The sequence below is a fragment of the Eleutherodactylus coqui genome, chromosome 7, assembly GCF_035609145.1.
Source record: "Eleutherodactylus coqui strain aEleCoq1 chromosome 7, aEleCoq1.hap1, whole genome shotgun sequence".
NCBI lineage: Eukaryota > Metazoa > Chordata > Amphibia > Anura > Eleutherodactylidae > Eleutherodactylus > Eleutherodactylus coqui.
In genome coordinates this window covers 201,890,129-201,962,217 of record NC_089843.1, presented here as the reverse complement: position 1 = coordinate 201,962,217, position 72,089 = coordinate 201,890,129, and the positions used below count along the sequence as shown (strand labels likewise).

The following is a 72,089-nucleotide window of genomic DNA, read 5'->3' as shown; positions in this document are numbered from 1 at the left end:
TTTCAAGAGCTGCCCCCCTCTTTCTACGACTAACAGTGTTAGTGAGTGATCCAGATAGATTTTGCGGTGTATCAGGCCCCACAGCGCTATGACCGGGCAGCATATTTGCACCTATTGCTGTGATGTTTTTGGGAGCTATGCTTCTCTTTCTACGTGTTTTAGGGGCAGTGGGTGCTGTGTCTAGTGTTTGTTGTGTATCACATGTAGGTATGCTATGACAGTCCCGTATATCGTTTGAATTTAAGGCATGCGGCTTACCAACGCTTCTGTCGCTATTCGGGCATTCAACCATCGCAGAAACTGCTGAGAGAGCTTTGTATCCACCACTCCCATCTTGACGGGTTAACAGTCCTAGTCCAGGATTTATGCGTGCAAAAGAAGCTGTATTATAATCCTCTCTGACACCTCCATTTTGCGGCTTTAATGGAGGTGGTCTCGGTTTGCAGCGACCAGCAGAAGTTGTGTTGTATTCCACAGATAGAGATTGGTCTTCATCTAGCTCTGAAATCGGTAATAGCGAGTTGTATCTTGGCCGGCCATTTTGAGGCTTAAACACGCTGAGCTCCGGGTTGACACGCGTCGCTGAAGGATTGGCATATCTAGGCACTGGCTGTATTAACTCAGATGCGGGTGTTGGATTATAGTTCATCAGCGATGCAGTATCTATATATAAAAAAAGAAAATGTGTCGGAATGAGTAAAACATAATCCGTCAATATACGTTCTAAGTTACCTATTACGCAGCGTATTAGCAACAAGCGTATAGCCTGACTCAACGCCATAGATTACATCGCTAAACAAGGGTTAATAATGCGCAGCAGAGCCATGTTTGATGCCGCTTAACACAGCTAACGTGTACTAAAAGTTACCCAGACTACAGCAATGCATGGCAGCATGTATATTTACGCAGCGATGTACTAAAAAGCTAATCAGACTACATCTATGCGTATTAACGTGTGTATTTACAAGTATTTAAATATGTTTAATCGCTTAACTTACGCCATTGCGGTATAATGCTAGGGGCGTCAGGCCTGTGCTTTTTTGCCGGGATATTTTCTTTATTCGCCTGCGTTCCAGGATTCATCCAATTTTTCACATGGTCCGACATTTCACAGGCTTTAGAGACTTGGGTGTCTTTAGCATCTTCTGGTGCAATTGACATCTCTGTAGAAAAAAGCAATTTAGTTTCTACATCTACACGTTTGCAAATATGGACAAAGGCCTTAATTATATAAATCATACCTCCGAGTGCAATATCTAGAATGTCGGCAACTGCAGAACATTCTTCAGAACTCGTAGGAAACAGTTCAGCCAGAACGTCAGCGCCCAAATTCTGGATATCGTATAGATCCGCTTAAACATTGAAAAAAAAAAAGTGAAAATGATCAGAAATGCGTATAAATAACGTGATTTATAAAAAGAAAAAATTAAATACAGTTTTACCTTGTTCGGCTTCAGTATACAGATTTGCCAGAAGATGTTGCGTATCGTTACCTTGAGCGTCCATCTGAAATTAAAAAAGAACTTTCTGTGAATATTTCTAAAATGCACGTCAAAATCTCTTTAGTTATATTAAAATAAAAGAAATATAAACAAATAAAAAAATAAATAAAAAAAAAATACAGGAATACAGGAGATATTTACCTTTGAGCTGAGGGAGAGAGAGATCAGAGAGCTTCTGTGTGAGGCTGTTAGATGCTGTTATGACATCGCTGTTTCAATTGTTCTTTTAAAGAGCTTCGCGCGGGAAAATGGTCAACCACCTAGCTATCTATGCTAACTAGTAACAGCTGTGTCAATCTGCCAAAAACCTGCTATGTCATTAGTTTTTAGCCACTAAAGAAATTTGTAGAGTCGAGTTGTTAGCTGCCAAAAACCTGCTATGTCATTCGTTTTTAGCCACTAATGACATTTGTAGACTCGACTTGTTAGCTATCAGTAATCTGATATGTCATTCGTTTTTAGCCACTAAAGACATTTGTAGAGGAGGATTTCATAGAAGCCTTCTTTGATGTAGCTTGATTAACTTCCAATTCATGTGGTAAAGTTCCTCTTGATGTTTATCACACACAGGGCATCTGTTTTTTCCTCTGACCCTGTGTTTTTCCCTGGACTTTTGAAAAGCTGGACTTTCTTTAGATTTATTACCCTAAACCAGTATGGATTCTAGAAGCTCTGAAGACATTTTACGCAGAAGATATTTTAATCCCACAAAGCCTGGCTCATTCGGTGGAATTGATAAGCTATGCAAGCATATTAATGGTGTGAAACGCCGACGTGTTGCCCAGTGGCTAACAGCGCAAAATACTTACAGTCTTCATAGAGCGGCCAGAAAGAAATTTGTAAGAAATAAAATAATTGTATCAGATATCGACTATCAGTGGCAGGCTGACCTCGTAAGCTTAATACAATATTCTAAAGAAAACAATGGCTTAAAATATATTTTAACAGTTATAGATGCGCTATCAAAATATGCGTGGTGCGTAGGTTTATCAGACAAATCAGGAAGCAGTGTCGCGAAAGCCTTCGAGCTGATATTTGAAAATGATGGCCGTGTCCCCCAAAAACTTCATACAGACCTCGGAAGGGAATTTGTGAACCGCCCCATGAAACAGCTTTGTAGTTCCTACAGTATACATCATTTCTATACGACTAACTCCGTAAAGGCCGCATTGATTGAACGTTTTAACCGGACTTTAAAAACACGAATGTGGCGATACCTCACACAGCGTAACACTTTTCGTTATATCGACATATTAACTGATCTTGTATTCAGTTATAACCGAACTTATCATCGTACTATTCAGTGCCGTCCAGTGGATGTAACGAAAAATAACTCTTTAAGAATATGGCGAAATGTCTACAGCGATATTCTGAACTCGAGGCATGACAACCCTTCATTAAATATTGGAGATCATGTACGAATTTCTCAATATAAAGGAACATTTGCGAAAGGTTATGAGCAATCATTCACGGATGAAATTTTTGTAGTCAAATCTATTAATACGCGGTTTCAAAAACCACTCTATAAACTAGCCGACCTGAGCGGTGATCCTATAGAGGGAACATTTTATAAAGAGGAGATACAGCGCGTACCGGCTGACGCTAACCGTATTTACAGAATTGAAAAAATACTGAAGAAAAGACGGCGACGCGGTACTACGCATTATTTTGTAAAGTGGCTCGGATACCCTTCAAAATTTAACAGCTGGATCACTGAAAATCAGTTGACGACCGCATAGATCATGGAGTCTGGCTCGTTTTATATAACTCTCCCTAGTAACGCGTCCTCTAAAATTTACCCTGAAAACACAATTTCTACTTATACTACGAAATTGGCTAAGCCTGTTCATCTCTCGGGACCTTATGAAGTGGCATTAACGGAGATACAGTACCCCCATACGTGGGACACGCTTGATCCGTACGAAGGCAACTTTTTCATCGCTAAACAGGGGGGGTATCTTTAACGAGTATTATATGAAGCCTGGATTTTATTCTAACATTGCGGATTTGGTAAGAGCCATCAATGAACGAATTGAAGTCTTGAAGATAACAAACGACGTATTTAAACTGCGTTATGACGCTGTGAGAAGAATTGTCACAGTTTCCGATTCGCCAACCATACAGTTTGCCCCGGGACATAAGTTGTCGGTTCTGTTAGGCCTGCCAGAATATAGCGAAGCATCTGCCGGTACTATACCTGAAAGACGAAAACAATACGCCGATATAAACACAGGATTTTATACATTATTTATTTACTCAGATATTGTTCAGCATCAGATTGTGGGAGATAGCTATGTCCAATTATTAAAAAACGTTGAAATCAGCGGTAAAAATGCCGATATTGTCACGTTGCACTACGTCCGCCCGGATTACATACCCTTGTGCAAACATCATTTTGACTCTATCACAATTACAATTTTATCCGATCAGAGCAGTCCTGTTAAATTCAAGTACGGAAAAAGCTTAGTACGATTACACTTTAGGCCGCGCAACGAATCGTCACGTTAAAATGCTGTCTCAGAGGTTGTATGGCGACCCCCAAGTGTACGTGAATTATTACGTGGCTCAGTCGGGTCGTGGCCTGGAAAGCTTCCGGGGTGATGAGTATATGTATGGGGCGGGGCTTGCTGGATTGTTCCGTGGGCTTTTTAGAAGAGCCGTTCCTCTTTTCAGAAAAGGCCTAGAATTAGTAAAACCGCATGTAAAGACGGCTGTCAAAAACATCGCTAAAGACGCAGTCACAACTATCTCCACAGCTGTTATGGATCGGATCAATCAGCCCCAGCAAGCTCAAAGCGGTTCAGGCCTTGTTTATGTCACCAAAAATACTCGTAAAAGAAAAAGGCGTCTCGCAATGCCCCCGATGCTCATGGATAAGAGCGCTTTGCGTAAAAGACGACGACGTCAGAAACAGGTTAGACGCTCAGCGGACGACATCTTCTAACTCTCCAACATGGCTTTCATACATGACGGGTCCATAGAATGCACCAAATCTGAATTGGATATTTTCGCCATACCGCCCACACAAACGAGTATTGAAAAATCGCTATTTGTTGAAGTACAGCCTATAGCGGCACTCACCGAGAACGCACCATTGGAATTCTTCATATCGGGCAGCGGTGAATATTATTATGACTTAAATAATACCCTCCTACATCTAACCTGCCGTATAGTTAAACAAGATAACTCGGACATCCCAGACGGTGCTCGCGTTGCATTTATTAATTATCCTATAGCGACGCTTTTCAACCAAGTGGACATCACGCTGGGGGATCGTATTATCTCGCAATCAGATAATCTTTATAGCTATAGAGCGTATATTGAAACTATTTTGAATTATGGTTCTCAAGCGCTGGCATCACAGCTTACGGCTGGACTGTTCTACAAAGACACGTCTGGTCATCATCATGATAGGACTCTTGATGGCCCCAACTTAGGCTTCATCAAAAGAGCCCAGGCCTCACGCCGTTCTAAATCTGTGGAACTTTTGGGGCCTATTTATGGGGATATATTTAACCAGCCAAAGCTCATATTAAATGGATTGGATCTTAAGGTTAAAATGACTAGAAATAAAGACTCTTTCTGCCTGATGTCTTCCGATCCCGAGCCGTATAAAGTTCAAATCACGCGAGCGTCCCTGTTCATAAAACGCGTGCAAGTGTCACCGGCTGTCAGAATAGGTCACAGCCAAGCACTTCTTTCATCCACGGCTAAATATGGACTAGAAAGAGCCTGCCTAAAAGTCTATAGCGTGCCTGCAGGGGCCCGAATTACGAACCATGAAAATCTGTTCCTCGGGCAGATTCCTAAAACAGTGATATTAGGATTTGTCGATAATGAGGCCTTTAGCGGATCGTATCAGAAGAATCCTATCTGCTTTAATCATTACGACATCAATTTTGCTTCTCTGTATCTGGACGGACAACAGATACCCGCCAGGCCTTTTCAGCCTAATTTCGATGCCGAATTAGCCATTAGAGAGTACATGGCTCTTGTGCATATTTCCGGAAAGGACAAATCAGACAGCGCGATCGCTATTGACCGAGAAGAATACATTCGCGGTTATACATTTTTTTCTTTTGATCTTTCTCCGGATCAGGAACCAGGATTACACTACTCCCTCATTAAAACGGGGAACCTGCGGGCAGAAATCAGATTTGCCATCCCTACGCCGCACACTATAAACATGATAGTGTACGCCCTCAACCCAGCTATTCTGGAGATAAACCACAGAAGAGAAGTCCTGTATGATCACAACTAATCATGAACACTCTACAGATTACAAATCTTCTCAAGGCAGATCCTTATACCGATCAGCTATTTGCGGGTGTATATCCCTGTGACTTCTTACCCCGTGATGTTGTATCTCAAAAACCAGCCGCCTATGTTGTAAACACAGATGATTCCAGCCAGCCAGGTCGTCACTGGGTACTAATTATCTTGTGTGATGATGAGAAAGCCCTATTTTTTGATAGTTACGGTTTACCACCAACAAGTGAGCTATTTCCAAAGGCGTTTATAAACTTTTTAAACCGGAATTGTCGCACATACATATATCAAGATAATCAGTTACAAGATACGCTTAGCGCTTATTGTGGCCATTACTGCGTGTTTGTACTTTACCAAATTGCTAGGGGAGTTTCTTATAAAAAAGTATTGGATTGTTTCAGTGACAAATTTAAATCAAATGATGTATTTGTGGCAGCGTTTGTAAAGTATAATATACCACGCATAAACTACGGCTGTAGATTGAATTGTACATATAGCCAGGGCTGTTGCCCCTTAGGTCCTTGAGTGGTTATTTTTCAGAAAGCGGCTAATCACGCCCTGTGGGCGTCGCTTTTCGCTGGCTTCCAGCGCAGTAAGAATATGTCAGCCTGCTTCGCAACTCTGATGAGCTCACAACTACTAAGCCATGATGTATGAAGCTATGGACTCTGCGCCGCGAAAGGCAGATAAAGAGCGCCACGATGCTGATGTGGCTGCTATTTTACAGCGAAGTGATTTGACCCCAGGATTCAAGCATGGTGCGGTGCTTTTGCTACACAGACTCACGCTGAACAGGAAAGTTATAGCGTGGAACACTAAAGGGGAGTTCGTCTACAAAGAAAACGCTATCAGAGGGTCCAGTATCCAAGGTTTGATCCGTCATGCTACGAAAAACCACAGTACTACCAAGAAAAGTCACCCGCTGGGGTGGACCACCTTCATGCACGCTTTGGCCGAGATTAATATGCCTTCTACGGTCATTGTTGACCCCCGACTACGAGAGGACCTGGATGAATTAAAAATGGATTATTTGATCACTGCTTTGGCCGCTCTGAAATTGTAAGAAAAAAGATACTTTTACTTCATACATGCATTATTTGATGAAAAAGGAGCCTTGCTGGCTGAGGACTCTGTACATTGCAGTTATAATATTTTATGTATTCGCACGTGTACTCAATAAAGCTTTTTAAAACTTTGCATCAGTCTCCTGCGTTCTCTCTCTCTTGTTGTGAAAACAAAAAAAAGGTGGGGGGCTAAAAGGCTGGGGATGTATGGAGATAGATAACTTCATGAAATAAGAGACTGTAGATAAAGTCTCATAATATACTCAATATCAGCTGTAGGTAAAGCCGGACATAATCGTAATAGGCTTCGGATGTAGATAAATCCGGACATATTCAGAATATACTCTGCTCCGCAGAGTATATCATGATTGACACGTCATAGGACTGACAATTCTGCTATCCCATGCTAAGTTTCACTGAACGAAAGTTCAGCTCCCAGCTTCCAGAAGGGAAGCAGATACCACATTAAGATAAGGGACAGAAATCTAAGTTTCACTGAACGAAAGTCTAAATTTCACTGAACGAAAGGGACGGCATAATAACTTAGGCTGATTTTGACGAGTTATACACTGTTATACACCAGAAGGAGCACAGCTGACACAGCAACATAAGGGGCGGAAAGTGACAGGGGGCGTGGTACCTGTCACTTTTCAGTTTGACGAGTTATATCTACGTATTACTACTCACACACACACACACATATACACACATACAATCTTAAATCTATCTTTAATCTATATCTACAAAATCTGTAATTTAGAAATAATCCATATCTATATTCTACATAATTAATAAAGATAGATAGATAGATAGATAGATAGATAGATAGATAGATAGATAGATAGATAGATAGATTGATAGATAGACTCACTCACATACATGCATACATACATACATACTGTATGCAATTGAGCCAGGTGTTTGGAAGGCTGACGATGTCACTCCTTTGTGATGTCATCAATTTAGAAGCATTAATACCGGGCTTGGCAGCCATTTCAGTCAGTCTCTGCTGCAGCTGGGAGACGGGAGATGGTCTTTATTTCCACCAATAAGCTGCAGAACTACCGGTAACTGCATCATTTTTATTTTATTCAATATAGGTTTTATTGGTTTCATGGAGGGGGGGGGAAACTTTTGCCTTATCTCAAAGCAATGTAAAATTAACTTTGACAATGAAACTTAATAAATCAATTTCGAGTTGAACTATATCATGTTTGTCTGTGATATTTTATAAGGTCTACAAACAGGGGAATGAGGGGAGGGTAAGGGGGGGGGGAGTGGTAAGGGAGGGTAGGTATCTATGACACGGGAGAAAGAGAAAATAAAACAAAAAGGGGGGGGGGGCGGGCTCCGGAATTGTTGTTTCTCTTTACAATTGTGGTTTACACGTGTTACTCACATGTCCCTGTCTGTAACCACTTGGTAAATAGGGGTGAGCTCCGGGCATCTATCCATATCGCCCAGGTGTGATACAATTTATCATAGCCTGACGGCTCATCTGGAAGCCTCATTCTCTCCATACGCTCTATTTCGTGGATCATTGTTATTTTTAGTGGAGTGCATTTTTTATGCAGCACACAAGGGGGAGACAGCGGCCTACCAAAATCTAGTTGGCTGCTGCTGTGGCTTTCTTTTTTTAAAAAAAAGGTAGGTTCCGTTCTTCCATGGTGAGGAATAGGCAGGGAGGTTCCGTTTTTGCCAGCTGGGGAATGCTTATAGGCAAGGCCTTATCCCTGGTGGTGCGTGTAACGTCAGACCACGTTTTAGACATGCAGCAGCAGCATTCAGTCAGTGGCTGACAAACGAGCTCCATGCAAGTTTACATTAAACAGACACATTTCTTTCTTTACTGTATTGACTGCGGTCTGTAATCGAGCGGTTGAACTGTTTCTGTGTCCATGCATTGAATAAAGCAATACATCCTTGTAAAGTAGACGTCCGTTCGTTGGAGTTCTTTGCTCCCCGAGTGTTGCTCCATCTCTAAACGTTGGCCTGGATCTTCATGGACGAATACTGCCCATCCCACGTGGAGCGTGTATCTCAGCCCGCGTGGAGTGCTGCAGTCCAATGAGGTATTCCGTGCTACATAGCAAGCCTTGGGCCTGTGTGATTGGGGGTCCGCTGCTGTCTGTCCACTCTGAAGCACACATCCGGGGTCGGCCGCTTTTCGACTACCAGCGACTGCAGGTCACACACACAGGCTGGTTGGAATGGCCTAGCATTATCCTGATCTGGAGGTGTAACTTGAAGCTGCGGGGCCCGAGTACAAAGTCTGGAACTGGGCCCCCAAACTATAAAGCTTCATTGATAGCATTGGTTTACAATGTGGGGAAGAGAGACTTTATGGGCCCCCTGGGGCTCCGGGCCCCCTGCACATACACCCATGACCCGAATACGTGGAGCATACAGAGACAGGCTGCCAGGATACGCTGTGCCTGCCCGATGTTTCCAACTTGGCTATTAGCGCAGCGGTAGGTACGAACTATAGAGTGCGGCTGCCATATGAACTGGTGTGTGTGTGTGTGTGTGTGTGTTGTTTTGCTTCCAGTTGTACCTGTGCTGTGCACACTCTGGCAGACGCAGCTGCTCAGTGGATACAATGTTGCGAGCAGACGGGCTGAGTGTCAATCAAAGTGCTTGGGCGGTGGTAGCAGCAGCCGCCGCCACAGCTGCGCTGCACCTCTTGCTCGTCGGTGTTGTTTTTCTGCTTTTGGAAACTGTTGTAGGAAAGGGGGTGCACCGGTCCTGGAGGTACTGCAATACCAGGTCAATGCGTGGAGTGGACAGAGCAAGCTCTTTTTCCAGCTCCCTGTTCTAAAAATCCATTTAATATATGGTCCCCAGATAGGGGACGTATCAGATATTAAACTGATAAGAACAGATTTTTTTTTTTTTTTTGAAAAACCAGAACGGCTTTATTTACACATCATAAAACAGTTCATCACATCAAATACAACTTAAAAACATGTTAAACTCATGACAAATTAACCAACTGAATCCATTTTTTGACTTTCCACATCCCCTCTGCATCCACCCCCCCTTTGCTTTTGTCCCACAAATAAATAAAATACAATTTCCCCAACACCATTCGCACGCTGTCCCTAACACTCAGATCCTTCCGCTTAAACACATACACATTCCTCACATCCCACAACACTTCCTTCACACACGCCAAGAAGAGCCACAGCAGTCTCTGCTTCACACAATCACTCACACCTAACCCGAACATAACTAACTCATAATTGATGAAAGTGGCTCCCGTTATCTCCCTGCACAATGTGCCAAGTCTCCGCAGTACATTCTGCGCATAGTCACAGTTCCAGAAAACATGCATTACACTCTCACATCCTCCACACCCCTCTCTCGGACATCTCTCACTCCTCACCAAGCCTCTCACACGCTGAAACTCTCGTACTGGTAACACACCATGCAGACTCTGCCATACAATCTCACTCTGCCTATTACTCATTCCGTCCATCTGTACCTTCTTCCACACTTTCTCTACATCCGCTCCTCGCACAGAATTAATGTCACACACCACATCCTTACTCTCAATGATCTTCCGCACCATCCGCTTATTCTTCAGCACACTCACCTCGCACTCACTCAACTCAAACTTCACCACAAAATTGACAACCCATTCATACCACTTTGGACTCTCAAACGCCACTGGCTTACGTAGATCATACTCGCACCACTTCATCCGTACATACAATCTCCCTGCCAAATACCTCATCATACACGCCCCTTTTGTATCTTTCTGAAACAATGTTAACAAGAAAAAGATAATGTTGCAACCAAAGTAAACTTCCAGATTGGGAAAACTCACTCCCCCCTTTCTCCAACTCTTCACCACCACGTCTCTCCTCAACCGCTCCATTCTTGACCTCCAAAAAAAGGTAAAGAGGATTCTATTCAGTCTCCTATGGGTCATGTAGTCCGGCGGGAAAACCATCGCCACATAAAGAAATATTGGTAGAATCACACTTTTGATCACTAGAGTCTTACCCATGAAGGTAAGGCTCCGCAGCCTCCAAAAATTTAAACAACTTTCTGCTTTCTGTTTTGCTTCTCGCCAACTCTCCTTCCCATCTAGACTACTGTCAAAACTAATTCCTAGAATCTTGATAGCCCCATCCACTGTATTTAACCCCACATCCGCACTCAACACAGCCTCACCAAACACCTTACATTCACTCTTGTCCCAATTCACACGGAAAGCAGATGCACCACAGAAAATAGACACCAACAGCTTCACCCTCCTCACCGCGCACTCAGACTCACACATCACACACACATCATCCATGTAAGCACTCACCTTCAACTCTCTTCCGTTGCTGCCAGGGATATGGATTCCCCGCACTACCTTGTCTCTCTTGATCATACATAACAAAGGTTCCATGGCGCAAATAAACGCCACAGCCGACAGCGGACACCCCTGACGCACTCCAGACTTCACATTCACTCTCCTTCCAACCTTCCCATTCACCAACATGCTACTATAGATATTTGCATACAAACTCCTCACTCTGCACACAAACTCGGCCGGAAATCCCATTCGCAACAACACTCGAAACAAAAACCCATGCGACAACCTGTCATACGCCTTCTCAAAATCCACACTCACCACATACACATTCTTCTTTCGCTTCTTGCAGTCCCACAACACATCTCTCTTCAGACACAAACTCTCATGCACACGTCTCCCAGGCACCGCACAATACTGGTCCTCACTCACAACACACTCCACCACGTCACGCATACGGTTGGCAATTATCTTAGCATAGATTTTATAGTCACAGTTTAACAATGTGATAGGACGCCAGTTCTTTAAAAGCTTCAGATCACCCTTCTTTGGTATCAACACAACCACACCCTCACGCATACTATCAGCCATCTCCGCATTCATCCACATGTACTTGCACACCTCACTTAAATCCTTGCCCACCACATTCCACAGCATCCGGTAGAACTCCACCGGCAACCCATCCGCACCGGGTGTCTTATTTAAGGCCAAGCTCTGCATTACCTCAAACACCTCATTTGTGGACACCTCCCGCATGATAGATGCCCGCTCCACATCCCCAAGCCTACCCTCTACCTCACTCAGAACCTCGCTCTCCAGACATTCATCCCTCCACCTATCCGCATACAACTCCTCATAGAACCCCGCAATCACCTCATGCACCCCCTCCCCCCTCACCTCACACTCATCCTCATCCACCACACACTCAAAGGTAGGTTTTTTTGCAAAAGTTTTCTTGAAGAAAAAACGTGTACATTTTTCATCATACTCCATTCTTTCAACTTTGGCTCTATATATGATACTTCTCCCTTTCTGTAGCAGGAACTTGTTTATGTCTCTTTTAATTTGTATGATGTCCTGCTGGACCTCCATGCCACTCTCACGGAGCTTTAACAGTAGACTTAATTGGGCGTTAAGCCTGATATACTCTCTTTTTTTCTCACTCGCCCTTTTATACCCCACAGTCTTAAAAAAGATTTTTGTTTTCTTTTTAACCCAATCCCACCATAACAAAATATTGGGGAACTCCTCCTTTCTCCTGCTCCATTTTTTATACTCACACTCATACTGCGCTCTCACATCCTCGCACTCCAAATGACTCACATTTAACTTCCACACCCCCCTCCCACACACAGCGCTCTCCCTAATAACAAGCTTACATAGCACACCCTCATGGTCAGAAAACAAAACAGGTTTTTGTCTATAACTAATAGCATTAAAGTCATGTGACACAAAACAAAAATCCAGGCGGGAGTGAACCCCACCCCTGTCCGCGTGGTAGGTCGGCATAAATGGTGTAACCTTACATAAAGTTTGCATATCCTGCAGATGGAAATCAGAAAGAATCTCAACTAAAATTTTCCCGGAAACGTCCAGGGAAGACTTGCTGATGTCGCAGTTCATGTCGCCGACTAATATAACAGGCAACCTGCCCTGCATGAAGAACCTCATCTTCTCAAATAAGTTTTTCCTCTCGTTTTTACAGGTAGGTGCATAAACATTAACTATACGGAACTTTACATTCCTGTACTGTAAGATGGCTGAGATACATCTCCCCACCTCTATCACCTCGTAGCTCAGCAGCCGGATATCCCCAGAATTTATGAGGATTGCCACACCGTCATTTTTATTGGATCCACTCCCAGACCATACAGCTCCTCCGTGGGGCCACTCACCGGGGCCAACCTCACCACTGATACCGCACTCCTGCAGGCATATCACCGATGCACCTTCCTGCCTGAGCAGGCTCAATATGGCCGCTCTTCTCGCTTTATTCTGAAATACGCGTACGTTCTGGGAGTGGATCACCAAAGACATAGTATTCTGTACATATAAATACTAAACATTAAGTCAAGGCACATGAGTCTTTGTGTCAAGGCAGTTAGCATGACCTCACATGGTCGCCACCGTCTGGCGCCAACGACTCAAAAAGGTTGCTGGTTTCCATGTCGTCGCTCTCACTGTCCTCATTTCTTCTTTTCTTTGCAGCTTTTTTACTCGCCACCTCAGTAAAGTCCTCGTCACTGTCACTGATTTCAAACCCACCACCCTCCCTGCGACACAAAAACATCTCTGGTGTGGAGAAACTGTCTATGACTCCAGACGGATGGATGGGACTGTCCACCTCCTCTATAATCTCCTCCAGGTCGCGGATGACCTCCGATACCTGGGCGTCCGCCGCCTTTCTCGTATTCACAACAGCAGTAGCAGCTTTCTGGCTTTCCACTTTCCTCTTGATGTTTTGGCCAGTCACACTCTTTGTAGCAGGCGGTATAGAAACAGCAGCTGCAGCAGGCGGCACGGAAACAGAAGCCGCAGTAGGTGGTATAGAAACAGCAGCCGCAGCAGGAAGTACGGAAACAGCAGCCGCAGCAGGCGGCACGGAAACAGCAGCCGCAGCAGGCGGCACGGAGACAGCAGTAGTACTTGTAGTAGGTGGCTTGGGGACAGTAACACGTGCAGCAGATATCACAGAAACCGCATTAGCGTTGGCAGCAGGAGGCTCATGGTTACCAGCAGCATCTCTCACAGCAGGTTGCTTAGCAACGGCAGCCATAACTGAAGCAGCTCTCACAGCAGGTTGCTCATGGTTGCCAGCAGCAGCTCTCACAGCAGGTTGCCTAGCAACGGCAGCCATAACTGAAGCAGCTCTCACAGCAGGTTGCTTAGCAACGGCAGTCCCACTCAAAGCAGCTGTGTTTTGTTTACTTGCAGCACACTCCGCATAGGTTTTCCTCCGGTTTTCTCTGGGGCGTTCAGTCCCCGGACAATCTTTACAGACATGCTCCTCTGACCCACATAGGTCGCACCGCTTAGGTTTTGGGCAGTTACCCGCGTGGTGTCCCTCGCCTTGGCAATTGCGACAGACTTGCCCCTTAGTGCATACATCCTTCATGTGTCCAAACTGGCTGCAGTTCCTGCAGTACAGGGGCTGTCCGGGATAGGTCAGGTATCCTCGGTTCCCCGCAATTGAGAAACTCGCTGGCGGGTGCATCACTCCTCCCAGACTGTTTGGGTCCATTCTGAACCTCACGAAAAACTTGTATTTACAATTAAAGATGTCCAAAATGTTTTTCTGTTTCTCTCCGCCGCGCACATTCTCACAATACCGTCTGAGGAAACTCTCTATCAGCGCCACATCGGTATACGGATTGTATACATGTACCAGGACCGGCTTCTCCTGTATCCCAAACAAGGGGGTTATCCTCACCCCACTCAGGAAATCGCTGTCCTTGTGACCCCGCAGCCATTCATAGACGTTCAGGCAGGCATATTCCTCACAGAAAGTCACGTCATACTGGCCTAGTCTAGCGAAGTCCTGTACGCTGTAGATGTCCGTCTTCAGTACGCCACACTTGTTCATCAGGACGTCCCGCACAACGTACACCATGCTGTTCTTCGCTCTGTCAGTCAGGTCCACATCAAAACGAATGGTGTTTCTTACTCCAGCCATCTTGCAAAGTAAATCTGTCGGTCAGGAACCACAGAAAGGATTCTGCTTTCGCAGTAGAGCCTGGGCCGAACCCAGCACACCCACGACCCTCCAACCAGACCAAGCACTACACTTGATCTAGCCAAAAGGCCGAGAAGCGATAACCCGAAATGGGTTTCACCTGTAGCCCGGTCCGCCCAACTCCACTTCCAAGGCTTGAGGCAACACGCTCAGCCAGCACTCTGGGCGCACCCACAATGCACCCAGGCAGCTGGGAGAGTTTTGCATAGCCCCGCCCCACGCCTTCTCAACCGCGCCCTCCCCCCTCAGTCCTTCCTCTTGCACCGTGCTCACGCATCCTAGGCTTGCAGAGCCTGCTGCTGCTGCTGCTGCTGCAGGACTCGTCACCTCCCTACCCAGGATGGTTAAGCCGGCGATGACACTAGAAGCAAGCACTAGTTTGTCTCTGAAGGTGCGTCGGCCGGTCGGTTGGAGGGATCTCTTCGGCCGGCCGCATTTCGAGTGGGGACGGATGGAAACTTTTTACCTGAAATGAGGGAAATTGGCTTCGGCCCCATAGGGCTTTATTGCCTTTCCCTGGGCCAGCATTAGTAGACCCTAGTAAGGAGAATAATAGAATGGCATGGTTATCCGAAGAACTTAAAAACATACAGCAGGCCTTTTTTTCCCGCCATACATACATAACTACAGATTTTATATTTTTTTTACATATATATATATATATATATATATCTATCACACACACACACACAATCGTAAATCTATCTTTAATCTATATCTACAAAATCTATAATTCAGAAATAATCCATATCTATATTCTACGTAATTAATAAAGATAGATTAGATAGGATAGGATAGATAGACACATACATGCATACATACTGTATGCAAATGAGCCAGGTATTTGGAATGCTGATGATGTCACTCCCTTGTGATGTCATACATACATACTGTATGCAAATGAGCCAGGTGTTTGGAATGCTGATGATGTCACTCCCTTGTGATGTCATGAGCCAGGTGTATGGCAGGCTGATGTCACTCCATTGTGATGTCATCAATTTAGAAGCATAAATAGCGGGCTTGGCAGCGATTTCAGTCAGTCTCTGCTGCAGCTGGGAGACGGGAGATGGTCTTTATCTCTACCAAGAAGCTGCAGAACTACCGGCAACTGCAGAACTACCGGCAACTGCAGAACTACCGGCAACTGCAGAACTACCGGCAACTGCAAAACTACCGGCAACTGCAAAACTACCGGCAACTGCAAAACTTCCGGCAACTGCAGAACTTCCGGCAACTGCTGAACTACCGGCAACTGCTGAACTACCGGCAACTGCTGAACTACCGGCAACTGCAGAACTACCAGTAACTGCATCATTTTTATTTTATTCAATATAGGTTTTATTGGTTTCATGGAGGGGGGGAAACTTTTGCCTTATCTCAAAGCAATGTAAAAATAACTTTGACAATGAAACTTAATAAATAAATTTCGAGTTGAACTATATAATGTTTGTCTGTGATATTTTATAAGGTGTACAAACAGGGGAAGGGGGGGGGAGCGGTAAGGGAGGGTAGGTATCTATGACACGGGAGAAAGAGAAAATAAAACAAAAAGGGGGAGGGGGGGGCGCTCCGGGATTGCTGTTTCTCTTTACGATTGTGGTTTAAACGTGTTACTCACATGTCCCTGTCTGTAACCACCTAGTAAATAGGGGTGAGCTCCGGGCATCTATCCATATCGCCCAGGTGTGATACAATTTATCATAGCCTGACGGCTCATCTTGAAGCCTCATTCTCTCCCTACGCTCTATTTCGTGGATCAATGTTATTTTTAGTGGAGTGCATTTTTTATGCAGCACACAAGGGGGAGACAGCGGCCTACCAAAATCGAGTTGGCTGCTGCTGTGGCTTTCTTTTTTTTAAAAAAAAGGTAGGTTCCGTTCTTCCATGGTGAGGAATAGGCAGGGAAGTTCCGTTTTTGCCAGCTGGGGAATGCTTATAGGCAAGGCCTTATCCCTGGTGGTGCATGTAACGTCAGACCACGTTTCAGCATTCAGTCAGTCAGTGGCTGACAAACGAGCTCCATGCAAGTTTACATTAAACAGACACATTTCTTTCTTTACTGTATTGACTGCGGTCTGTAATCGAGCGGTTGAACTGTTTCTGTGTCCATGCATTGAATAAAGCAATACATCCTTGTAAAGTAGACGTCCGTTCGTTGGAGTTCTTTGCTCCCCGAGTGTTGCTCCATCTCTAAACGTTGGCCTGGATCTTCATGGACGAATACTGCCCATCCCACGTGGAGCGTGTATCTCAGCCCGCGTGGAGTGCTGCAGTCCAATGAGGTATTCCGTGCTACATAGCAAGCCTTGGGCCTGTGTGATTGGGGGTCCGCTGCTGTCTGTCCACTCTGAAGCGCGCATCCGGGGCCGGCCGCGTTTCGACTACCAGCGACTGCAGGTCACACACACAGGCTGGTTGGAATGGCCTAGCATTATCCTGATCCGGAGGTGTAACTTGAAGCTGCGGGGCCCCAGTACAAAGTCTGGAACTGGGCCCTCAAACTATAAAGCTTCATTGATAGCATTGGTTTACAATGTGGGGAAGAGAGACTTTATGGGCCCCCTGGGGCTCCGGGCCCCCTGCACATACACCCATGACCCGAATACGTGGAGCATACAGACGCAGGCTGCCAGGATACGCTGTGCCTGCCCGATGTTTCCAACTTGGCTATTAGCGCAGCGGTAGGTACGAACTATAGAGTGCGGCTGCCATATGAACTGGTGTGTGTGTGTGTGTGTGTTGTTTTGCTTCCAGTTGTACCTGTGCTGTGCACACTCTGGCAGACGCAGCTGCTCAGTGGATACAATGTTGCGAGCAGACGGGCTGAGTGTCAATCAAAGTGCTTGGGTGGTGGTAGCAGCAGCCGCCACAGCTGCGCTGCACCTCTTGCTCGTCGGTTTTGTTTTTCTGCTTTTGGAAATGGTTGTAGGAAAGGGGGTGCACCGGTCCTGGAGGTACTGCAATACCAGGTCAATGCGTGGAGTGGACAGAGCAAGCTCTTTTTCCAGCTCCCTGTTCTAAAAATCCATTTAATATATGGTCCCCAGATAGGGGACGTATCAGATATTAAACTGATAAGAACAGATTTTTTTTTTTAAGTTGACAAACCCCGAGGGGTATTTTTATTTTAACAACATATTTTTGGACATATTAAAATGCTCATACAGTACATTAAAAACACATTGTATAACATATTAAAACATACCATATAAAACATTCCAAAAATTTCTACCTATATTACATGTTGTTAAAATTCACATTAAAAACCACATAAAAGGGCACTTGGTGGCACTATATGATGGAGCTCCATTCCCCGATCAGCCATTTTCTCGATAAAATAGGAAAGTTTTTCCTGTCTACAATATAATATTCATATAATTCATTAAGAGCAATAGATAAAATATCTTTAACCGATAAAACCTCGTGCTTAAAAACTAAAATGTTTCTGGACTTCCACAGAGCTGCCTTCACCGAGTTGACCATCTTCCATGCCATAATTCTCTGAGTCCGTGTGGGGCATTCCAGACATCCATATAGTATTCCTTCCAGTGTTAGTTTCTTTAGTCCTGTTATTCTTTTAAGCAAGGGTAAAAACTTGGTCCATATCCTTTTGGTTAAAAAGCAAGTCCATATCAGATGCTGTGTTGTTTCCTCTTCTCCACATCCGGGTCTTGGGCATGCGGCGGTGTTGGTCAGTCCTCTACGATGCTGGAATGCCCGGCATGGAAGACAGTCGTGTATGCAGCTCCAGGCCAGATCCTTCTGTGGGTTAAAAATATAGTTATTTATCATTTTCCACGTTTCTTTTGTTTTACTTTCATTAAAATTACTGACTTGGACATAAAAGCTACTTTCCTTAAAACTCTTTATCATTAGTTTGCTATTCATTAAAACCTGTGCACTTTTTCCAGTAAAATCGTATAAAACCACAATTTTCTCTAAAATCGTATAGTCTTTAGACAGATTAAAAGAATAAGGGGAGTTTAAAACCGTTTTGAACCATCCGTTCCGCCTCATAAAATAACCTGTGTTGTAGCGTAAAAAATAAGACCATGCGTGGTTTTTAAAAAGTGCGCCTAGGCACATGCTAAAATACTTTATATATAAAAAGGCTTTCAGATCGGGGAAGTCTTTACCACCCATTATTTTTGGCTTCATTACTATTTCTCTTTTTAGTTTTTCCATTTTGGAGCTCCAGAAGAAGGTAAAAACAGCTTTTACAATTTTGTTAAAAACTCTACCAGGAGGGGGGAACACTAGGCTTAAATACAATAAAATCGGTAAAATCACCATTTTTATGATTAAAACCCTCCCCTCCATGGTCAACCTTCTCATATTCCACATACATATTTTCTTGTTTATTTTTTGTGCCACCAAGTCCCAACTATTAAGACCTCTGTTTTCCTCGTTGAAGGAGACACCTAAAATTTGCACAGATTCAGACACAGGAATGGGGACATCTGATAATGGCAGGTCCCCGATATTTAAAATACTGCTTTTATTAAAATTTACCTTAAAACCCGAGGCGCAGCAATAAAACTCAATTTGCCTTGATGCTCTCTGGATCGACAGGGTGTCCCTTCCAAGGATTGCCACATCGTCCATGTACCCCACTACTTTGGCCTCGATCCCCCCCCCGCCGGGCAGGGGGATCCCTCGGATCAGCTTGTCACGTCGGATTGTACATAAAAGAGGCTCTAGTGCGCATATAAAAAGTAGTGGGGACAAGGGACACCCCTGCTTCACCCCGGAGTTTAAAAGCACTTCCTGTGTCTTAAAACCATTTACTAAAATTTTGCTTGTGCAATTCTCGTAAAACGCTTTTAAAGACAATAAAAAACCTTCCGGTATACCCATTCTCTCTAAAACCTTAAAAAGATAAAAATGTGACACGCGGTCAAAGGCTTTCTCAAAGTCGATAGTTAAAATAGCCATTTGACCTCGTCTTGATTTTGTGTCACTAATAACATCTTTAATCAGGTTAAGATTCTCCCATATGCTCCTCCCGGGCACCCCACAGACCTGGTTGGGGTGTACAATTTTACTTGCTACGGTCTTGAGTCTGTTTGCGCATATTTTTGCCATTATTTTGTAGTCGCTGTTCAGAAGGGTGATCGGTCTCCAGTTCTTGATGTCCGTCTTGTCTCCTTTCTTGTATAAAAGAGACACGTCACCCTTCCTCCAGGACCCCGGGAGGGCTTTAGACATAAAAACCTCAGTAAAAAGGGAGAAAAGGTCATCCTTAAAAATACCAAAAAAGGTGACATAAAACTCTATGGGTATACCATCGGGCCCAGGCACCTTACCTGGTTTAAAACTCTTAATAGTCTCTAAAATCTCCTGTTCTGTGATGTCCCTTAGTAAAATCTCACGAGAACCAGGATCTAAAACGTCAGTGATCTCCTTCAACGAGTCGTTCATAAAATCACTGTCAACAGGTTTAGTATTAAAAAGATCCGCATAAAACTCATACACTTTCTTTAAAATACCCTGTATGTCCTTGGTGCCACCGAGATCATCGAGGACTGTCCGCTTGTCTCTTATCTTCTTGAAGAAGTACCTGGAGCAGGTTTCATTTTCTTCCAGATGTTTCACTTTTGATCGAAATATAATTTCTTTTCCTCTCTGCTCCAGGCACCGGGCGATCTCTTTCTTCACCGCGATGATCTCGTGGTCCACCTCTATATCATGTTGCCGGAACTTATACAGGGTCTGCAGACGAGTGTTCAAATTTGCATAAAATGTCCGTTTTTCTTTAGCTTTGGTGATCCCAACCTTGATAAAAAATGATTTAATTTTTAGCTTCATCTTCTCCCACCATTGGCTGGTGGGAGTGTTGGGATCTTTCACTCGTCTGCAGTTTCTATAAAAAGTGATAAAATCAGATAAAACCTGCGGATCTTCTAAAAGGGACACATTAAACTTCCAGGCATTCTTACCGGATTTTCTCTTTAAAACTGAATCAACTTTAAAATATAAAAGCTTGTGATCCGAGAAAACATTGGTAAAAAGGTCACATCTAAAAGGCAGTATTTGATAAGAACAAAACATAAAATCTATCCTGGAGCTGCAGATCTTATTGCTCCAGGTGACGCCGGCTTCCTCTGTGGCATTGGGATTACATTTTTTATAAGCATCAGTAAGTTTCTGGTCTAAAATCACGTTATTTAGCATAGCAGAGGTCTTATCGTAGTTTCTACTTACTGAGCTGGAAAGCCGGCGTTCCCCCTTTAAAATGCAATTAAAATCCCCCGCTAAAATAAGAGGATCAGAATCACTAATAAAAAGGGGTAAAATCTCTAGCATTTCTGCACGTTCATTCTTATCTGCTGATCCGTAAAAGTTTAAAAACTGCCACTTTACTCCGTTAATAAAAGCTTTGACCAATAAAATTCTGCCTGGTAAAATTTCGTTAATAGTATCAATTAAAACGTTTCCTTTAAAAAGAATGGCGACCCCCGCCGATCTGGTCTCGTTAGAGCCGGACCAGACCGACGGTCCATGTACCCAGTCATCTTGGTATTTTTTATATTGGGCTCTATGCGGGATCCCGCACTCCTGCAGGAAGAAGACGGAGGCAGCGAATATAGTCAGATAGCTGAAGAGGGCGACCCTCCTCACGTGGTTCTCGATGCTCCTGACATTAAAAGTGAGTCCCGATAGAGCAGCCATTGGAGACTAGGAATATGTGTTGGTCTTCTTCTTAGAAGTCTCCGGGCAAGCCAAAGACCTCGCTGGCACTCTCACACCCCCCCGCGTCCGAATCTATCGTGAACGGGGACGCTGGAGAGGAACCTACCTCACTTAGTGGACCCCCAACGGTGCCCGAGAGAGGGATCTGTGTGAGGTCCCATATCGATTCAAATGCTTCCGGATTTCCCAAGGGGGCTAGCAGGCCAGCTCCCGTGTCCATCTCGTTCCCCTCTGCAGGGGTGGGTACTTGGCTCGTTCTTGACTCTGTAGTCTCGGAGGTGGCTCCCTGCGCCCCCTCCTGGCTGGGAGGGGGAGGGGCCTTCCGGGATGGCTCAGCAGGGGGTACTTCCTCCGGGCTCGCCATCCCTGTTGGGATTTCCGGCGTTCCCCCCTGCACCACCTCCGAATATAGCCTTCCGCCCGAGCCTTTCCTCCTTTTTGTTGTAGCTGCCGCCGTGCCCCCCGGGTCCTCCGCCTCGGGCACCGCTTGAGCGGGCATCGTGGGAGGGCCTGGACCGGCTTTCTCGGCTCTGCTACCTCCACCGGTTTCCCGGGAGGGAGAGCCTGTCCGCCGGTCACTCACCCTCCTCTTGATGCTCCGCTGCTCCATACCTGCCTTCTGAGGGGGTCCACCCGAAACCTCCATCTCTTCAGGTTCCTCTCCCTGGGGGGGCGCTTTTTGGTTCTCTGGCTGCCCTGGCTGCTCCTTCGGTCCGGGTCGCCCTTGCTGCTCCGCCTTCTGCGCTCTGTGGGGACAAGACGTGTAGAGGTGACCAACACCGCCGCAAAAATAGCACCCTTTTCCTTTCTTGCATTGACTTGTCTCATGGTCTGTGCCCCCACATTTTTTACATGTACTTGCGCAAGACTCTTTTTGGTGACCGTATTTCATACAAATCCTGTAGAAGTCAGGCATTCCCGCATAGTATAGGTCGCCATTCACTTTTCCTAATTTAAAACGCGCGGGCGGTAAGATCACTCCCCCGGGCCCGCTGGGGTCACTTACACACGTGGCTTGGAAACGCCATTTTGAGGTCCAGATACCAAACTCGTTCATAATCTTTCCCGTACATCTGACAGATTTGAAATAACGTAGCAGAAAGTCCTCGACCTCTTTCACATCAATGTAGGGAGAATACATCTTAATCACCACGAGTTTAGTGATGTCAAGGACGTGCTCGACTAGCAAGACACCCTCAAGCCTCGGATCTTTTTTTTCCGGAATCGCTGCCACCAAATCACGAAAAATGCCGTTTTCAGTAAAAGTCACGTCATAGATCCGACGCTTGGGGTAATCTTGTATTGCTAGTATTTCGCGTTTCTGCACGTTAAACGCCCCTTTAAGCACGTCCTCGACCACATACTTCAAGCCACGTGTGTCCGCACTGTCCAAGAAAGAGACACGTATCGTGTTCTTAATCCGCGCATAAGCCGGTATATCGTGTGGGCCCTCGCCCATTTTTTAAGACGTGGTAAAATCACAAAGCCGCTTTGTGATAGACAATAAATAAGCGCCCTCTCCTGGCCCGGAGACCAGAAGAGGCAGGGGGATCGCAACCCGTTTACCCTGGGACTAATCCCTCTCCCCGATAGCAGCAGGCGGGTGAAGCCCACCGGAGTGGGCGATCCCGCCAGGCAGAGGAGAGGGGTACCCGAGTTACCTTCTGACTAAGACCGCCTGTACCAGGTACACTTGATCTTAGCCAAAAGGCCGAGAAGCGATAACCCGAAATGGGTTTCACCTGTAGCCCGGTCCGCCCAACTCCACTTCCAAGGCTTGAGGCAACACGCTCAGCCAGCACTCTGGGCGCACCCACAATGCACCCAGGCAGCTGGGAGAGTTTTGCATAGCCCCGCCCCACGCCTTCTCAACCGCGCCCTCCCCCCTCAGTCCTTCCTCTTGCACCGTGCTCACGCATCCTAGGCTTGCAGAGCCTGCTGCTGCTGCTGCTGCAGGACTCGTCACCTCCCTACCCAGGATGGTTAAGCCGGCGATGACACTAGAAGCAAGCACTAGTTTGTCTCTGAAGGTGCGTCGGCCGGTCGGTTGGAGGGATCTCTTCGGCCGGCCGCATTTCGAGTGGGGACGGATGGAAACTTTTTACCTGAAATGAGGGAAATTGGCTTCGGCCCCATAGGGCTTTATTGCCTTTCCCTGGGCCGGCATTAGTAGACCCTAGTAAGGAGAATAATAGAATGGCATGGTTATCCGAAGAACTTAAAAACATACAGCAGGCCTTTTTTTCCCGCCATACATACATACATACATACATAACTACAGATTTTATATTTTTTTTACATATATATATATATATATATATATATATATATATATATCTATCACACACACACACACAATCGTAAATCTATCTTTAATCTATATCTACAAAATCTATAATTCAGAAATAATCCATATCTATATTCTACGTAATTAATAAAGATAGATTAGATAGGATAGGATAGATAGACACATACATGCATACATACTGTATGCAAATGAGCCAGGTATTTGGAATGCTGATGATGTCACTCCCTTGTGATGTCATACATACATACTGTATGCAAATGAGCCAGGTGTTTGGAATGCTGATGATGTCACTCCCTTGTGATGTCATGAGCCAGGTGTATGGCAGGCTGATGTCACTCCATTGTGATGTCATCAATTTAGAAGCATAAATAGCGGGCTTGGCAGCGATTTCAGTCAGTCTCTGCTGCAGCTGGGAGACGGGAGATGGTCTTTATCTCTACCAAGAAGCTGCAGAACTACCGGCAACTGCAGAACTACCGGCAACTGCAGAACTACCGGCAACTGCAAAACTACCGGCAACTGCAAAACTACCGGCAACTGCAAAACTTCCGGCAACTGCAGAACTTCCGGCAACTGCTGAACTACCGGCAACTGCTGAACTACCGGCAACTGCTGAACTACCGGCAACTGCAGAACTACCGGCAACTGCAGAACTACCAGTAACTGCATCATTTTTATTTTATTCAATATAGGTTTTATTGGTTTCATGGAGGGGGGGAAACTTTTGCCTTATCTCAAAGCAATGTAAAAATAACTTTGACAATGAAACTTAATAAATAAATTTCGAGTTGAACTATATAATGTTTGTCTGTGATATTTTATAAGGTGTACAAACAGGGGAAGGGGGGGGGGGAGCGGTAAGGGAGGGTAGGTATCTATGACACGGGAGAAAGAGAAAATAAAACAAAAAGGGGGAGGGGGGGGCGCTCCGGGATTGCTGTTTCTCTTTACGATTGTGGTTTAAACGTGTTACTCACATGTCCCTGTCTGTAACCACCTAGTAAATAGGGGTGAGCTCCGGGCATCTATCCATATCGCCCAGGTGTGATACAATTTATCATAGCCTGACGGCTCATCTTGAAGCCTCATTCTCTCCCTACGCTCTATTTCGTGGATCAATGTTATTTTTAGTGGAGTGCATTTTTTATGCAGCACACAAGGGGGAGACAGCGGCCTACCAAAATCGAGTTGGCTGCTGCTGTGGCTTTCTTTTTTTTAAAAAAAAGGTAGGTTCCGTTCTTCCATGGTGAGGAATAGGCAGGGAAGTTCCGTTTTTGCCAGCTGGGGAATGCTTATAGGCAAGGCCTTATCCCTGGTGGTGCATGTAACGTCAGACCACGTTTCAGCATTCAGTCAGTCAGTGGCTGACAAACGAGCTCCATGCAAGTTTACATTAAACAGACACATTTCTTTCTTTACTGTATTGACTGCGGTCTGTAATCGAGCGGTTGAACTGTTTCTGTGTCCATGCATTGAATAAAGCAATACATCCTTGTAAAGTAGACGTCCGTTCGTTGGAGTTCTTTGCTCCCCGAGTGTTGCTCCATCTCTAAACGTTGGCCTGGATCTTCATGGACGAATACTGCCCATCCCACGTGGAGCGTGTATCTCAGCCCGCGTGGAGTGCTGCAGTCCAATGAGGTATTCCGTGCTACATAGCAAGCCTTGGGCCTGTGTGATTGGGGGTCCGCTGCTGTCTGTCCACTCTGAAGCGCGCATCCGGGGCCGGCCGCTTTTCGACTACCAGCGACTGCAGGTCACACACACAGGCTGGTTGGAATGGCCTAGCATTATCCTGATCCGGAGGTGTAACTTGAAGCTGCGGGGCCCCAGTACAAAGTCTGGAACTGGGCCCCCAAACTATAAAGCTTCATTGATAGCATTGGTTTACAATGTGGGGAAGAGAGACTTTATGGGCCCCCTGGGGCTCCGGGCCCCCTGCACATACACCCATGACCCGAATACGTGGAGCATACAGACGCAGGCTGCCAGGATACGCTGTGCCTGCCCGATGTTTCCAACTTGGCTATTAGCGCAGCGGTAGGTACGAACTATAGAGTGCGGCTGCCATATGAACTGGTGTGTGTGTGTGTGTGTGTTGTTTTGCTTCCAGTTGTACCTGTGCTGTGCACACTCTGGCAGACGCAGCTGCTCAGTGGATACAATGTTGCGAGCAGACGGGCTGAGTGTCAATCAAAGTGCTTGGGTGGTGGTAGCAGCAGCCGCCACAGCTGCGCTGCACCTCTTGCTCGTCGGTTTTGTTTTTCTGCTTTTGGAAACGGTTGTAGGAAAGGGGGTGCACCGGTCCTGGAGGTACTGCAATACCAGGTCAATGCGTGGAGTGGACAGAGCAAGCTCTTTTTCCAGCTCCCTGTTCTAAAAATCCATTTAATATATGGTCCCCAGATAGGGGACGTATCAGATATTAAACTGATAAGAACAGATTTTTTTTTTTAAGTTGACAAACCCTCCACAAGGGGGGGTGTATTTATTTACACAACATATATATATACATAGACTTTTTTTCCAAGTGTTTGTCCATAGTACATTAAAAACACATTAAATAACATCTTTAAAACATACCATTTAAAACATCTGTCTACATATAATACACGTTGTAAAAACCATACCAAAACAGTTTAAAATTTCACGTAAAAAGGGCACTTGGTGACATCATATTATGGAACTCCATTCTGATAAAAACCATTTCCTTGCTAAAATTGGAAAGTTTTTCCTATCCACTATGTAGTATTGGTGCATCTCGTTAAGACTGATGGATAAAATGTCCTTCACAGATAAAATCTCGTGTTTAAAAACTAAAATGTTCCTGGCCTTCCATAGAGCTGCTTTGACCGAGTTGACCATCTTCCATGCCATAATTCTCTGCGTCTGTGTGGGGCATTCCAGGCATCCATATAAAACAGCGTCCAGCGTAAGTCTCTTTATCCGGGTTATTTTAATCATTAACGGCAAAATCTTGGTCCAAACTCTCTTGGCAATAAAACAAGTCCATAACAGATGGGTCGTCGTCTCGTCTTCTCCACATCTGGGTCTTGGGCATGCGGCAATGTTGGTCAAACCTCTACGATGCTGGAATGCCCGGCATGGAAGACAGTCATGGACGCAGCTCCAGGCCAGGTCTTTCTGTGAATTAAAAATATAATGGTTAACCATTGTCCAGGTCTCTTTGCTTTTCTTTTCGTTAAAATTGCTTACTTGCACATAAAAACCACTTTCTTTAATGTTCTTTAAAATAATTTTACTGTTCATTAAAACTTGTGGGCTTTTCCCAGTAAAATCATATAAAATGGCTATTTTTTCTAAAATCTTATACTCATGGGACAGATTAAAAGAATAAGGGGAATTTAAAACTGTTTTAAACCATCCATTCCTCCTCATAAAATAGCCAGTATTATATCGTATAAAATAAGACCAGTAGTGGTTTTTAAAAAGAGCACCAATACACATACTAAAATACTTTGTATATAAAAAAGCTTTAAAATCAGGGAAATCTTTTCCGCCCATTGTCTTTGGCTTCATCACTATTTCCCTGCTTAGTTTTTCCATCTTGGAGTTCCATAAAAATGTGAAGCATGCCTTTACAATTTTATTAAAAACTCTGCCAGGAGGGGGAAACACTAAACTCAGGTACAATAAAATAGGTAAAATCACTGACTTTGTGATTAAAACCTTCCCCTCCATGGTCAGCTGCCGCATGCTCCACATACAGATTTTCTTATTTATCTTTTGTGCCACCAAGTCCCAGCTGTTAAGACCTCTGTTGTCCTCGTTGAAGGAGACACCTAAAATCTGCACCGAGTCGGACACAGGAATGGGGACATCTGGCAAGGGCAGGTCCCCAATATTTAAAATACTACTTTTGTTAAAATTTACCTTAAAACCCGAGGCGCAGCAATAAAACTCAATCTGCCTTACAGCCTTCTGGATCGACAGGGTGTCCCTTCCAAGTATTGCCACATCGTCCATGTACCCCACTACTTTAGCCTCGATCCCCCCCCCGCCGGGCAGGGGGATCCCACGGATCTGCTTGTCCCGCCGTATGGTACATAAAAGAGGCTCTAATGCGCATATAAAAAGTAGTGGGGACAAGGGACACCCCTGCTTCACCCCGGAGTTTAAAAGTACTTCCTGTGTCCTAAAACCATTGACTAAAATTTTGCTCGTGCAGTTGTTGTAAAACGCTTTTAAAGACAATAAAAAACCTTCCGGTATACCCATTCTCTCTAAAACCTTAAAAAGATAAAAGTGGGACACACGGTCAAAGGCTTTTTCAAAGTCGATCGTTAATATGGCCATTTTCCCGTTCCTGGACTTTGTGTCGCTAATACAATCTTTTAAAAGGTTAAGATTCTCCCATATGCTCCTCCCGGGCACCCCACAGACCTGGTTGGGGTGTACAACTTTGCTTACTACGGTCTTTAGTCTGTTCGCACATATTTTTGCCATTATCTTGTAGTCGCTGTTCAGAAGGGTGATCGGTCTCCAGTTTTTGATGTCGGTCTTGTCTCCTTTTTTGTACAGGAGAGACACGTCACCCTTCTTCCAGGACCCCGGGAGGGCTTTAGACATAAAAACTTCCGTAAAAAGGGAGAAGAGGTCATCCTTAAAAATACCAAAAAAGGTGACATAAAACTCTATGGGTATACCATCGGGCCCAGGCACCTTACCTGGTTTAAAACTCTTAATAGTGTCTAAAATCTCCTGTTCTGTGATGTCCCTTAATAAAATCTCACGAGAACCAGGATCTAAAACGTCAGTGATCTCCTTCAACGAGTCATTCATAAAATCACTGTCAACAGACTTAGTATTAAAAAGATCCGCATAAAACTCATACACTTTCTTTAAAATACCCTGTATGTCCTTGGTGCCACCGAGATCATCGAGGACTGTCCGCTTGTCTCTTATCTTCTTAAAGAAGTACCTGGAGCAGGTCTCGTTCTCCTCTAGGTGTTGTACTTTGGAACGGAAGATGATTTCTTTTCCCCTCTGCTCCAGGCACCGGGCGATCTCTTTCTTCACCTCGATGATCTCGTGGTCCACCTCTATGTCATGTTCACGGAACTTATACAGGGTCTGCAGGCGAGTGTTCAGGTTAGAATAAAATGTACGTTTTTCTTTTGCTTTATTGATCCCAACCTTGATAAAAAAGTTTTTAATTTTCAGTTTCATCTTCTCCCACCACTGGCTGGTGGGAGTGTTGGGATCTTTTACTCGCCTGCAGTCTTTATAAAAAGTGATAAAATCAGATAAAACCTGCGGATCTTCTAAAAGGGACACGTTAAACTTCCAGGCATTCTTACCGGATTTTCTCTTAAAAACGGTATCAACTTTAAAATATAAAAGCTTATGGTCAGAGAAAACATTGGTAAAAAGGTCACATCTAAAAGGCAGTACTTGGTACGAGCAGAACATAAAATCGATCCTGGAGCTGCACAGTCTGTTGCTCCAGGTAACGCCGGCTTCCTCTGATGCGTTAGGATTACATTTTTTAAAAGCATCAGTGAGCTTACTGTCTAAAATCACATTTTTTAGTATGGAAGAGGTCTTGTCGTAGTTCCTGCTCACTGAGCTAGAAAGCCGGCGTTCCCCCTTTAAAATACAATTAAAATCACCTGCTAAAATCAGGGGTTCTGAATCGTTAATAAAAAGGGGTAAAATCTCTAGCATTTCTGCTCGGGTGTTTTTGTCTGTTGCACCATAAAAGTTTAAAAACTGCCACTTAATACCATTGATAAAAGCTTTGACCAATAAAATTCTGCCTGGTAAAATTTCATTAATAACGTCAATTAAAACGTTACCCTTAAAAAGAATGGCGACCCCCGCCGATCTGGTCTCGTTAGAGCCGGACCAGACCGACGGTCCATGTACCCAGTCATCTTGGTATTTTTTATACTGGGCCCTATGCGGGATCCCGCACTCCTGTAGGAAAAAAACGGAGGCAGCAAAAATAGTCAGATAGCTGAAGAGGGCGACCCTCCTCACGTGGCTCTCGATGCTTCTGACATTAAAAGTGAGTCCCGATAGAGCAGCCATTGGAGACTAGGGATATGCGTGGGTCTTTTCTTTAGAAGTCTCCGGGCAAGCCAAAGACCTCGCTGACACTCTCACACCCCCCCGCATCCGAATCTATCGTGAACGGTGATGCTGGAGAGGAACCTACCTCACTTAGTGGGCCCCCTACGGTGCCCGAGAGAGGGATCTGCGTAAGATCCCAAATCGCCTCGATCGCCTCCGGAATCTCCATGGGGGCTGGCAGGCCAGCTCCCGTGACCGTCTCTGTCCCCTCAGCCGGGGTGGGTACTCGGCTCGCTTCCGACTCTGCACCTTCGGAGGTGGCACCCCGCGCCCCCTCCTGGCGAGGAGGGGGAGGGGCCTTCTGGGATGGCACCGCAGGGGGTACTTCCACCGGGTCCTCCGACTTCGTCGGGATCTCCGGTGTTCCCCCCTGCACCACCTCCGAGTACAGCCTACCACCCGAGCCTTTCCTCCGTTTTTGTGTTGCTGCCGCCGTGCCCCCAGGGTCCTCCGCCTCGGACACCGCCTCAGCGGGCACCTTGGGAGGGCCCGGACCGGCTTCCCCGGCTCTGCCACCTCTACCGGTTTCCCGGGAGGGAGAGCCAGTCCGCCGGTCGCTCACCCTCCTCTTAATGCTCCGCTGCTCCTTACCACCTTGTGAGGGCCCACTGGAGACCTCCATCTCCTCAGGCTCCTCTCCCTGGGGGGGTGCTGCTTGGTCTTTTGGCTGCCCTGGCCGCTCCTCGGTTCCGGGTCGCCCTTGCTGCTCCGTCTTCTGTGCTCTGTGGGGGCAAAACGTGTAGAGGTGACCAACATTGCCGCAGAAATAGCATCCTTTGCCTTTTTTACACCCGCTTGTCTCATGATCAGTGCCCCCACATTTCTTGCAAGTACTCGCACAGGAATCTTTTTGGTGACCGTATGTTGAACAAGTCCTACAGAAGTCAGGCATTCCCGCAAAGTATAGGTCGCCATTCACTTTGCCCAATTTAAAACGCGCAGGCGGTAAGATCACTCCCCCCGGCCAACTGGGGTCACTTACACACGTGGCCTGGAATCGCCACTTCGAGGTCCAAATACCAAACTCGTTCATAATCTTTCCCATACATCTGACCGATTTAAAATAACGTAAGAGAAAGTCCTCGACCTCTTTTACATCAGTGTAGGGAGAATACATTTTAATCACCACAAGTTTGGTTATGTCGAGGACGTGCTCGACCAGCAAGACACCCTCAAGCTTCGGATCTTTTCTTATTGGGATGGCTGAGACCAGGTCTCTAAAGATGCCCGCTTCGGTCAGGGTCACGTCATAGATCCGTCGCTTGGGGTAATCTTGGATCGCAAGGATCTCTCTCTTTTGTATCTTGAACACTCCTTGCAGCACGTCCTCGACCACATACTTCAGACCACGTGTGTCCGCACTATCTGAAAAAGAGACACGTACAGTGTTCTTGATCCGCGCATATGCCGGTATTTCTTGTGGGCTTTCGCCCATGTTTGAAGAAGAAATGGTGGGTCACAATCAACCGCTATGTGACACACACCAAAAGGGAAAACGCCCTCTCCTGGCCCGGAGACCAGAAGAGGCAGGGGGATCGCGACTCGTTTACCCTGGGACTAATCCCTCTCCCTAATAGCAGCAGGCGGGTGAAGCCCACCGAAGTGGGCGATCCCGCCAGGCAAAGGAGAGGGGTACCCGAGTTACCTTCCGGCTAAGACTTCCTGTACCAGGTACACTTGGTCTTAGCCAAAAGGCCGAGAAGCGATAACCCGAAATGGGTTTCACCTGTAGCCCGGCCCGCCCAACTCCACTTCCAAGGCTTGAGGCAACACGCTCAGCCAGCACTCTGGGCGCACCCACAATGCACCCAGGCAGCTGGGAGAGCTAGTAAAACTTTACATAGCCCCGCCCCACGCCTTCTCAACCGCGCCCTCCCCCCTCAGTCCTTCCTCTTGCACCGTGCTCACGCATCCTAGGCTTGCAGAGCCTGCTGCTGCTGCTGCTGCAGGACTCGTCACCTCCCTACCCAGGATGGTTAAGCCGGCGATGACACTAGAAGCAAGCACTAGTTTGTCTCTGAAGGTGCGTCGGCCGGTCGGTTGGAGGGATCTCTTCGGCCGGCCGCATTTCGAGTGGGGACGGATGGAAACTTTTTACCTGAAATGAGGGAAATTGGCTTCGGCCCCATAGGGCTTTATTGCCTTTCCCTGGGCCGGCATTAGTAGACCCTAGTAAGGAGAATAATAGAATGGCATGGTTATCCGAAGAACTTAAAAACATACAGCAGGCCTTTTTTTCCCGCCATACATACATAACTACAGATTTTATATTTTTTTTACATATATATATATATATATATATATATATATATATATATATATCTCTATCACACACACACACAATCGTAAATCTATCTTTAATCTATATCTACAAAATCTATAATTCAGAAATAATCCATATCTATATTCTACGTAATTAATAAAGATAGATTAGATAGGATAGGATAGGATAGATAGACACATACATGCATACATACTGTATGCAAATGAGCCAGGTATTTGGAATGCTGATGATGTCACTCCCTTGTGATGTCATACATACATACTGTATGCAAATGAGCCAGGTGTTTGGAATGCTGATGATGTCACTCCCTTGTGATGTCATGAGCCAGGTGTATGGCAGGCTGATGTCACTCCATTGTGATGTCATCAATTTAGAAGCATAAATAGCGGGCTTGGCAGCGATTTCAGTCAGTCTCTGCTGCAGCTGGGAGACGGGAGATGGTCTTTATCTCTACCAAGAAGCTGCAGAACTACCGGCAACTGCAGAACTTCCGGCAACTGCAGAACTTCCGGCAACTGCAGAACTTCCGGCAACTGCTGAACTACCGGCAACTGCTGAACTACCGGCAACTGCTGAACTACCGGCAACTGCTGAACTACCGGCAACTGCATCATTTTTATTTTATTCAATATAGGTTTTATTGGTTTCATGGAGGGGGGGGAAACTTTTGCCTTATCTCAAAGCAATGTAAAAATAACTTTGACAATGAAACTTAATAAATAAATTTCGAGTTGAACTATATAATGTTTGTCTGTGATATTTTATAAGGTCTACAAACAGGGGAAGGGGGGGGGAGCGGTAAGGGAGGGTAGGTATCTATGACACGGGAGAAAGAGAAAATAAAACAAAAAGGGGGAGGGGGGGGGCGCTCCGGGATTGCTGTTTCTCTTTACGATTGTGGTTTAAACGTGTTACTCACATGTCCCTGTCTGTAACCACCTAGTAAATAGGGGTGAGCTCCGGGCATCTATCCATATCGCCCAGGTGTGATACAATTTATCATAGCCTGACGGCTCATCTAGAAGCCTCATTCTCTCCCTACGCTCTATTTCGTGGATCAGTTATTTTTAGCGGAGTGCATTTTTAATGCAGCACACAAGGGGGAGACAGCGGCCTACCAAAATCGAGTTGGCTGCTGCTGTGGCTTTCTTTTTTTTTTAAAAAAAGGTAGGTTCCGTTCTTCCACGGTGAGGAATAGGCAGGGAGGTTCCGTTTTTGCCAGCTGGGGAATGCTTATAGGCAAGGCCTTATCCCTGCTGGTGCATGTAACGTCAGACCACGTTTCAGACATGCAGCAGCGGCAGCATTCATTCAGTCAGTGGCTCACAAACGAGCTCCGTGCAAGTTTACATTAAACAGACACATTTCTCTCTTTACTGTATTGACTGCGGTCTTTAGCGAGCGGTTGAACTGTTTCTGTGTCCATGCATTGAATAAAGCAATACATCCTTTTAAAGTAGACGGCCGTTCGTTGGAGTTCTTTGCTCCCCGGGTGTTGCTCCATCTGTAAGCGTTGGCCTGGATCCTCATGGACGGAATACTGCCCATCCCACGTGGAGCGTGTATCTCAGCCCGCATGGAGCGCTGCAGTCCAATGAGGTATTCCGTGCCGCATAGCAAGCCTCGGGCCTGTGTGATTGGGGGTCCACTGCTGTCTGTCCACTCTGAAGCACACATCCGGGGCCGGCCGCTTTTCGACTACCAGCGACTGCAGGTCACTCACACAGGCTGGTTGGAATGGCCTAGCATTATCCTGATCCGGAGGTGTAACTTGAAGCTGCGGGGCCCCAGTACAAAGTCTGGGACTGGGCCCTCAAACTATAAAGCTTCATTGATAGCATTGGTTTACAATGTGGGGAAGAGAGACTTTATGGGCCCCCTAGGGCTCCGGGCCCCAGGTGCGACCGCACCCCCTGCACATACACCCATGACCCGAATACGTGGAGCATACAGAGGCAGGCTGCCAGGATACGCTGTGCCTGCCCGATGTTTCCAACTTGGCTATTAGCGCAGCGGTAGGTACGAACTATAGAGTGCGGCTGGCATATGAACTGCTGTGTGTTGTTTTGCTTCCAGTTGTACCTGTGCTGTGCACAGTGGATACAATGTTGCGAGCTCCACGGCAGCAGACGGGCTGAGTGTCAGTCAAAGTGCTGGTTTGTTAGCAGCAGCAGAAGAAGCCACAGCTGCGCTGCACCTCTTGCTCGTCGGTTTTGTTTTTTCTGCTTTTGGAAACGGTTGTAGGAAAGGGGGTGCACCGGTCCTGGAGGTACTGCAATACCAGGTCAATGCGTGGAGTGGACAGAGCAAGCTCTTTTTCCAGCTCCCTGTTCTAAAAATCCATTTAATATATGGTCCCCAGATAGGGGACGTATCAGATATTAAACTGATAAGAACAGATTTTTTTTTTTTTTTTAAGTTGACTAACCCTCCAGATGGGGGGCGTTTATTTTAAACAACACGTTTTGACATTTGACATGTTAGAATGTTCATATATAGTACATTTAAAAACACATTATAGAACATATTTAAAACATACCATAAAAAACATTCAAAACATACATTACATGTTGTTAAAATTCCCATTAAAAAACACATAAAAGGGCACTTGGTGGCACTATATAATGGAGTTCCATTCCCTTAAAAGCCATTTTCTTGATAAAATAGGAAAGTTTTTCCTGTCCACAATATAATATTGATACATTTCATTAAGAGCCATAGATAAAATATCTTTCACAGATAAAACTTCGCGTTTGAAGACTAAAATGTTCCTGGCCTTCCACAGAGCTGCTTTGATCGAGTTGACTATCTTCCATGCCATAATTTCTTGCGACCGTGTGGGGCATTCCAGACATCCATATAATATTGCTTGTAGCGTTATTCTCCTCAGTCCAGTTATCTTTCGTATTAATGGTAAAATCTGAGTCCATACTCTCTTGGTTAAAAAACAAGTCCATAACAGATGGGTAGTTGTCTCCTCTTCTCCACATCCGGGTCTTGGGCACGCGGCGGTGTTGGTCAATCCTCTACGATGCTGGAATGCCCGGCACGGAAGACAGTCGTGGACGCAGCTCCAGGCCAGGTCTTTCTGTGAATTAAAAATGTGGTTATTTATCTTTCTCCATATTTCTTTGGTTTTGCTCTCATTAAAATTACTAATTTGAACATAAAAACCACTTTCTTTAATATTTTTTATCATTAATTTACTATTCATTAAAATCTGCGCACTTTTTCCGGTAAAATCATATAAAACCACAATTTTTTCTAAAATCTTATATTCTGGTGACAGGTTAAAAGAATAAGGTGAGTTTAAAACGGTTTTAAACCACCCGTGACGCCTCATAAAATAACCTGTGTTATATCTTAAAAAATAAGACCAGAAGTGGTTTTTAAAAAGTGCGCCCAGGCACATGCTAAAATACTTGGTGTATAAAAAGGCTTTAAAATCGGGAAAGTCTTTTCCACCCATTATTTTTGGTTTCATCACAATCTCGCGTTTAAGTTTCTCCATCTTGGAACTCCATAAAAAGGTAAAAGCAGCTTTAACGATTTTGTTAAAAACCCTCCCAGGAGGGGGGAACACCAAACTCAAATATAATAAAATAGGTAGAATCACCATTTTGGTTATTAAAACTTTCCCCTCCATGGTCAGCTTTCTCATACCCCACATACAGAATTTCTTATTTATTTTTTGTGCCACCAAGTCCCAACTGTTAAGACCTCTGTTGTCCTCGTTGAAGGAGACACCTAAAATCTGCACCGAGTCAGACACAGGAATGGGGACGTCTGGCAAAGGCAGGTCCCCGATGTTTAAAATGCTACTTTTGTTAAAATTCACTTTAAAACCCGAGGCGCAGCAATAAAACTCAATCTGTCTCGCAGCCTTCTGGATCGACGGGGTGTCCCTTCCGAGAATTGCCACATCGTCCATGTACCCCACTACTTTGGCCTCGATCCCCCCCCCGCCGGGCAGGGGGATCCCACGGATCTGCTTGTCCCGTCTGAATGTACATAAAAGAGGCTCTAGTGCGCATATAAAAAGTAGTGGGGACAAGGGACACCCCTGCTTCACCCCGGAGTTTAAAAGCACTTCCTGTGTTTTAAAACCATTTACTAAAATTCTGCTCGTGCAATTATTGTAAAACGCTTTTAAAGACAATAAAAAACCTTCCGGTATACCCATTCTCTCTAAAACCTTAAAAAGATAAAAATGTGACACCCGGTCAAAGGCTTTCTCGAAATCTATTGTTAAAATTGCCATTTGACCTTTCCTTGACTTGGTGTCACTTATGCAGTCTTTTATGAGGTTAAGACTCTCCCATATTGCCCTCCCGGGCACCCCACAGACCTGGTTGGGGTGTACAATTTTGTTTATCACGGTCTTTAAACGGTTTGCACATATCTTAGCCATTGTTTTGTAGTCACTGTTCAGAAGGGTGATCGGTCTCCAGTTTTTAATATCGGTCTTGTCTCCTTTTTTGTAAAGGAGAGACACGTCACCCTTCTTCCAGGACCCCGGGAGGGCTTTAGACATAAAAACTTCTGTAAAAAGGGAGAAGAGGTCATCCTTAAAAATACCAAAAAAGGTGACATAAAACTCTATGGGTATACCATCGGGCCCAGGCACCTTGCCTGGTTTAAAACTTTTGATAGTGTCTAAAATCTCCTGTTCTGTGATGTCCCGTAATAAAATTTCACAAGAACCAGGATCTAAAACGTCAGTGATCTCCTTCAACGAGTCATTCATAAAATCAATGTCAACAGTTTTTGTATTAAAAAGATCCGCATAAAACTCATGCACTTTCTTTAAAATACCCTGTACGTCCTTGGTGCCACCGAGATCATCGAGGACTGTGCGTTTGTCACGTATCTTCTTGAAGAAGTACCTGGAGCAGGTCTCATTCTCCTCCAGGTGTTTTACTTTTGAACGGAATATAATCTCCTTTCCCCTCTGCTCCAGGCACCGGGCGATCTCTTTCTTCACCTCGATGATCTCGTGGTCCACCTCTATATCATGTTCACGGAACTTATACAGGGTCTGCAGACGAGTGTTCAGGTTGGAATAAAATATACGTTTCTCTCTAGCTTTGGTGATCCCAACCTTGATGAAGAATGTTTTGATTTTTTGTTTCATCATCTCCCACCACTGGCTGGTGGGAGTGTTGGGATCCTTCACTCGTCTGCAGTTTCTATAAAAAGCGATAAAATCGGATAAAACCTGCGGATCTTCTAAAAGGGACACGTTAAATTTCCAGGCATTCTTTCCAGTTTTTCTTTTTAAAACTGTATCAACTTTAAAATATAAAAGCTTATGGTCAGAAAACACGTTGGTAAAAGAATCACATCTAAAAGGCAGTACTTGATAAGAGCAGAACATAAAATCTATCCTGGAGCTGCAGATCTTGTTGCTCCAGGTGACGCCGGCTTCCTCTGATGCGTTGGGATTGCATGTTTTAAAAGCATCAGTGAGCTTGGCGTCTAAAATTACATTTTTTAACAAAGATGAGGTTTTGTCGTAATTTCTGCTCACTGAGCTAGAAAGCCGGCGTTCCCCCTTTAAAATACAATTAAAATCCCCCGCTAAAATCAGAGGATCAGAATCGTTTAAAAACAAGGGTAAAATCTCCAACATCTCCGCTCTTTCATTTTTATCTGTTGACCCATAAAAATTTAAAAACTGCCACTTTATACCATTAATAAACGCTTTGACCAATAAAACTCTGCCTGGTAAAATTTCGTTAATAACATCAATAAAAACGTTCCCTTTAAAAAGAATGGCGACCCCCGCCGATCTGGTCTCGTTAGAGCCGGACCAGACCGACGGTCCATGTACCCAGTCCTCTTGGTATTTTTTGTACTGGGCCCTATGCGGGATACCGCACTCCTGCAGGAAAAAGACGGAGGCAGCAAAAATAGTCAGATAGCTGAAGAGGGCGACCCTCCTCACGTGGCTCTCGATGCTTCTGACATTAAATGTGAGTCCCGACAGAGCAGCCATTGGAGACTATGGTATAACGTGGGTCTTCTCTTTAGAAGTCTCCGGGCAAGCCAAAGACCTCGCTGGCACTCTCACACCCCCCCGCATCCGAATCTAATGTGAACGCTGATGCTGGAGAGGAACCTACTTCACTCAGTGGACCCCCGACGGTGCCCGAGAGAGGGATCTGCGTGAGGTCCCATATTGATTCTATTGTTTCTTGAATCTCCATGGGGGCTAGCAGGCCAGCTCCCATGTCCTTCTCTTTCCCCTCCGCCGGGGTGGGTACTTGGCTCATTTCCTCGGCCTCCTCAGAGGTGGCACCCCGTGCCCCCTCCTGGACAGGAGGGGGCGGGGCATTCTGGGATGGCACCGCAGGGGGTACTTTCACCGGGTCCTCCGACTTCGTCGGGATCTCCGGTGTTCCCCCCTGCACCACCTCCGAGTACAGCCTGTCACCTGAGCCTTTCCGCCTTTTTTGAGCTGCCGCCGTGCCCCCAGGGTCCTCCGCCTCAGGCACCGCTTGAGCGGGCATCGTGGGAGAGCCTGGACCGGCTTCCTTGGCTCTACTACCTCGACCGGTTTCCCGGGAGGGAGAGCCTGTCCGCCGATCACTCACCCTCCGCTTGATGCTCCGCTGCTCCTTGCCTTCGTTTTGGGGGGGTCCACTTGCAACCTCCATCTCCTCAGGTTCCTCTCCCTGGGGGGGTGTTTTCTGGTCATCTGGCTGCCCCGGCTGCTCTTTGGGTCCGGGTCGCCCTTGCTGCTCCGTCCTCTGTGCTCTGTGGGGGCAAAACGTATAGAGGTGACCAACACCGCCGCAAAAATAGCACCCTTTTCCTTTCTGGCATTTACTCGTCTCGTGATCCGTACCCCCACATTTCTTACAAGTGCTTGCACAGGACTCTTTTTGATGACCGTATTTTGAGCAAATCCTGCAAAAGTCGGGCATTCCCGCAAAGTATAGGTCGCCATTCACCTTGCCCAATTTAAAACGCGCGGGCGGTAAGATCACTCCCCCCGGCCAACTGGGGTCACTTACACACGTGGTCTGGAAGCGCCATTTTGAAGTCCATATGCCAAACTCGTTCATAATCTTACCCGTACATCTGACCGCTTTGAAGTATCGTAAAAGAAAGTCCTCAACTTCCTTCACGTCAGTGTAGGGCGAATACATCTTAATCACCACGAGTTTAGTGATGTCGAGGACGTGCTCGACTAACAAGACTCCCTCCAGCTTCGGATCTTTTTTTGTTGATATGGCTGCGACCAGGTCCCGGAAGATGCCTGTCTCTGTCAAGGTTACATCGTAGATCCGTCGCTTCGGGTAGTCTTGTATAGCCAGGATCTCGTGTTTTTGTACGTTAAAAACGCCTTTAAGCACGTCCTCAACCACATATTTCAGACCACGTGTGTCCGCACTATCTGAAAAAGACACACGTATAGTGTTCTTTATCCGCGCATAAGCCGGTATGTCGTGTGGGCCCTCGCCCATTTTTGGTATTTGAGAATATCACAAAACCGCTTTTGTGATGTGGTATGAAAAGCGCCCTCTCCTGGCCCGGAGACCAGAAGAGGCAGGGGGATCGCTACCCGTTTACCCTGGGACTAATCCCTCTCCCTGATGGCAGCAGGCGGGTGAAGCCCACCGAAGTGGGCGATCCCGCCAGGCAAAGGAGAGGGGTACCCGAGTTACCTTCCGGCTAAGACTTCCTGTACTAGGTACACTTGGTCTTAGCCAAAAGGCCGAGAAGCGATAACCCGAAATGGGTTTCACCTGTAGCCCGGCCCGCCCAACTCCACTTCCAAGGCTTGAGGCAACACGCTCAGCCAGCACTCTGGGCGCACCCACAATGCACCCAGGCAGCTGGGAGAGCTAGTAAAACTTTACATAGCCCCGCCCCACGCCTTCTCAACCGCGCCCTCCCCCCTCAGTCCTTCCTCTTGCACCGTGCTCACGCATCCTAGGCTTGCAGAGCCTGCTGCTGCTGCTGCTGCAGGACTCGTCACCTCCCTACCCAGGATGGTTAAGCCGGCGATGACACTAGAAGCAAGCACTAGTTTGTCTCTGAAGGTGCGTCGGCCGGTCGGTTGGAGGGATCTCTTCGGCCGGCCGCATTTCGAGTGGGGACGGATGGAAACTTTTTACCTGAAATGAGGGAAATTGGCTTCGGCCCCATAGGGCTTTATTGCCTTTCCCTGGGCCGGCATTAGTAGACCCTAGTAAGGAGAATAATAGAATGGCATGGTTATCCGAAGAACTTAAAAACATACAGCAGGCCTTTTTTTCCCGCCATACATACATAACTACAGATTTTATATTTTTTTTACATATATATATATATATATATATATATATATATATATATATCTCTATCACACACACACACAATCGTAAATCTATCTTTAATCTATATCTACAAAATCTATAATTCAGAAATAATCCATATCTATATTCTACGTAATTAATAAAGATAGATTAGATAGGATAGGATAGGATAGATAGACACATACATGCATACATACTGTATGCAAATGAGCCAGGTATTTGGAATGCTGATGATGTCACTCCCTTGTGATGTCATACATACATACTGTATGCAAATGAGCCAGGTGTTTGGAATGCTGATGATGTCACTCCCTTGTGATGTCATGAGCCAGGTGTATGGCAGGCTGATGTCACTCCATTGTGATGTCATCAATTTAGAAGCATAAATAGCGGGCTTGGCAGCGATTTCAGTCAGTCTCTGCTGCAGCTGGGAGACGGGAGATGGTCTTTATCTCTACCAAGAAGCTGCAGAACTACCGGCAACTGCAGAACTTCCGGCAACTGCAGAACTTCCGGCAACTGCAGAACTTCCGGCAACTGCTGAACTACCGGCAACTGCTGAACTACCGGCAACTGCTGAACTACCGGCAACTGCTGAACTACCGGCAACTGCATCATTTTTATTTTATTCAATATAGGTTTTATTGGTTTCATGGAGGGGGGGGAAACTTTTGCCTTATCTCAAAGCAATGTAAAAATAACTTTGACAATGAAACTTAATAAATAAATTTCGAGTTGAACTATATAATGTTTGTCTGTGATATTTTATAAGGTCTACAAACAGGGGAAGGGGGGGGGAGCGGTAAGGGAGGGTAGGTATCTATGACACGGGAGAAAGAGAAAATAAAACAAAAAGGGGGAGGGGGGGGGGGCGCTCCGGGATTGCTGTTTCTCTTTACGATTGTGGTTTAAACGTGTTACTCACATGTCCCTGTCTGTAACCACCTAGTAAATAGGGGTGAGCTCCGGGCATCTATCCATATCGCCCAGGTGTGATACAATTTATCATAGCCTGACGGCTCATCTAGAAGCCTCATTCTCTCCCTACGCTCTATTTCGTGGATCAGTTATTTTTAGCGGAGTGCATTTTTAATGCAGCACACAAGGGGGAGACAGCGGCCTACCAAAATCGAGTTGGCTGCTGCTGTGGCTTTCTTTTTTTTTTAAAAAAAGGTAGGTTCCGTTCTTCCACGGTGAGGAATAGGCAGGGAGGTTCCGTTTTTGCCAGCTGGGGAATGCTTATAGGCAAGGCCTTATCCCTGCTGGTGCATGTAACGTCAGACCACGTTTCAGACATGCAGCAGCGGCAGCATTCATTCAGTCAGTGGCTCACAAACGAGCTCCGTGCAAGTTTACATTAAACAGACACATTTCTCTCTTTACTGTATTGACTGCGGTCTTTAGCGAGCGGTTGAACTGTTTCTGTGTCCATGCATTGAATAAAGCAATACATCCTTTTAAAGTAGACGGCCGTTCGTTGGAGTTCTTTGCTCCCCGGGTGTTGCTCCATCTGTAAGCGTTGGCCTGGATCCTCATGGACGGAATACTGCCCATCCCACGTGGAGCGTGTATCTCAGCCCGCATGGAGCGCTGCAGTCCAATGAGGTATTCCGTGCCGCATAGCAAGCCTCGGGCCTGTGTGATTGGGGGTCCACTGCTGTCTGTCCACTCTGAAGCACACATCCGGGGCCGGCCGCTTTTCGACTACCAGCGACTGCAGGTCACTCACACAGGCTGGTTGGAATGGCCTAGCATTATCCTGATCCGGAGGTGTAACTTGAAGCTGCGGGGCCCCAGTACAAAGTCTGGGACTGGGCCCTCAAACTATAAAGCTTCATTGATAGCATTGGTTTACAATGTGGGGAAGAGAGACTTTATGGGCCCCCTAGGGCTCCGGGCCCCAGGTGCGACCGCACCCCCTGCACATACACCCATGACCCGAATACGTGGAGCATACAGAGACAGGCTGCCAGGATACGCTGTGCCTGCCCGATGTTTCCAACTTGGCTATTAGCGCAGCGGTAGGTACGAACTATAGAGTGCGGCTGGCATATGAACTGCTGTGTGTTGTTTTGCTTCCAGTTGTACCTGTGCTGTGCACAGTGGATACAATGTTGCGAGCTCCACGGCAGCAGACGGGCTGAGTGTCAGTCAAAGTGCTGGTTTGTTAGCAGCAGCAGAAGAAGCCACAGCTGCGCTGCACCTCTTGCTCGTCGGTTTTGTTTTTTCTGCTTTTGGAAACGGTTGTAGGAAAGGGGGTGCACCGGTCCTGGAGGTACTGCAATACCAGGTCAATGCGTGGAGTGGACAGAGCAAGCTCTTTTTCCAGCTCCCTGTTCTAAAAATCCATTTAATATATGGTCCCCAGATAGGGGACGTATCAGATATTAAACTGATAAGAACAGATTTTTTTTTAAGTTGACAAGCCCTCCATATGGGGGGCGTTTTTATTTGTCCAACACATATTTACATAGACGTTTTGTCAATTGTTAAAAACAGTACATTAAAACATATTAAACAACACATTAAAACATACCATTTAAAACATTCGTCTACATAAAATACATGTTAAAATACAGAACAAGTTAATATCACATAAAAGGGCACTTGGTGGCATCATATTATGGAGCTCCATTCTGATAAAAGCCATTTTCTCGCTAAAACTGGGAAATTTTTCTTATCCACTAAAAAGTACTGGTGCATCTCATTAAGAGTAATGGCTAAAATGTCCTTCACAGTTAAAATTTCATGTTTAAAAACTAAAATGTTTCTGGATTTCCATAGAGCTGCTTTGACCGAATTGACCATCTTCCATGCCATAATTTTCTGAGTCCGTGTGGGGCATTCCAGGCATCCATACAGAACGGCATCCAATGTTAGTCTCTTAAGTCCTGTTATTTTAATCAGTAGCGGCAATATCTTAGTCCATATTCTCTTCGTTATGTAGCAGGTCCACATCAGGTGGGTCGTCGTCTCTTCTCCTGCACATCCTGGTCTTGGGCACGCGGCAGTGTTGGTCAAACCTCTACGATGCTGGAATGCCCGGCACGGAAGACAGTCATGGACGCAGCTCCAGGCCAGATCTTTCTGTGAATTAAAAATATAATAATTAACCATTGTCCAAGTTTCCTTGCTTTGTCTTTCGTTAAAATTACTTACTTGAACATAAAAACCACTTTTCTTAATATCCTTTAAAATGACTTTACTATTCATTAAAACTTGTGGGCTTTTGCCAGTAAAATCATATAAAATCGCTATTTTCTCTAAAATCTTGTATTCTCCGGGCAGATTGAAAGAGTAAGGGGAATTTAAAACCGTCTTGAACCAATTGTTCCTCCTCATAAAATAGCCTGTGTTATACCGGATAAAATAGGACCAATAGTGGTTTTTAAAAAGAGCACCAATACACAAACTAAAATACTTTGTATATAAAAAGGCTTTAAAATCAGGGAAATCTTTTCCTCCCATCTCCTTCGGCTTCATCACGATTTCCCTGCTTAGTTTCTCCATCTTGGAGCTCCATAAAAATGTGAAGCATGCTTTTACAATTTTATTAAAAACTCTGCCAGGAGGGGGAAACACTAAACTCAGATACAATAAAATCGGTAAAATCACAGATTTGGTGATTAAAACCCTCCCCTCCATGGTCAGCTGCCGCATGCTCCACATACAGATTTTCTTGTTTATCTTTTGTGCCACCAAGTCCCAGCTGTTAAGACCTCTGTTATCCTCGTTGAAGGAGACTCCTAAAATCTGCACCGAGTCGGACACAGGAATGGGGACATCTGACAAAGGCAGGTCCCCGATGTTTAAAACACTACTTTTGTTAAAATTGACTTTAAAACCCGAGGCGCAGCAATAAAACTCAATTTGTCTAATAGCCTTCTGGATCGACAGGGTGTCCCTTCCGAGGATTGCCACATCGTCCATGTACCCCACTACTTTGGCCTCGATCCCCCCGCCGCCGGGCAGGGGGATCCCACGGATCTGCTTGTCCCGCCGTATGGTGCATAAAAGAGGCTCTAGTGCGCATATAAAAAGTAGTGGGGACAAGGGACACCCCTGCTTCACCCCGGAGTTTAAAAGCACTTCCTGTGTCCTAAAACCGTTGACTAAAATTCTACTCGTGCAGTTGTTGTAAAACGCTTTTAAAGACAATAAAAAACCTTCCGGTATACCCATTCTCTCTAAAACCTTAAAAAGATAAAAATGCGACACGCGGTCAAAGGCTTTTTCAAAGTCGATAGTTAAAATTGCCATTTTTCCGCTTCTTGATTTTGTGTCGCTAATACAATCTTTGATCAGGTTAAGATTCTCCCATATTGCCCTCCCGGGCACCCCACAGACCTGGTTGGGGTGTACAACTTTGCTTATTACGGTCTTGAGGCGGTTTGCACATATTTTGGCCATTATTTTGTAGTCACTTTTCAGAAGGGTGATCGGTCTCCAGTTCTTGATGTCCGTCTTGTCTCCTTTCTTGTATAAAAGAGACACGTCACCCTTCTTCCAGGACCCCGGGAGGGCTTTAGACATAAAAACCTCAGTAAAAAGGGAGAAAAGGTCATCCTTAAAAATACCAAAAAAGGTGACATAAAACTCTATGGGTATACCATCGGGCCCAGGCACCTTACCTGGTTTAAAACTTTTAATAGTGTCTAAAATCTCCTGTTCTGTGATGTCCCTTAGTAAAATCTCACGAGAACCAGGATCTAAAACGTCGGTAATCTCCTTCAACGAGTCGTTCATAAAATCACTGTCAACAGGTTTAGTATTAAAAAGATCCGCATAAAACTCATACACTTTCTTTAAAATACCCTGTATGTCCTTGGTGCCATCGAGATCATCGAGGACTGTCCGCTTGTCTCTTATCTTCTTGAAGAAGTACCTGGAGCAGGTCTCGTTCTCCTCCAGGTGTTGCACTTTCGAACGGAATATAATTTCTTTTCCCCTCTGCTCCAGGCACCGGGCGATCTCTTTCTTCACCTCGATGATCTCGTGGTCCACCTCTATGTCATGTTCACGGAACTTATACAGGGTCTGCAGGCGAGTATTCAGATTAGAATAAAATGTACGTTTTGCTTTAGCTTTAGCGATCCCAACCTTAATAAAAAATGTTTTTATTTTCAGTTTCATCTTCTCCCACCACTGGCTGGTGGGAGTGTTGGGATCTTTTACTCGCCTGCAGTCTTTATAAAAAGTGATAAAATCAGATAAAACCTGCGGATCTTCTAAAAGGGACACGTTAAACTTCCAGGCATTCTTACCGGATTTTCTCTTTAAAACTGAATCAACTTTAAAATATAAAAGCTTATGATCCGAGAAAACATTGGTAAAAAGGTCACATCTAAAAGGCAGTACTTGATAAGAGCAGAACATAAAATCTATCCTGGAGCTGCACAGTCTGTTGCTCCAGGTAACGCCGGCTTCCTCTGATGCGTTGGGGTTGCATTTTTTGTAAGCATCAGTGAGCTTGGCGTCTGAGATGATGTTTTTTAGCAAGGCTGAGGTTTTATCATAATTTCTGCTCACTGAGCTTGAAAGCCGGCGTTCCCCCTTTAAAATACAATTAAAATCTCCCGCTAAAATCAGAGGATCTGAATCGTTTAAAAAAAGGGGTAAAATCTCTAACATTTCTGCTCGGGTGTTTTTATCTGTTGCACCATAAAAATTTAAAAACTGCCACTTTACTCCGTTAATAAAAGCTTTGACCAATAAAATTCTGCCTGGTAAAATTTCGTTAATAACGTCAATTAAAACGTTTCCTTTAAAAAGAATGGCGACCCCCGCCGATCTGGTCTCGTTAGAGCCGGACCAGACCGACGGTCCATGTACCCAGTCCTCTTGGTATTTTTTGTACTGGGCTCTATGCGGGATCCCGCACTCCTGCAGGAAAAAGACGGAGGCAGCGAAAATCGTCAGGTAGTTGAAGAGGGCGACCCTCCTCACGTGGCTCTCGATACTTCTGACGTTAAACGTGAGTCCCGATAGAGCAGCCATGGGGGACTAGGAAATGTGTGGGTCTCTGCTCAGAAGTCCCCGGGCAAGCCAAAGACCTCGCTGACACTCTCACACCCCCCCGCATCCGAGTCCATCGTGAATGTCGATGCTGGAGAGGAACCTACCTCGCTTAGTGGACCCCCTACGGTGCCCGAGAGAGGGATTTGTGTAAAGTCCCACACTGACTCGATTCCTACTGGGAACTCCAAGGGGGCTAGCGGGCCAGCTCCCGTGCTTGCATCAGTCCCCTCCGCTGGGGTGGGTACTCGGCTCTCATATGTCTCTGTGCTCTCGGAGGTGGCACCCCGCGCCCCCTCCTGGCAGGGAGGGGGAGGGGCCTTCTGCGATGACTCCGCAGGGGGTACTTTCCCCGGGTCCTCCGACTTCGTCGGGATCTCCGGGGTTCCCCCCTGCACCACCTCCGAATAGAGCCTGCCTCCTGAGCCTTTCCGCCTTTTTTGTGTTGCTGCCGCCGTGCCCCCTGGGTCCTCCACCTCAGGCACCGCTTGAGCGGGCATCTTGGGAGGGCCTGGACCGGCTTCCCCGGCTCTACCACCTCCACCGGTTTCCCGGGAGGGAGAGCCTGTCCGCCGGTCACTCACCCTCCTCTTTATGCTCCGCTGTTCCTTACCGGTCTGGGGGGGTCCACTGGAGACCTCCATCTCCTCAGGTTCCTCTCCCTGGGGGGGTGCATTCCGGTCATCTGGCTGCCCTGGCTGCTCCTTCGGTCCGGGTCGCCCTTGCTGCTCCGTCTTCTGTGCTCTGTGGGGGCAAAACGTGTAGAGGTGACCAACACTGCCGCAGAAATAACAACCTTTGCCTTTTTTACACTCGCTTGTCTCGTGATCGGTGCCCCCACATTTCTTGCAAGTACTCGCACAGTTTTCTTTTTGGTGACCGTATGTTGAACAAACCCTGCAGAAGTCGGGCATTCCCGCAAAGTACAGGTCGCCATTCACTTTGCCCAATTTAAAACGCGCGGGCGGTAAGATCACTCCCCCCGGCCAACTGGGGTCACTTATACACGTGGCCTGGAAACGCCACTTTGAGGTCCAAATACCAAACTCGTTCATAATTTTTCCCATACATCTGACGGATTTAAAATATCGTGATAGGAAAGCCTCAACCTCTTTCACGTCAATGTAAGGAGAATACATCTTAATCACCACGAGTTTAGTTATGTCGAGGACGTGCTCGACCAGCAAGACACCCTCAAGCTTCGGATCTTTCTTTTCTGGAATGGCCGCCACCAGATCTCGAAATATGCCAGTTTCTGTTAGGGTAACATCATAGATCCGTCGCTTGGGGTAGTCTTGGATCGCTAGAATCTCTCTCTTTTGCACATTAAATACTCCTTGTAGCACGTCCTCAACCACATACCTCAGGCCACGTGTATCCGCATTATTTGTAAAAGAGACACGTACTGTGTTCTTAATCCGCGCATATGCCGGTATTTCTTGTGGGCTTTCGCCCATGTTTGTAGGAAGGGTAAGTCACAAAACCGCTTTTGTGACTCAACAAAAGTAGCGCCCTCCTCTGGCCCGGAGACCAGAAGAGGCAGGGGGATCGCAACCCGTTTACCCTGGGACTAATCCCTCTCCCCGATAGCAGCAGGCGGGTGAAGCCCACCGGAGTGGGCGATCCCGCCAGGCAGAGGAGAGGGGTACCCGAGTTACCTTCTGACTAAGACCGCCTGTACCAGGTACACTTGATCTTAGCCAAAAGGCCGAGAAGCGATAACCCGAAATGGGTTTCACCTGTAGCCCGGCCCGCCCAACTCCACTTCCAAGGCTTGAGGCAACACGCTCAGCCAGCACTCTGGGCGCACCCACAATGCACCCAGGCAGCTGGGAGAGCTAGTAAAACTTTACATAGCCCCGCCCCACGCCTTCTCAACCGCGCCCTCCCCCCTCAGTCCTTCCTCTTGCACCGTGCTCACGCATCCTAGGCTTGCAGAGCCTGCTGCTGCTGCTGCTGCAGGACTCGTCACCTCCCTACCCAGGATGGTTAAGCCGGCGATGACACTAGAAGCAAGCACTAGTTTGTCTCTGAAGGTGCGTCGGCCGGTCGGTTGGAGGGATCTCTTCGGCCGGCCGCATTTCGAGTGGGGACGGATGGAAACTTTTTACCTGAAATGAGGGAAATTGGCTTCGGCCCCATAGGGCTTTATTGCCTTTCCCTGGGCCGGCATTAGTAGACCCTAGTAAGGAGAATAATAGAATGGCATGGTTATCCGAAGAACTTAAAAACATACAGCAGGCCTTTTTTTCCCGCCATACATACATAACTACAGATTTTATATTTTTTTTACATATATATATATATATATATATATATATATATATATATATCTCTATCACACACACACACAATCGTAAATCTATCTTTAATCTATATCTACAAAATCTATAATTCAGAAATAATCCATATCTATATTCTACGTAATTAATAAAGATAGATTAGATAGGATAGGATAGGATAGATAGACACATACATGCATACATACTGTATGCAAATGAGCCAGGTATTTGGAATGCTGATGATGTCACTCCCTTGTGATGTCATACATACATACTGTATGCAAATGAGCCAGGTGTTTGGAATGCTGATGATGTCACTCCCTTGTGATGTCATGAGCCAGGTGTATGGCAGGCTGATGTCACTCCATTGTGATGTCATCAATTTAGAAGCATAAATAGCGGGCTTGGCAGCGATTTCAGTCAGTCTCTGCTGCAGCTGGGAGACGGGAGATGGTCTTTATCTCTACCAAGAAGCTGCAGAACTACCGGCAACTGCAGAACTTCCGGCAACTGCAGAACTTCCGGCAACTGCTGAACTACCGGCAACTGCTGAACTACCGGCAACTGCTGAACTACCGGCAACTGCTGAACTACCGGCAACTGCATCATTTTTATTTTATTCAATATAGGTTTTATTGGTTTCATGGAGGGGGGGGAAACTTTTGCCTTATCTCAAAGCAATGTAAAAATAACTTTGACAATGAAACTTAATAAATAAATTTCGAGTTGAACTATATAATGTTTGTCTGTGATATTTTATAAGGTCTACAAACAGGGGAAGGGGGGGGGAGCGGTAAGGGAGGGTAGGTATCTATGACACGGGAGAAAGAGAAAATAAAACAAAAAGGGGGAGGGGGGGGGCGCTCCGGGATTGCTGTTTCTCTTTACGATTGTGGTTTAAACGTGTTACTCACATGTCCCTGTCTGTAACCACCTAGTAAATAGGGGTGAGCTCCGGGCATCTATCCATATCGCCCAGGTGTGATACAATTTATCATAGCCTGACGGCTCATCTAGAAGCCTCATTCTCTCCCTACGCTCTATTTCGTGGATCAGTTATTGTTAGCGGAGTGCATTTTTAATGCAGCACACAAGGGGGAGACAGCGGCCTACCAAAATCGAGTTGGCTGCTGCTGTGGCTTTCTTTTTTTTTTAAAAAAAGGTAGGTTCCGTTCTTCCACGGTGAGGAATAGGCAGGGAGGTTCCGTTTTTGCCAGCTGGGGAATGCTTATAGGCAAGGCCTTATCCCTGCTGGTGCATGTAACGTCAGACCACGTTTCAGACATGCAGCAGCATTCATTCAGTCAGTGGCTCACAAACGAGCTCCGTGCAAGTTTACATTAAACAGACACATTTCTCTCTTTACTGTATTGACTGCGGTCTTTAGCGAGCGGTTGAACTGTTTCTGTGTCCATGCATTGAATAAAGCAATACATCCTTTTAAAGTAGACGGCCGTTCGTTGGAGTTCTTTGCTCCCCGGGTGTTGCTCCATCTGTAAGCGTTGGCCTGGATCCTCATGGACGGAATACTGCCCATCCCACGTGGAGCGTGTATCTCAGCCCGCATGGAGCGCTGCAGTCCAATGAGGTATTCCGTGCCGCATAGCAAGCCTCGGGCCTGTGTGATTGGGGGTCCACTGCTGTCTGTCCACTCTGAAGCACACATCCGGGGCCGGCCGCTTTTCGACTACCAGCGACTGCAGGTCACTCACACAGGCTGGTTGGAATGGCCTAGCATTATCCTGATCCGGAGGTGTAACTTGAAGCTGCGGGGCCCCAGTACAAAGTCTGGGACTGGGCCCTCAAACTATAAAGCTTCATTGATAGCATTGGTTTACAATGTGGGGAAGAGAGACTTTATGGGCCCCCTAGGGCTCCGGGCCCCAGGTGCGACCGCACCCCCTGCACATACACCCATGACCCGAATACGTGGAGCATACAGAGGCAGGCTGCCAGGATACGCTGTGCCTGCCCGATGTTTCCAACTTGGCTATTAGCGCAGCGGTAGGTACGAACTATAGAGTGCGGCTGGCATATGAACTGCTGTGTGTTGTTTTGCTTCCAGTTGTACCTGTGCTGTGCACAGTGGATACAATGTTGCGAGCTCCACGGCAGCAGACGGGCTGAGTGTCAGTCAAAGTGCTGGTTTGTTAGCAGCAGCAGAAGAAGCCACAGCTGCGCTGCACCTCTTGCTCGTCGGTTTTGTTTTTTCTGCTTTTGGAAACGGTTGTAGGAAAGGGGGTGCACCGGTCCTGGAGGTACTGCAATACCAGGTCAATGCGTGGAGTGGACAGAGCAAGCTCTTTTTCCAGCTCCCTGTTCTAAAAATCCATTTAATATATGGTCCCCAGATAGGGGACGTATCAGATATTAAACTGATAAGAACAGATTTTTTTTTTATTTTTTTTATTATAAATAAAACAGCTTTATTTACATACATAACAATACTTCATCACATTAATACATAAATAAATCATTAGAAGTTTAAAGGAAAACTCATGACAGGTTAACAATTTGTTTCCATTTCAGCACCTTCCACATCCCCTCCGCATCCACCCCTGTTTTCTTTTTGTCCCACAAATAAATAATATACATTTTCCCCAACACCATTCGCACGCTGTCCCTCGCACTCAGTTCCTTCCGCTTAAACACATACACGTTCCTCACATCCCACAACACTTCCTTCACGCACGCCAAGAACAGCCACAACAGTCTCTCCTTCACACTGTTACTCACTCCGAGACCAAACATGACTAATTCATAGGATATGAAATTTACACCCGTTATTTCACGGCATAACGCCCCTAACCTTCGCAGTACATTCTGCGCATAGTCGCAATTCCAAAAAACATGCATCACACTCTCACATCCACCGCACCCCTCTCTCGGACATCTCTCACTCCTCACCAAACCTCTCACACGCTGGAACTCTCGCACCGGTAACACACCATGCAGACTCTGCCATACAATCTCACTCTGCCTATTACTCATCCCGTCCATCCGCACCTTCTTCCACACGCTCTCCACATCCGCTCCTCGCACAGAATTAATGTCAGACACCACATCCTTACTCTCAATGATCTTCCGCACCATCCGCTTATTCTTCAGCACGCTCACCTCATATTCACTCAACTCAAACTTCACCACAAAGCTCACAACCCATTCATACCACTTTGGAATCTCAAAAGCTACCGGCATACGTAAATCACGCTTACACCACTTCATTCGCACAAAAAGTCTTCCAGCCAAGTACCTCGCCATACACGCCCCTTTCGCATCTTTCTGAATCATAGACAACAAAAAAACTAACATGTTTAAACCAAAGTAAGTTTCCAAATTTGGGAAGCCCATTCCTCCCTGCCTCCAACTCTTCACCACAACCTCTCTCCTCAAACGCTCCATTTTTGACCCCCAAAAAAACACAAACAAAACTCTATTAAGTCTTCTGATGTTCATATAACTGGGCGGAAAAACCATCGCCAAATACAGAAAAATGGGCAGAATTACGCTTTTAATCACCAGGATCTTACCTATAGCTGTAAGACCTCTGAGCTTCCAAAAATGTAACCGATTTTCTACTTTCTGCTTCACTTCCACCCAACTTTCCTTTCCATCCAGATTCTCATTAAAATTAACCCCTAACACTTTAATTGCACCAGTAACGTTTTTTAGGCCCACATCCGCATTCAACACAGCCTCACCAAACACCTTACATTCACTCTTGTCCCAATTCACCCTGAAAGCAGACGCACCACAGAAAATAGACACCAACAGCTTCACCCTCCTCACTGCACACTCAGACTCACACATTACACACACATCATCCATGTACGCACTCACCTTCAGCTCTCTTCCATTACTGCCAGGGATATGGATCCCCCGCACCACTTTATCCTGCCTAATCAAGCAGAGCAACGGCTCCATGGCGCAAATAAACGCCACCGGAGACAAAGGACATCCCTGACGCATTCCAGACCTCACATTCACTCTCCTTCCAACATTCCCATTCACCAACGTCCTACTATATATCCCATCATACAAACTCCTCACTCTACTCACAAAATCAGCCGGAAACCCCATTCGCAGCAACACTCGGAACAAGAAACCATGCGACAACCTGTCATACGCCTTCTCAAAGTCCAGGCTCACCACATACACAGTCTTCTTCCTACCCTTACAGTCCCACAACACGTCTCTCATCAGACACAAACTCTCATGCACACGTCTCCCAGGCACCGCACAATACTGGTCCTCACTCACAACACACTCCACCACATCACGCATACGGTTGGCAATTATTTTAGCATAGATCTTATAGTCACAGTTCAGTAATGTAATTGGACGCCAGTTTTTTAAACTCTTTGAATCCCCTTTTTTTGGGATCAGGACAAAAATACCGCCACGCATACTCTCTGCCATCTCCACGTTCTCCCACATATACTTACACACCTCACACACGTCCTTCCCCACCACATTCCACAACATACGATAAAACTCGACAGGTAACCCATCCGCACCAGGTGTTTTATTTGTAGCCATTTTCTGTATTACCTCAAACACCTCTCTACTAGATATCTCCCGCATGACGGAAGTCTGCTCAATGTCAGGGAGCTTCCCCTCAAGCACCTTTAACACATCATTCTCCAAGCATTCATCCCTCCATTTCTCACCATACAAATCCTCATAGAACGCTGCAATCTCCTCATACACACCCTCACCACTCACCTCACATCCATCCTCTTTCACAATTGTGTCAAAAGTTGGTTTTTTTGCAAAAACTTTTTTAAAGAAGAATCGCGAGCATTTCTCATCATGTTCCATTTTTTCGATCTTTGCGCGATACATAATACTCCTCCCCTTCTCTATTAGGTAGCTGTTAATGTCCCTCTTTACTTGCACAATGTCCTCCTGCACCTCCATCCCGCTGTCACGGAGCTTCATCAGCAGGCTCAGCCGGGCGCTCAGCTTCTCGTACTCCTTTCTCTTGGCTGCAGCCATTTCATAGCCAAGAGATTTAAAGAACACCTGGGTTTTTTTCTTGACCCAATCCCACCAGAGCAAAATACTTGCAAACTCTTTCTTCCTGGCGCTCCACCTTTCATACTCACACGCATAGCGGGCCCTTATATCCTGGCTCTCCAGGTGTCTCACATTAAGCTTCCATAACCCCCTCCCACACACAACACTCTTACTGACATCCACCTCACACAACAGGGACTCGTGGTCCGAATATGGCGCAGGCTTCTGCCTATAGCTTATAGTGGTGACATTATCAGACACGAAGCAAAAATCCAATCTGGAGTGAATCCCCCCCCTGTCTGCGTGATATGTATTCAGAGGCGGGTTTATACCGCACGCTTGCTGCATATCCTTCATCCGAAAATCGGAAACCACCTCAAATAAAGCCTTCGCGGAAACATCAAAGGCCCTCTTAGCCACATCGCAGTTCATGTCTCCTACTAATATGGTCGGCATCCTGCCCGACAGAAACATTCTCATCTTTTCAAATAAAGCTTTTCTGTCATTTTTTGTACTGGGTGCGTATACATTAATTAGCCGAAAAGTCACCCTCCTGTACTCCAGCAGCGCAGAGACGCACCTCCCCTCCTCGATCACTGTGTAACTCTGCAGCGTCAGCTCCCTGGAGTTTATCAGGATGCCCACCCCATCATTTTTATTGTGTATGCTCCCAGACCACACCATCCTGCCATGAGGCCACTCAGCTGGGCTGATGTCGCCATGGAGACCACACTCCTGTAAACAAAGAATGTCAGCTGGCTCCTGCTGCAGCAAACTTAAAATGGCCGCCCTCCTGGCCTTGTTTTTAAAAACACGAACGTTCTGGGAGCATACTGTAAACCCCATACCCCTTAGTAATGCCCAGGGCACATAAACATTACATATATATGTGTATATAGGTGACAGTACATAAACATAACCGTTCAGGCCTGGTTTCCTCAGAAAACATAAGCCCTATGAATGCCTATAGCACAATAATATTACATGTTTTATGCTGGCTCAGTCTCATATCTCCTCATCACTGTCCTCAAAATCCCTAGAGTCCTCCGCCAGCGTTTGGTAGGGATTGCTGACTTCCATGACAAGGTCCTTACTTTTTGTACATTTTCGTTTCTTTGCCGCTTTCTTGTCAGCGACCTCAACGAACTCCTCCTCGCTGGAGCCATCTTGTAACCCACCACCCTCCCTGTAACACAAACTGGTCCCTTGTGAGGAGAAAATGTCGCTGTTTCCGGGGTCAGAGGGGTGGACAGGACTCTCCACACTCTCAATGACCTCCTCCAGGTCCCGAATTACCTCAGACACCTCAGCTTCAGCAACAACCTCCGCAGGCCTCGGCCTGTCCACTTTCCTCTTCATACCTTCCTCTTTTCTTTCCTTTTTGCTGACTGACTTGGTAACTGCCGCCATTTTCACCACAGACGATTTATCCTTCACAGCCGCAGAGGATTTTACCTCAGGAAACGCATCCATCGCAGCCGCAGATTTTACCTCAGGAACTGCATCCATCCCAGCCGCAGATTTTACCTCAGGAACTGCATCCATCTCAGCCGCAGATTTTACCTCAGGAAACGCATCCATCGCAGCCGCAGATTTTACCTCAGGAAACACATCCATCGCAGCCGCAGATTTTACCTCAGGAAACACATCCATCGCAGCCGCAGATGATTTTACCTCAGGAACTGCACGCATCGCAGCCGCAGATGATTTTACCTCAGGAACCACACGTATTGCAGCCGCAGATGATTTAGACTGTGCGGTTGGTACATTTCCTGTCACGACGGTCTCTGGCGGTCGCCTCCACACTCCCGCATCTCTTGACAATACAGTTCCTGGACAGTCCTTGCAAATGTGACTCTCAGAGCCGCACAAGTCACAGCGTCTGGGCTTAGGGCAAGAGCCAGAATGGTGTCCGGTGCCCTGACAGTTCCTGCAAACCTGGCCCTTTGTACAGTCTGCTTTAACATGTCCGAACTGACCGCAGTTCCTGCAGTAGGTGGGCTGTCCCTGGTATGTCAAAAATCCTCTATTGCCAGCGATGGAAAAGCTGGCCGGCGGGTGCATGACTCCTCCAACGACATTGGGAGCCATTTTCAGTTTAACAATAAATTTGTACTTGCAATTAAAGATGCCGAGGATGTTTTTTTGCTTCTCCCCTCCACGCACTTGCTCACAGTAACGTCTGAGGAAACTGGCAATAAGGCTGACATCTGTAAACGGATTATAGACGTGTACTGTAATAGTCCGTTCCTGCATCCCAAACAGCGGGGTGGCTTTAATGCCTTGAAGGGGCTCAGTGTCTCTATGCTCCCGCAGCCACTCATACAGGGTCAGACACGCTCCCTCATCAAAGAAGGTCACATCATACTCGCCTTGGCGGGGAAAATCCTGTACGCTGAATATCTCCTCCTTGGGTACTCCAGCCTTCTCCAGTATAATGTCTCTCACGATGTACACCATATTGTTCTTGGTGCGGTCCATGACATCCACATCGAAACGGATGGTATTCTTTATCCCAAACATCCTGATATCACTGTCGGTACGAAACCACAGAAAAAGCACTGCCAAAGCAGCAAATGGAGTCGCTGAGTAAACCCAGCACTCTCACGCTTCCTATCCAGGCAGAGACTACACTGGATCTTAGCCAAAAGGCCGAGAAGCGATAACCCGAAATGGGTTTCACCTGTAGCCCGGCCCGCCCAACTCCACTTCCAAGGCTTGAGGCAACACGCTCAGCCAGCACTCTGGGCGCACCCACAATGCACCCAGGCAGCTGGGAGAGCTAGTAAAACTTTACATAGCCCCGCCCCACGCCTTCTCAACCGCGCCCTCCCCCCTCAGTCCTTCCTCTTGCACCGTGCTCACGCATCCTAGGCTTGCAGAGCCTGCTGCTGCTGCTGCTGCAGGACTCGTCACCTCCCTACCCAGGATGGTTAAGCCGGCGATGACACTAGAAGCAAGCACTAGTTTGTCTCTGAAGGTGCGTCGGCCGGTCGGTTGGAGGGATCTCTTCGGCCGGCCGCATTTCGAGTGGGGACGGATGGAAACTTTTTACCTGAAATGAGGGAAATTGGCTTCGGCCCCATAGGGCTTTATTGCCTTTCCCTGGGCCGGCATTAGTAGACCCTAGTAAGGAGAATAATAGAATGGCATGGTTATCCGAAGAACTTAAAAACATACAGCAGGCCTTTTTTTCCCGCCATACATACATAACTACAGATTTTATATTTTTTTTACATATATATATATATATATATATATATCTCTATCACACACACACACAATCGTAAATCTATCTTTAATCTATATCTACAAAATCTATAATTCAGAAATAATCCATATCTATATTCTACGTAATTAATAAAGATAGATTAGATAGGATAGGATAGATAGACACATACATGCATACATACTGTATGCAAATGAGCCAGGTATTTGGAATGCTGATGATGTCACTCCCTTGTGATGTCATACATACATACTGTATGCAAATGAGCCAGGTGTTTGGAATGCTGATGATGTCACTCCCTTGTGATGTCATGAGCCAGGTGTATGGCAGGCTGATGTCACTCCATTGTGATGTCATCAATTTAGAAGCATAAATAGCGGGCTTGGCAGCGATTTCAGTCAGTCTCTGCTGCAGCTGGGAGACGGGAGATGGTCTTTATCTCTACCAAGAAGCTGCAGAACTACCGGCAACTGCAGAACTTCCGGCAACTGCAGAACTTCCGGCAACTGCAGAACTTCCGGCAACTGCTGAACTACCGGCAACTGCTGAACTACCGGCAACTGCTGAACTACCGGCAACTGCATCATTTTTATTTTATTCAATATAGGTTTTATTGGTTTCATGGAGGGGGGGGAAACTTTTGCCTTATCTCAAAGCAATGTAAAAATAACTTTGACAATGAAACTTAATAAATAAATTTCGAGTTGAACTATATAATGTTTGTCTGTGATATTTTATAAGGTCTACAAACAGGGGAAGGGGGGGGGAGCGGTAAGGGAGGGTAGGTATCTATGACACGGGAGAAAGAGAAAATAAAACAAAAAGGGGGAGGGGGGGGGCGCTCCGGGATTGCTGTTTCTCTTTACGATTGTGGTTTAAACGTGTTACTCACATGTCCCTGTCTGTAACCACCTAGTAAATAGGGGTGAGCTCCGGGCATCTATCCATATCGCCCAGGTGTGATACAATTTATCATAGCCTGACGGCTCATCTAGAAGCCTCATTCTCTCCCTACGCTCTATTTCGTGGATCAGTTATTTTTAGCGGAGTGCATTTTTAATGCAGCACACAAGGGGGAGACAGCGGCCTACCAAAATCGAGTTGGCTGCTGCTGTGGCTTTCTTTTTTTTTTAAAAAAAGGTAGGTTCCGTTCTTCCACGGTGAGGAATAGGCAGGGAGGTTCCGTTTTTGCCAGCTGGGGAATGCTTATAGGCAAGGCCTTATCCCTGCTGGTGCATGTAACGTCAGACCACGTTTCAGACATGCAGCAGCGGCAGCATTCATTCAGTCAGTGGCTCACAAACGAGCTCCGTGCAAGTTTACATTAAACAGACACATTTCTCTCTTTACTGTATTGACTGCGGTCTTTAGCGAGCGGTTGAACTGTTTCTGTGTCCATGCATTGAATAAAGCAATACATCCTTTTAAAGTAGACGGCCGTTCGTTGGAGTTCTTTGCTCCCCGGGTGTTGCTCCATCTGTAAGCGTTGGCCTGGATCCTCATGGACGGAATACTGCCCATCCCACGTGGAGCGTGTATCTCAGCCCGCATGGAGCGCTGCAGTCCAATGAGGTATTCCGTGCCGCATAGCAAGCCTCGGGCCTGTGTGATTGGGGGTCCACTGCTGTCTGTCCACTCTGAAGCACACATCCGGGGCCGGCCGCTTTTCGACTACCAGCGACTGCAGGTCACTCACACAGGCTGGTTGGAATGGCCTAGCATTATCCTGATCCGGAGGTGTAACTTGAAGCTGCGGGGCCCCAGTACAAAGTCTGGGACTGGGCCCTCAAACTATAAAGCTTCATTGATAGCATTGGTTTACAATGTGGGGAAGAGAGACTTTATGGGCCCCCTAGGGCTCCGGGCCCCAGGTGCGACCGCACCCCCTGCACATACACCCATGACCCGAATACGTGGAGCATACAGAGGCAGGCTGCCAGGATACGCTGTGCCTGCCCGATGTTTCCAACTTGGCTATTAGCGCAGCGGTAGGTACGAACTATAGAGTGCGGCTGGCATATGAACTGCTGTGTGTTGTTTTGCTTCCAGTTGTACCTGTGCTGTGCACAGTGGATACAATGTTGCGAGCTCCACGGCAGCAGACGGGCTGAGTGTCAGTCAAAGTGCTGGTTTGTTAGCAGCAGCAGAAGAAGCCACAGCTGCGCTGCACCTCTTGCTCGTCGGTTTTGTTTTTTCTGCTTTTGGAAACGGTTGTAGGAAAGGGGGTGCACCGGTCCTGGAGGTACTGCAATACCAGGTCAATGCGTGGAGTGGACAGAGCAAGCTCTTTTTCCAGCTCCCTGTTCTAAAAATCCATTTAATATATGGTCCCCAGATAGGGGACGTATCAGATATTAAACTGATAAGAACAGATTTTTTTTTTTTTAAGTTGACAAACCCTCCACAAGGGGGGGTGTTTTTATTTGCACAACATATATTTACATAGACGCTTTAAAAATGCTTATCAATAGTACATTAAAACATATTAAATAACACATTAAAACATACCATTTAAAACATTCGTCTACATAATATACATTAAAAATTACAGAACAAATTAAAAATCACATAAAAGGGCACTTGGTGGCATCAGATTATGGAGCTCCATTCTGCTAAAAGCCATTTTCTTGCTAAAACAGGAAAATTTTTCTTGTCTACTAAAAAGTATTGGTGCATCTCATTAAGAGTAATTGATAAAATGTCCTTCACAGATAAAACTTCATGTTTAAAAACTAGAATATTTCTGGTTTTCCATAGAGCTGCTTTGACCGAATTGACCATCTTCCATGCCATAATTCTTTGAGTCTGTGTGGGGCATTCCAGGCATCCATATAAAACGACATCCAATGTAAGTCTCTTAAGTCCTGTAATCTTTCTCATGAGCGGCAATATTTTAGTCCATACTTTCTTGGCGATAAAACAAGTCCATATTAGATGTAGTGTTGTTTCTTCTCCTGGGCATCCGGGTCTTGGGCATGCGGCAGTGTTGGTCAAACCTCTACGATGCTGGAATGCCCGGCACGGAAGACAGTCATGGACGCAGCTCCAGGCCAGATCTTTCTGTGAATTAAAAAGATAATGATTAACCATCATCCAGGTCTCTTTACTCTTTTTTTCGTTAAAATTACTGACTTGTACATAAAAACCACTTTCTTTTATGGTTTTTAAAATGCCTTTACTATTCATTAAAATTTGCGCACTTTTGCCAGTAAAATTATATAAAATCACTATTTTTTCTAAAATCTTATACTCACAGGGCAAGTTAAAAGAATAAGGGGAATTTAAAACCGTGTGGAACCATCCATTCCTCCTCATAAAATAGCCAGTATTGTATCGTAAAAAATAAGACCAATAGTGATTTTTAAAAAGAGCACCAATACACATACTAAAATACTTCGTATATAAAAAGGCTTTAAAATCAGGGAAATCTTTTCCTCCCATCTCCTTCGGCTTCATTACGATTTCCCTGCTGAGTTTTTCCATCTTGGAGCTCCATAAGAATGTGAAGCATGCCTTTACAATTTTATTAAAAACTCTGCCAGGAGGGGGAAACACCAAGCTTAAATACAGTAAAATGGGTAAAATCACGGCTTTTGTGACTAAAACCCTCCCCTCCATGGTCAGCTGCCGCATGCTCCACATACAAATTTTCTTATTGACTTTCTGTGCCACCAAGTCCCAACTATTAAGACCTCTGTTGTCCTCGTTGAAGGAGACACCTAAAATTTGCACTGAGTCGGACACAGGGATGGGGACATCTGACAATGGCAGGTCCCCGATGTTTAAAATGCTACTCTTGTTAAAATTTACCTTAAAACCCGAGGCGCAGCAATAAAACTCAATTTGCCTTGATGCTCTCTGGATTGACAGGGTGTCCCTTCCAAGTATTGCCACATCGTCCATGTACCCCACTACTTTGGCCTCGATCCCCCCCCCGCCGGGCAGGGGGATCCCTCGGATCAGCTTGTCCCGTCGGATTGTACATAAAAGAGGCTCTAGGGCGCAGATAAAAAGTAGTGGGGACAAGGGACACCCCTGCTTCACCCCGGAATTTAAAAGCACTTCCTGTGTCCTAAAACCATTGACTAAAATTCTGCTTGTGCAATTATTGTAAAACGCTTTAAGAGACAATAAAAAACCTTCCGGTATACCCATTCTCTCTAAAACCTTAAAAAGATAAAAATGTGACACCCGGTCAAAGGCTTTCTCGAAGTCTATTGTTAAAATAGCCATTTGACCTTTCCTTGACTTGGTGTCACTTATGCAGTCTTTTATGAGGTTAAGATTCTCCCATATTGCCCTCCCGGGCACCCCACAGACCTGGTTGGGGTGTACAATTTTGCTTGCTACGGTCTTTAAACGATTTGCACATATTTTTGCCATTATCTTGTAGTCGCTGTTCAGAAGGGTGATCGGTCTCCAGTTCTTGATGTCGGTTTTGTCTCCTTTCTTATATAAAAGAGACACGTCACCCTTCCTCCAGGACCCCGGGAGGGCTTTAGATATAAAAACTTCTGTTAAAAGGGAGAAGAGGTCATCCTTTAAAATACCAAAAAAGGTGACATAAAACTCTATGGGTATACCATCGGGCCCAGGCACCTTACCTGGTTTAAAACTCTTAATAGTCTCTAAAATCTCCTGTTCTGTGATGTCCCTTGATAAAATCTCACGAGAACCAGGATCTAAAACGTCAGTGATCTCCTTCAACGAGTCATTCATAAAATCAATGTCAACAGGTTTAGTATTAAAAAGATCCGCATAAAACTCATACACTTTCTTTAAAATACCCTGTACGTCCTTGGTGCCACCGAGATCATCGAGGACTGTCCGCTTGTCTCTAATCTTCTTGAAGAAGTACCTGGAGCAGGTTTCATTTTCCTCCAGATGTTGCACTTTGGAGCGGAATATAATTTCTTTTCCCCTCTGCTCCAGGCACCGGGCGATCTCTTTCTTCACCTCGATGATCTCGTGGTCCACCTCTATATCATGTTCACGGAACTTATACAGGGTCTGCAGGCGAGTATTCAGGTTAGAATAAAATGTGCGTTTTTCTTTGGCTTTGGTGATCCCAACTTTGATGAAGAATGTTTTGATTTTTATCTTCATCTTCTCCCACCACTGGCTGGTGGGAGTGTTGGGATCCTTCACTCGCCTGCAATCTTTATAAAAAGTGATAAAATCGGATAAACCCTGCGGATCTTCTAAAAGGGACACGTTAAACTTCCAGGCATTTTTACCGGATTTCCTCTTTAAAACGGTATCAACTTTAAAATATAAAAGCTTATGGTCAGAGAAAATGTTGGTAAAAGAATCACATCTAAAAGGCAGTACTTGATAAGAACAGAACATAAAATCTATCCTGGAGCTGCAGATCTTATTGCTCCAGGTAACGCCGGCTTCCTCTGATGCGTTGGGATTGCATTTCTTGAAAGCATCAGTGAGCTTGGCGTCTAAAATCAGATTTTTTAACATAGATGAGGTCTTATCATAATTTCTGCTCACTGAGCTAGAAAGCCGGCGTTCCCCCTTTAAAATACAATTAAAATCCCCTGCTAAAATCAGGGGGTCAGAATCATTAATAAAAAGGGGTAAAATCTCTAGCATCTCTGCTCGCTCTGTCTTATTTGCTGATCCATAAAAATTTAAAAACTGCCATTTAATACCATTGATAAAAGCCTTGACCAATAAAACTCTGCCTGGTAAAATTTCATTAATAGCATCAATTAAAACGTTCCCCTTAAAAAGAATGGCGACCCCCGCCGACCTGGTCTCGTTAGAGCCGGACCAGACCGACGGTCCATGTGCCCAGTCATCTTGGTATTTTTTGTACTGGGCTCTATGCGGGATGCCGCACTCCTGCAGGAAAAAGACGGAGGCAGCAAAAATAGTCAGATAGTTGAAGAGGGCGACCCTCCTCACGTGGCTCTCGATACTTCTGACATTAAACGTGAGTCCCGATAGAGCAGCCATTGGAGACTAGGAAATATGTGGGTCTTCTTAGAAGTCTCCGGGCAAGCCAAAGACCTCGCTGACACTCTCGCACCCCCCCGCATCCGAATCTATCGTGAACGGCGATGCTGGAGAGGAACCTACCTCACTTAGTGGACCCCCAACGGTGCCCGAAAGAGGGATCTGTGTAAGATCCCATATTGACTCTATCTCGCTCGGAATCTCCATGGGGGCTAGCTGGTCAGCTCCCTTGTCCGTTTCTGTCCCCTCTGTCGGGGTGGGTACTCGGCTCGTTCCTGTCTCTGCCTCCTCGGAGGTGGCTTCCCGCGCCCCCTCCTGGCCGGGAGGGGGAGGGGCCCTCTGGGATGATGCCGCAGGGGGTACTTCCCCCGGGTCCTCCGCGCTCGTCGGAATCTCCGGTGTTCCCCCCTGCACCACCTCCGAGTATAGCCTACCACCTGAGCCTTTCCTCCTTTTTAAAACTGCCGCCGTGCCCCCAGGGTCCTCCACCTCAGGCACCGTTTGAGCGGGCATCGTGGGAGGGCCTGGACCGGCTTCCCCGACTCTTCTACCTCTACCAGTTTCCCGGGAGGGAGAGCCAGTCCGCCGATCACTCACCCTCCTCTTGATGCTCCGCTGCTCTTTACCGCTCTGGGGGGGTCCACCCGAGACCTCCATCTCTTCAGGTTCCTCTCCCTGGGGGGGTGCTTTCTGGTTCTCTGGCTGCCCTGGCCGCTCTTCGGTTTTGGGTCGCCCTTGCTGCTCCGTCTTCTGTGCTCTGTGGGGGCAAAACGTGTAGAGGTGACCAACACTGCCGCAGAAATAACAACCTTTGCCTTTTTTACACTCGCTTGTCTCATGATCAGTGCCCCCACATTTCTTGCATGTACTCGCACAGGAATCTTTTTGGTGACCGTATGTTGAACAAACCCTGCAGAAGTCGGGCATTCCCGCAAAGTACAGGTCGCCATTCACTTTGCCCAATTTAAAACGCGCGGGCGGTAAGATCACTCCCCCTGGCCAACTGGGGTCACTTACACACGTGGCCTGGAAACGCCACTTCGAGGTCCAAATACCAAACTCGTTCATAATTTTTCCCATACATCTGACGGATTTAAAATAACGTAGCAGAAAGCCCTCGACCTCTTTCACGTCAGTGTAAGGAGAATACATCTTAATCACCACGAGTTTGGTTATGTCAAGGACGTGCTCGACTAACAAGACTCCCTCCAGCTTCGGATCTTTTTTCTCCGGTATAGCAGCCACTAGGTCACGGAAAATGCCATTTTCTGTAAACGTCACGTCATAGATCCTACGCTTTGGGTAGTCTTGTATAGCCAGTATTTCTCGTTTTTGCACGTTAAAAACGCCTCTAAGCACGTCCTCGACCACATACCTCAGGCCACGTGTGTCCGCACTATCCAAAAAAGAGACACGTATCGTGTTCTTGATCCGCGCATAAGCCGGTATATCGCCTGGGCTTTCGCCCATTTTTAGAATGTGTTGTGGTCACAAAAACCGCTTCTGTGACCAACCAACAAACTAAGCGCCCTCCTCTGGCCCGGAGACCAGAAGAGGCAGGGGGATCGCGACTCGTTTACCCTGGGACTAATCCCTCTCCCTAATGGCAGCAGGCGGGTGAAGCCCACCGAGGTGGGCGATCCCGCCAGGCAAAGGAGAGGGGTACCCGAGTTACCTTCTGGCTAAGACTTCCTGTACAAAGTACACTTGATCTTAGCCAAAAGGCCGAGAAGCGATAACCCGAAATGGGTTTCACCTGTAGCCCGGCCCGCCCAACTCCACTTCCAAGGCTTGAGGCAACACGCTCAGCCAGCACTCTGGGCGCACCCACAATGCACCCAGGCAGCTGGGAGAGCTAGTAAAACTTTACATAGCCCCGCCCCACGCCTTCTCAACCGCGCCCTCCCCCCTCAGTCCTTCCTCTTGCACCGTGCTCACGCATCCTAGGCTTGCAGAGCCTGCTGCTGCTGCTGCTGCAGGACTCGTCACCTCCCTACCCAGGATGGTTAAGCCGGCGATGACACTAGAAGCAAGCACTAGTTTGTCTCTGAAGGTGCGTCGGCCGGTCGGTTGGAGGGATCTCTTCGGCCGGCCGCATTTCGAGTGGGGACGGATGGAAACTTTTTACCTGAAATGAGGGAAATTGGCTTCGGCCCCATAGGGCTTTATTGCCTTTCCCTGGGCCGGCATTAGTAGACCCTAGTAAGGAGAATAATAGAATGGCATGGTTATCCGAAGAACTTAAAAACATACAGCAGGCCTTTTTTTCCCGCCATACATACATAACTACAGATTTTATATTTTTTTTACATATATATATATATATATATATATATATATATATATATATCTCTATCACACACACACACAATCGTAAATCTATCTTTAATCTATATCTACAAAATCTATAATTCAGAAATAATCCATATCTATATTCTACGTAATTAATAAAGATAGATTAGATAGGATAGGATAGGATAGATAGACACATACATGCATACATACTGTATGCAAATGAGCCAGGTATTTGGAATGCTGATGATGTCACTCCCTTGTGATGTCATACATACATACTGTATGCAAATGAGCCAGGTGTTTGGAATGCTGATGATGTCACTCCCTTGTGATGTCATGAGCCAGGTGTATGGCAGGCTGATGTCACTCCATTGTGATGTCATCAATTTAGAAGCATAAATAGCGGGCTTGGCAGCGATTTCAGTCAGTCTCTGCTGCAGCTGGGAGACGGGAGATGGTCTTTATCTCTACCAAGAAGCTGCAGAACTACCGGCAACTGCAGAACTTCCGGCAACTGCAGAACTTCCGGCAACTGCAGAACTTCCGGCAACTGCTGAACTACCGGCAACTGCTGAACTACCGGCAACTGCTGAACTACCGGCAACTGCTGAACTACCGGCAACTGCATCATTTTTATTTTATTCAATATAGGTTTTATTGGTTTCATGGAGGGGGGGGAAACTTTTGCCTTATCTCAAAGCAATGTAAAAATAACTTTGACAATGAAACTTAATAAATAAATTTCGAGTTGAACTATATAATGTTTGTCTGTGATATTTTATAAGGTCTACAAACAGGGGAAGGGGGGGGGAGCGGTAAGGGAGGGTAGGTATCTATGACACGGGAGAAAGAGAAAATAAAACAAAAAGGGGGAGGGGGGGGGGCGCTCCGGGATTGCTGTTTCTCTTTACGATTGTGGTTTAAACGTGTTACTCACATGTCCCTGTCTGTAACCACCTAGTAAATAGGGGTGAGCTCCGGGCATCTATCCATATCGCCCAGGTGTGATACAATTTATCATAGCCTGACGGCTCATCTAGAAGCCTCATTCTCTCCCTACGCTCTATTTCGTGGATCAGTTATTTTTAGCGGAGTGCATTTTTAATGCAGCACACAAGGGGGAGACAGCGGCCTACCAAAATCGAGTTGGCTGCTGCTGTGGCTTTCTTTTTTTTTTAAAAAAAGGTAGGTTCCGTTCTTCCACGGTGAGGAATAGGCAGGGAGGTTCCGTTTTTGCCAGCTGGGGAATGCTTATAGGCAAGGCCTTATCCCTGCTGGTGCATGTAACGTCAGACCACGTTTCAGACATGCAGCAGCGGCAGCATTCATTCAGTCAGTGGCTCACAAACGAGCTCCGTGCAAGTTTACATTAAACAGACACATTTCTCTCTTTACTGTATTGACTGCGGTCTTTAGCGAGCGGTTGAACTGTTTCTGTGTCCATGCATTGAATAAAGCAATACATCCTTTTAAAGTAGACGGCCGTTCGTTGGAGTTCTTTGCTCCCCGGGTGTTGCTCCATCTGTAAGCGTTGGCCTGGATCCTCATGGACGGAATACTGCCCATCCCACGTGGAGCGTGTATCTCAGCCCGCATGGAGCGCTGCAGTCCAATGAGGTATTCCGTGCCGCATAGCAAGCCTCGGGCCTGTGTGATTGGGGGTCCACTGCTGTCTGTCCACTCTGAAGCACACATCCGGGGCCGGCCGCTTTTCGACTACCAGCGACTGCAGGTCACTCACACAGGCTGGTTGGAATGGCCTAGCATTATCCTGATCCGGAGGTGTAACTTGAAGCTGCGGGGCCCCAGTACAAAGTCTGGGACTGGGCCCTCAAACTATAAAGCTTCATTGATAGCATTGGTTTACAATGTGGGGAAGAGAGACTTTATGGGCCCCCTAGGGCTCCGGGCCCCAGGTGCGACCGCACCCCCTGCACATACACCCATGACCTGAATACGTGGAGCATACAGAGGCAGGCTGCCAGGATACGCTGTGCCTGCCCGATGTTTCCAACTTGGCTATTAGCGCAGCGGTAGGTACGAACTATAGAGTGCGGCTGGCATATGAACTGCTGTGTGTTGTTTTGCTTCCAGTTGTACCTGTGCTGTGCACAGTGGATACAATGTTGCGAGCTCCACGGCAGCAGACGGGCTGAGTGTCAGTCAAAGTGCTGGTTTGTTAGCAGCAGCAGAAGAAGCCACAGCTGCGCTGCACCTCTTGCTCGTCGGTTTTGTTTTTTCTGCTTTTGGAAACGGTTGTAGGAAAGGGGGTGCACCGGTCCTGGAGGTACTGCAATACCAGGTCAATGCGTGGAGTGGACAGAGCAAGCTCTTTTTCCAGCTCCCTGTTCTAAAAATCCATTTAATATATGGTCCCCAGATAGGGGACGTATCAGATATTAAACTGATAAGAACAGATTTTTTTTTTTTTAAGTTGACAAACCCCGAGGGGTATTTTTATTTTAACAACATATTTTCAGACATATTAAAATGCTCATATAGTACATTAAAAACACATTGTATAACATATTAAAACATACCATATAAAACATTCCAAAAATTGTCTACCTATATTACATGTTGTTAAAATTCACATTAAAAACCACATAAAAGGGCACTTGGTGGCACTATATGATGGAGCTCCATTCCCCGATCAGCCATTTTCTCGATAAAATAGGAAAGTTTTTCCTGTCCACAATGTAATATTCGTACAAATCATTAAGAGCAATGGATAAAATATCTTTAACCGATAAAACCTCGTGCTTAAAAACTAAAATATTTCTGGATTTCCACAGAGCTGCCTTCACCGAGTTGACCATCTTCCATGCCATAATTCTCTGAGTCCGTGTGGGGCATTCCAGACATCCATATAGTATTCCTTCCAGTGTTAGTTTCTTTAGTCCTGTTATTCTTTTAAGCAAGGGTAAAAACTTAGTCCATATCCTTTTGGTTAAAAAGCAAGTCCATATCAGATGCTGCGTTGTTTCCTCTTCTCCACATCCGGGTCTTGGGCATGCGGCGGTGTTGGTCAGTCCTCTACGATGCTGGAATGCCCGGCATGGAAGACAGTCGTGTATACAGCTCCAGGCCAGATCCTTCTGTGGGTTAAAAATATAGTTATTTATCATTTTCCATGTTTCTTTTGTTTTACTTTCATTAAAATTACTGACTTGGACATAAAAGCTACTTTCCTTAAAACTCTTTATCATTAGTTTGCTATTCATTAAAACCTGTGCACTTTTTCCAGTAAAATCGTATAAAACCACAATTTTCTCTAAAATCGTATAGTCTTTAGACAGATTAAAAGAATAAGGGGAGTTTAAAACCGTTTTGAACCATCCGTTCCGCCTCATAAAATAACCTGTGTTGTAGCGTAAAAAATAAGACCATGCGTGGTTTTTAAAAAGTGCGCCTAGGCACATGCTAAAATACTTTATATATAAAAAGGCTTTCAGATCGGGGAAGTCTTTACCACCCATTATTTTTGGCTTCATCACTATTTCTCTTTTTAGTTTTTCCATTTTGGAGCTCCAGAAGAAGGTAAAAACAGCTTTTACAATTTTGTTAAAAACTCTACCAGGAGGGGGGAACACTAGGCTTAAATACAATAAAATCGGTAAAATCACCATTTTTATGATTAAAACCCTCCCCTCCATGGTCAACCTTCTCATATTCCACATACATATTTTCTTGTTTATTTTTTGTGCCACCAAGTCCCAACTATTAAGACCTCTGTTTTCCTCGTTGAAGGAGACACCTAAAATTTGCACAGATTCAGACACAGGAATGGGGACATCTGATAATGGCAGGTCCCCGATATTTAAAATACTGCTTTTATTAAAATTTACCTTAAAACCCGAGGCGCAGCAATAAAACTCAATTTGTCTAGTTGCTCTCTGGATCGACAGGGTGTCCCTTCCAAGAATTGCCACATCGTCCATGTACCCCACTACTTTAGCCTCGATCCCCCCCCCGCCGGGCAGGGGGATCCCTCGGATCAGCTTGTCACGTCGGATTGTACATAAAAGAGGCTCTAGTGCGCATATAAAAAGTAGTGGGGACAAGGGACACCCCTGCTTCACCCCGGAGTTTAAAAGCACTTCCTGTGTCTTAAAACCATTTACTAAAATTTTGCTTGTGCAATTCTCGTAAAACGCTTTTAAAGACAATAAAAAACCTTCCGGTATACCCATTCTCTCTAAAACCTTAAAAAGATAAAAATGTGACACGCGGTCAAAGGCTTTCTCAAAGTCGATAGTTAAAATAGCCATTTGACCTCGTCTTGATTTTGTGTCACTAATAACATCTTTAATCAGGTTAAGATTCTCCCATATGCTCCTCCCGGGCACCCCACAGACCTGGTTGGGGTGTACAATTTTACTTGCTACGGTCTTGAGTCTGTTTGCGCATATTTTTGCCATTATTTTGTAGTCGCTGTTCAGAAGGGTGATCGGTCTCCAGTTCTTGATGTCCGTCTTGTCTCCTTTCTTGTATAAAAGAGACACGTCACCCTTCCTCCAGGACCCCGGGAGGGCTTTAGACATAAAAACCTCAGTAAAAAGGGAGAAAAGGTCATCCTTAAAAATACCAAAAAAGGTGACATAAAACTCTATGGGTATACCATCGGGCCCAGGCACCTTACCTGGTTTAAAACTCTTAATAGTCTCTAAAATCTCCTGTTCTGTGATATCCCTTAGTAAAATCTCACGAGAACCAGGATCTAAAACGTCAGTGATCTCCTTCAACGAGTCGTTCATAAAATCACTGTCAACAGGTTTAGTATTAAAAAGATCCGCATAAAACTCATACACTTTCTTTAAAATACCCTGTATGTCCTTGGTGCCACCGAGATCATCGAGGACTGTCCGCTTGTCTCTTATCTTCTTGAAGAAGTACCTGGAGCAGGTTTCATTTTCTTCCAGATGTTTCACTTTTGATCGAAATATAATTTCTTTTCCTCTCTGCTCCAGGCACCGGGCGATCTCTTTCTTCACCTCGATGATCTCGTGGTCCACCTCTATATCATGTTGCCGGAACTTATACAGGGTCTGCAGACGAGTATTCAAATTTGCATAAAATGTCCGTTTTTCTTTAGCTTTGGTGATCCCAACCTTGATAAAAAATGATTTAATTTTTAGCTTCATCTTCTCCCACCACTGGCTGGTGGGAGTGTTGGGATCTTTCACTCGTCTGCAGTTTCTATAAAAAGTGATAAAATCGGATAAAACCTGCGGATCTTCTAAAAGGGACACATTAAATTTCCAGGCATTCTTACCGGATTTTCTCTTTAAAACTGAATCAACTTTAAAATATAAAAGCTTATGGTCAGAAAACACGTTGGTAAAAGAATCACATCTAAAAGGCAGTACTTGATAAGAACAGAACATAAAATCAATCCTGGAGCTGCAGATCTTATTGCTCCAGGTGACGCCGGCTTCCTCTGTGGCATTGGGATTACATTTTTTATAAGCATCAGTAAGTTTCTGGTCTAAAATCACGTTATTTAGCATAGCAGAGGTCTTATCGTAGTTTCTACTTACTGAGCTGGAAAGCCGGCGTTCCCCCTTTAAAATGCAATTAAAATCCCCCGCTAAAATAAGAGGATCAGAATCACTAATAAAAAGGGGTAAAATCTCTAGCATTTCTGCACGTTCATTCTTATCTGCTGATCCGTAAAAGTTTAAAAACTGCCACTTTACTCCGTTAATAAAAGCTTTGACCAATAAAATTCTGCCTGGTAAAATTTCGTTAATAGTATCAATTAAAACGTTTCCTTTAAAAAGAATGGCGACCCCCGCCGATCTGGTCTCGTTAGAGCCGGACCAGACCGACGGTCCATGTACCCAGTCATCTTGGTATTTTTTATATTGGGCTCTATGCGGGATCCCGCACTCCTGCAGGAAGAAGACGGAGGCAGCGAATATAGTCAGATAGCTGAAGAGGGCGACCCTCCTCACGTGGTTCTCGATGCTCCTGACATTAAAAGTGAGTCCCGATAGAGCAGCCATTGGAGACTAGGAATATGTGTGGGTCTTCTTCTTAGAAGTCTCCGGGCAAGCCAAAGACCTCGCTGGCACTCTCACACCCCCCCGCGTCCGAATCTATCGTGAACGGGGACGCTGGAGAGGAACCTACCTCACTTAGTGGACCCCCAACGGTGCCCGAGAGAGGGATCTGTGTGAGGTCCCATATCGATTCAAATGCTTCCGGATTTCCCAAGGGGGCTAGCAGGCCAGCTCCCGTGTCCATCTCGTTCCCCTCTGCAGGGGTGGGTACTTGGCTCGTTCTTGACTCTGTAGTCTCGGAGGTGGCTCCCTGCGCCCCCTCCTGGCTGGGAGGGGGAGGGGCCTTCCGGGATGGCTCAGCAGGGGGTACTTCCTCCGGGCTCGCCATCCCTGTTGGGATTTCCGGCGTTCCCCCCTGCACCACCTCCGAATATAGCCTTCCGCCCGAGCCTTTCCTCCTTTTTGTTGTAGCTGCCGCCGTGCCCCCCGGGTCCTCCGCCTCGGGCACCGCTTGAGCGGGCATCGTGGGAGGGCCTGGACCGGCTTTCTCGGCTCTGCTACCTCCACCGGTTTCCCGGGAGGGAGAGCCTGTCCGCCGGTCACTCACCCTCCTCTTGATGCTCCGCTGCTCCATACCTGCCTTCTGAGGGGGTCCACCCGAAACCTCCATCTCTTCAGGTTCCTCTCCCTGGGGGGGCGCTTTTTGGTTCTCT

General features: G+C 46.1%; 1 protein-coding gene, 6 non-coding genes and 2 pseudogenes across 7 annotated transcripts; 1 reads left to right on the top strand and 8 right to left on the bottom strand.

Moving 5' to 3' along the window:
- The first annotated feature begins 4,455 nt into the window (after positions 1–4,455).
- LOC136573579 (uncharacterized protein F54H12.2-like) lies at positions 4,456–5,763 on the top strand. Its single transcript, XM_066574850.1, has one exon. The coding sequence runs from the start codon at positions 4,456–4,458 to the stop codon at positions 5,761–5,763; it is 1,308 nt and encodes a 435-aa protein (XP_066430947.1).
- Positions 5,764–9,564: 3,801 nt separating this feature from the next.
- LOC136573918 (U2 spliceosomal RNA) lies at positions 9,565–9,743 on the bottom strand (annotated as a pseudogene).
- An 8,063-nt stretch (positions 9,744–17,806) lies between these two features.
- Positions 17,807–17,994, bottom strand: LOC136573862 (U2 spliceosomal RNA). The gene has a single exon (XR_010786079.1). It is a non-coding gene; the product is annotated as a U2 spliceosomal RNA (small nuclear RNA).
- Positions 17,995–26,166: 8,172 nt separating this feature from the next.
- Positions 26,167–26,356, bottom strand: LOC136573932 (U2 spliceosomal RNA). The gene has a single exon (XR_010786133.1). It is a non-coding gene; the product is annotated as a U2 spliceosomal RNA (small nuclear RNA).
- Positions 26,357–34,502: 8,146 nt separating this feature from the next.
- Positions 34,503–34,697, bottom strand: LOC136574102 (U2 spliceosomal RNA). The gene has a single exon (XR_010786231.1). It is a non-coding gene; the product is annotated as a U2 spliceosomal RNA (small nuclear RNA).
- An 8,117-nt stretch (positions 34,698–42,814) lies between these two features.
- On the bottom strand, positions 42,815–42,991 carry LOC136574082 (U2 spliceosomal RNA; annotated as a pseudogene).
- An 8,103-nt stretch (positions 42,992–51,094) lies between these two features.
- Positions 51,095–51,286, bottom strand: LOC136573854 (U2 spliceosomal RNA). Its single transcript, XR_010786071.1, has one exon. It is a non-coding gene; the product is annotated as a U2 spliceosomal RNA (small nuclear RNA).
- Positions 51,287–59,326: 8,040 nt separating this feature from the next.
- LOC136573959 (U2 spliceosomal RNA) lies at positions 59,327–59,518 on the bottom strand. The gene has a single exon (XR_010786158.1). It is a non-coding gene; the product is annotated as a U2 spliceosomal RNA (small nuclear RNA).
- Positions 59,519–67,636: 8,118 nt separating this feature from the next.
- LOC136573872 (U2 spliceosomal RNA) lies at positions 67,637–67,826 on the bottom strand. Its single transcript, XR_010786088.1, has one exon. It is a non-coding gene; the product is annotated as a U2 spliceosomal RNA (small nuclear RNA).
- Between the last annotated feature and the right edge of the window lie 4,263 nt (positions 67,827–72,089).

Excerpts from the sequence above, each read along its gene's own strand:
- LOC136573579 (XM_066574850.1), top strand. The coding sequence starts at position 4,456 with ATGGCTTTCATACATGACGGGTCCATAGAATGCACCAAATCTGAATTG.